Below are 71,201 nucleotides of genomic sequence, written 5' to 3'. Positions count from 1 at the left end.
TTTGGAGGGAATGGGGACAATGGCTTCTTATGAATGGAGACCTGAATGCCTAACCAATGAGGAAAAAAAAATTCACCAACGGCTTGACATATTTGATGGCTCGGCAATCAAGGTGTAAACAATATTGTGTAGAATGGGCCTATACTCTCTGGAGTTTAGAAGAATGAGAGGTGATCTCATTGAAACATATAAGATTCTGAGGGGGATTGACAGGGTAGATGCTGAGAGGTTGTTTCCCCTGGCTGGAGAGTCTAGAACTGGGGGGCATAGTCTCAGGATAAGGGGTCGGCCATTTAAGACTGAGATGAGGAGGAATTTCTTCACTCAGAGGGTTGTGAATCTTTGGAATTCTCTGCCCAGAAGGCTGTGAATGCTGAGCCTTTGAGTATATTCAAGGCTGAGCTCGATAGATTTTTGGACTCTAGGGGAACCAAGGGATATGGGGATCGGGCGGGAAAGTGGGGTTGAGGTCGAAGATCAGCCATGATCTTATTGAATGGCGGAGCAGGCTCGAGGGGCTGTATGGCCTACTCCTGTTCTTACTTCTTATGTTCTTAATAGGCAATGAAGAAGCCAGACACAAGACATGTTATAATAGGAATGGCATCACAATCTAATGCTAGGAAAACAGAGCTAGGAATGGAGTTTCTGGAAACATTTCACGATTCCTAAAAGATCCATTCTACTTGGTGCCTCACAGCATTAAAACAAAATGCATTATCCGAAAATGTAAAATCACTTCTTTCAGCCTGGAAACTAAAGCCATTCAGGCAGAAATTAAGTGCTGTGCAACAGTGTCTAATAGCCCCTAACAGTGCAGCTTTGAAAAGATTCTCCAGTATATCATCTTGGTAACAGAATAGATCACATTTAGAAACTAGGACTTGTCCAATGTGTGGCAGTTTGATATTACACAGAATTCCCGTTAAAAACTACACTTAGAGGGAAGAGCCGTGATATTGATCAGCAGCTGAGAAAGACACTCATCACCTTACAGTGAGCAGGGGAGAAACAGAACCACAACTGCCTGAGGGTAGGCTTTGCAAACAGTGGAAATAAATCTGCAAAATGCTGATCATTGTGATAATCAGACCAAGCTTGAAAAGCAGACATATTTACACAGGATATCATATCGGGTGAGTTTATGGTGAAAAAAAAAACTTCTGAAAAGGTTTTTACACAAGAATACAAGCCTACTCCTCCCATAGACCATATACACTCTATCTTATCATGGATTTCCCCAACCCTTTGAATTTCTGAGGGAAAGCTCTGCATGAACCCTCTTTGATCTCTAAATATAATCAAGTAAAACTTCAGAACGTTCATCCATCCTCACATCTCCACTATTCAACCCTTGCCTGGCATTAACAGGGGAGTCCAGAACCAGAGGGCACAGTCTAAGGATAAGCGGTAAGCCATTTAGGACTGAGATGAGGAGGAATTTCTTCACCCAGAGAGTGGTGAACCTGTGGAATTCTCTGCCACAGAAGGCAGTTGAGGCCAATTCATTAAATATATTCAAGAAGGAGTTGGATATATTTCTTGAGGCTAAAGGGATCAAGGGATATGGGGAGAAAGCAGGGACAGGGTACTGAATTTGGATGATCAGCCATGATCTCATTAAATGGCGGAGCGGGCTCGAGGGGCCGAATGGCCTACTCCGGCTCCTATCTTATATGTTTCTATGTCCTCCAGATAAAATTCCCACCCTCTGACCCACAGCACAGGGACCATTGTGGCTTGTGACTATTTGATCATCTCAGTCTATTTCTATGTCTGTCTAAGTATGCCTGTCCATGTCCCTAGTCCGCCAGTCCCATTCCCAAATGGAATTTAGGAAGTGTTGTGTCACAAAGTGATGGGAAAGTGCCTTTCCTCTGCATTGCTCTGTGCTGGGAGCTCTCTGTATCAACCAGACTGTCTGGTAAGTGTGGAAATTGAAAGTGAGGTGCTTCTCCACATGAAATAATGGGCATAATCAAAGGCGAAATCAACTCACACCAGTCTCACTCAGTCCTTTTAAACCATTTCAGGGGCGTCATAAAATAAAACTATTCCTGGCATGGTGTGGACTTAAATAGGCGACAGAAAATAATTTAACAAAAATCAGGAAAATCAGATTTATAATGATTTGTTAAAGTAGACTCCGGCTTTACCTCATTTCCTGTTTGCGGACAACACACAACATGAAGAATGAATATCAGATTGAGAAGTCTTTCACAGTTCAGAATATTACGGGTAAAATAGGCAGAGAATGAATCAGACACTCGCCTAGCCATCACAGAACATGTGGGTAAAGTATTTACCCAACTGCAGGCTGTTTTATCCATTATGTACTGTGGCATTTGGATTACTCTGGATCATTAGGTAATGGATATCAGCTGTGTAACTCAATCCACATGTATTGTATGAACTACATAAGGAAGAAACACCGGAGCTTTAAACCACAAAGGAGCCTACAGTATGAAGAGAAGGCAACTGAGAGATGAAGGAAAGAAAGATAACAGGGATATTTACTGTTGATACCTGACAGTACCTCTTAAATGGAACAGATGGCTATCTTAAAGCAAGAATCGCTTTCTGACAACACATTTTTGAAGCTGTTTCTGGATACCATTAAAAAAAAAGGAATCTAAAGCATGTCCTGAATGAACACAGATAATGGAATTGTCTTTTAGACAAGAAATTCTGCCCATCTCCACTTCAGCTCAAAACTGACTGGGGGGTGATTTTTTGTCTCGCTACCACCCTGAATGAGGGCAGCAGCGGAACGGAAGAGATACAGAAGTCTGGCAGGAATCAGTTCTGCCAGGTTCATGCTTGTTTAAGGCCAGGTCGGGCCTGAGGCAAGCGGGAGCTTCATTAACACAAGCAGAAGGGGGCGGGGAAGGGCAATGCACCATTTCTGGGCCCTCGGGTCTGCTGGACGCTGAGTTTCCAACATGCCAGTGAAGTTTGGTGGGTGGAGGACAAGGCCTCTCGGATGGACTTGATGTGCCTCAATAATTCCGAGACTCGAAGGTAGCAGAACAAAACAAGGCTTTTATTAACTTAGAACGAAACACGTAAGCGAGAGAGATGTCGTCCTTCTGGAGACTGGGGCTAGACTGAAAAGCTAGCTTACAAACGGGGCCTGGTATGGGCGGAGCCCTACACACAGCACATTCCAGTATACAATACAGCACATTCCAGTACACAATACAATGAGGTCTGGGGGAAGGGAAATGACACTGAAACCGATCTCAGTCGCATGCAGTGATGAATGGAAATATTTCATCACAGGACTTTTCCACCCACTCAGGAATATCCTCCACCGTCAATAAGTACCATAGCTTAGATAGCAGGAGAGCAGACACCACTGTCGCTCTTCCTTGCACTTTCAACCACCTTCTTTCCCATCTTCCCAAAATCTTTTTAATTTTCATAACCTTCGGTTCCCAATTTAATCGATCCACTTCTTCCCTGTCTTTCTTGCACCCCATATGCACCCCCAGAACTTCCAAAACCTCCACCACCTTAAAGGGACATTCCCCCAACCATTCCCCCTACCCCTCCCTGCAACCAGGCATTGGGACTTACTATAATTCACTCTGGCTCCTGAAGCTCTGCAATATTCCTCCACTACCTCCATAGCTTTCCTCACTGACTCCCCATTTCTCAATGTTAAGGTTGTGTCATCTGCATATTGGTGTATCACTGACACCAGCCCAGAACTGGGGACCACAATCCCAACTATACCTTGTTTCTTTTGCATCATGTAACCTAATGGTTCTGCTACCAATGTGTACAACAATGGGGACAGGGGACAACCCTGTCTCACTGATCTCTGTATCGGAAAATACTTGGATAAAAAACCATTACATTTAACGCAGCTAAATATGTTTGAATAAAAAATCCTTATCCACTGAATGAAATTTTCCTTGAAACCAAATGCTTCCAAAACGTTCAATAAAATCTCATGAGAGACCCTATCAAAGGCTTTCTCTTGATCTATCTTTAATACTTAAGCCGCCCTCCCACTCACTTCCATGAGCTCTATCGCATCTCAGATTGAGACCAGAGTCTGCGATGTCCCGGCCTATGACTCCAAAGGACTGAGAGGACCAAACTATCTGTGGTAACACCTCCTTCAAACGATTTGCCATAACCCTCGCCAAGATCTTATAATCCACATTTAATAATGTGATGGGCCTCCAATTCTTCAGATCCCGTCTATCCCCTTTATTTTTATAAGCTAAGCTTATGATACCTCTCCTCATAGATGGGGCCAGGCTTCCCTCAATTTTAATTTCCTTAAAAACTCCTAAGAGCAATGGACTTAAAATCTCAAAAAATTCTTTATAAAATTCTGCATTTAGCCCATCGGACCCTGGGCTTTTCCCCCCCTTCATTCCACTTATTGCTACTTTTATTTCCGCTAATCCTACTTCTTTGTCACACATGCTTCTCTCATCCTCCTTTAAACCCTCTTCAATAAAAGCAGTAACCTTCTCCATCGCCAAATTGGAAATGTCTTCTTTTGTATATAACTCTTGATAAAAGCTGCTAGCCACCTCTAAAATCTCCCCACTTTCATGAATGATCTTCTCCCCAACCTTCAACTCTTCAATTAACGATAATCTCTGTCGCAGCTTCTCTTGCTCTAGAAAATATCTAGTGCATCTTTCGCCGTCCAATGCATCTCTAGCCTTTGCACGGAGAATGGCCCCCTTGCATTTTTCAGCTTGCAATAATTCCCACTCTTCCTTTAGCACCCGGAACTTAGCCTCAGCTCCCTTATCCCCTCCGTCAACTGCTTTACAGACATCCGTAAACCTTTTGTTTATATTCTCTTCTCGATGCCGGTTAGCTGCCGCCCTCTTTTTCCCATAACGTACCGAAAAAACTTTTACCTCATATTTGAAATTGTCCCACCAAAGTCTTCTTTCTTTCAAGAACAAAGGTTCCTTCCGAGCATTCTTTATTATATTTATAATAATCCCTTCTTTATAAGCAATTTCTTTCAGGTATTGATTGTTTAAAATCCACACCCCTGTTAACTCTACTGTTCCTAATTCTAAGAACCAAAGCCGAGTGATCACTAAAAAATACTTTTTTATAATAAATCTCCATCACCTCCGAACTTAACCCTTTCCGCATTAACACAAAATCTATTCGGCTCTGTTTTAAAACATCACCCACCCAACCTGCTCTGGAGAACTCCCTTTTTATGGGGTTCCGGTCCCTCCATAAGTCTCTCAAATTTAAATTTGTCATCATTTTTACAATCATCCCTCTGGAGTTATCCTTAAAGGTCATCTGGGCTGAAATGTCCATCCGAGATAAAAATACATTAAAATCCCCCACTATACAAGGATTTTCCACCTCTGCTGCTTCAGTGAATAAGCCCCGAAAAAATTCGTGACGCTTGCAATGGTCGTTCCGTGAATAGATATTAAAGAGATCGCAATTAAATCCCTCCATATTTACCCTTAGCCATAAAAATCTCCCCTCAGTGTCCTTGTCCACCAAGGCAATGTTCTCTTTTATGGACGGACTCACCAAAACAGCCACCCCTCTACGGTTATTGTTTGCACAACTTGCAAACACCTCTCCCTTCCAAACCTTCTGAACTCTTTCTAGAATATCCTTATCCCAAAAGGTTTCTTGCAGACACAACAAGTCCAAACCTTTAAAACCCTGCAACAACTGCTGCAATTTCTTCTCACCCCTCAGTCCGTTCACATTAATCGAGATCAATGTAATCATGGCTCCAAAGAAGGGAAGTATGCCCGATAATCTCCCCATCATTTAATCTCTGGCTCTTCCCTCCTCTCATGCTCCTTCTCAACTTTTCAGGCAGCTGTTGCTTTTTCCTGCAGCCTCCAGCTCTTTTTCACCTCCTGTTTGACCCCTCCCTGCTGTTTCAGCCTCTTCCTTGCATTAAGTTTGGGCCCAGGTGCTGCCCTTTTTCCCTCCTTCTGCCCCTCACTAACCTTTCCCTTTCTACATGATGCCACCCCACCCCTGACTTCCATGTCTCTGTCCCCCTCTAATTCCTCACACTCAAGCTCTTCTGCAACCCCCTGTGCCTGCTCCCCGTCAGATACATAATCCTGCTCCCCGTCAGATACTTCATCTCCCATAGAGAGTCTTCCTGCTATCGCAGTTTCTCCCACTGTGCTGCTCCCTTCGACCACACCTCCACCTCTGACCCTTGCACCTTGTTCCCTCACTCCATGGGACAATGGCGCACCTAAATTGTTCCCTTCTGATGTCTCTATCTTGCCAATCCCATCCTGCTGTCCCTTTAAGGCTCCTGCCTCTTGCACCCTCTCCCTGTCCTGCCCCCTCCCGCTCACTAAGATATCCGACTCCCCGCCTCTCCCCGGAGCACCCACATCCACCAGACACCCCGCTCCCGCCTCCTCTCCCCCCGCAGATACCAGACTCCCCAGGGGGAGCCGAACTGCACTAAGGCTCGAGTCTGCACTTGACCCTCGCTGCCCACTGCTGTCTGTGTTCCCCTCCACAGCACTCGGCGTGTTTTCCACCATCTCCATCCATTCTCCACTCCGCCATCCTCTGCCTCTTCCTGTGCTCCTTTTTCCTTCATTTTACCGGCTGTGTCCTCCGACTGCACCACTCCTCCGGCCGTTCCACACTCATCTCCTGCTCCTTCTCCCATCTCCTCATCACTCATATCGCTCCCTTCTGCCACACACTCACAGTGATGTTATGTTCATAAATAAATAGACGTTTTCATTATGAACAGCTAGCTTGTACTAGTCATTTATTCAGCCATGTGGACTAGTGTACAGGCATCCATCTTGACTACTGCCTTGTGGGTAGCCCACTACTAAACATACAGCTCCACCTAGTGTACCATTCTAGAATGACATGTTACTGATCATTACATCCCCCTTTCTTTGAGGTTAAACAAAATCAATATCAATCTACTTTCAAGAACAATGATAAAGATGATATCAGTAACACTTTTGTTTTCTTTGTACTCAAAGATGAAGTCCAGCAGGCTTTTTTACTTCACGTGTGCATCTTCTCAGCATAGGTAAGTCTGATGTGTTTTCATGAAGGCTGTATGTGTGTTTGTGTTAGATTGTTCTGGTGGTGAGTGACAAGATTCAGTTGCAGCATTGTCATCGATTTCCTCTTGGATAGTTTCTTGTGTTTTCAGGAGGGAATGGCAGTTCCTCCTGAGAATCTGTCCTTCCTCAGTTCTAACAGTGTATGACCTTGGTCCTACTTCCTCAAGAACTGTAGCTTTCCTGTTCCATGCATCTGGATCCTCAATCCTGACAACATCATCCCTTGTCAATGGTTTCAGAGTTTTGGATGACTTGTCATAGTATGATTTCTGTTTCAGCTTTAACAGTTGAAGTCTCTGTCTCAGTTCCTTACTCTACTTTTCTTTTGCACAGCAGGGTAGCATGGTGCGCAACTTGCGACCCATTAGGAGTTCAGCAGGTGAAGAACCAGAGTCTAAAGGGGAGGCTTGGTAGCTCAGCAGGGCGAGATAAGGATCAGACTTGCTTTCTGTTGCTTTCTTCAGTAGCTGTTTGAGAACTTGAACACCTTTCTCTGCTTTACCATTTGACTGAGCATACAAAGGACTGGATGTGATGTGCTGAAAGTCATAATGTGCTGCAAACTGTTGCCACTCCTTACAGTTGAAGCACGGACCATTGTCGCTAATGGCAATCCTGGGAATTCCATGTCTGGCGAAGATGGATTTAACATGCATTATGACACTGCTTGCTGATGTGCTTGAGAGCAGCGTCATCTCAGGATAGTTAGAATAGTAGTCAATCACTAATAGATAGTCTTTACCATTCAAATGAAAAAGGTCCATACCAACCTTTTGCCATGGTGCTGTTGGTAAATCAGCTACTATCATTGGTTCCTTTGCTTGTTTGTTTTGGTGTTTCTGACATGTATCACATTCGCCTCTCATGTTCTCAATGTCCTTATTTATGCCAGGCCAATAAACAGTGTCTCTTGCTCTCCTTTTGCATTTTTCAATTCCGTGGTGTCCCTCATGAATCCGTTTGAGCATGTCTCGACATAGAGCCTGTGGAATGACTATTCTGTTCTGTTTTAGTAATAGTCCACTTGCGACACTCAACTCTGACCTGATGTGATAGTACTTTGGACAGGGACCTTCTGGCCAACCATGATGAATGTTCTCTATTACTGTTTGTAACACTGTGGCCTAGAAATTCAGTGCCCTTAGCGCCGATTTTGCGGCGCTAGAGGGCCTAGCGCTGCAATTGGCGCCAGTTCCTAAATTGCCTGGGGCCCTTCCACGGCGGTAGACCGGTAGCGCTGCGCCGGCACCGATGATGTCATCGGTGTGCGCAGCGTCCCGGTTGCCGTGGTAACCTGGCCCCAAGCCGAAATTCAGTTGCGGCCGCCTCGCCAGTGGCAGCCGCAACTAAGACTCCGGCAAACGAGTGTTGCCGGAGTCTGCGCCGGCGCTTTAAGGAGGCGCGGCGGCCGGCCGCTTTCCCGCCGGCCGCCTGCCCGCAGCTCCCTCCCCGGACTTCTCCCACCCCCCCCCGGAACAGATGCAAGCCCGGCACTTGTCCGAGGTGCCGGGCTCATTTTTGCAGAGATTTGCGCGGGCCGCGGCCGGGTGCAGGCAGCTCCTCCTTAACGGAAGGAGGAGGGCTGCACTTCCCGAGCCTGCCGCACCGCAGCGGGCGCCGCAGCGCCGGAATAGCGCCGCAATGCGGCGCGTTGCGCCAGTTTTCAGGCGCTAAAACGCTTCAGTAGCGCCGGCAGCCGTTTGGGCGCGGCGCTACTGAATTTTTGGCGCGCGCAAAGGGAATTAGCGCCGGCGCTAACTTCCGGCGCTAAAGCCCTGGCGCAGCGCAAACTCAATTTCTCGGCCTGTATCTTTTACTGTTTCTTCTGCTATTTGCTTTGATTTTGTGTCTGACACGGGCAGCGCAGCAGTGACCATACTCACATGAACATCCACGTCTTCCTCAGTAGAGCTCACATGACTCATTGTGGGTGCTCGGGATAGTGCATCTGCTAACACTATGTGTTTGCCTGGTGTGTAGATCAGTTCAAAGTCATATCTTTGCAGCTTCATCATGAGTCGTTGAATCCTTGGAGACATCTCATTCAGGTTTTTTTTAATGATGGCAACCAGTGGGCAGTGGTCTGTCTCAACTGTGAAGGTGGGAAGTCCATATATGTAGCCATGGAACTTTTCTAGTCCAACTACCAAGCCTCGACATTCCTTTTCAATCTGTGCATATCGACACTCAGAATCAGTCATAGACTTGGAGGCATAGGCAACAGGCTTCCAATCTTCACCCTCTGCTTGTAGCAAGACCGCGCCTAGGCCATCTTTTGATGCATCCGTTGACACTTTGATTCTCTTTGTTGGGTCAAAGAAGGTGAGTACAGGTGTGGTTGTCAGCACTGTTTTGAGGTTCATCCACTCTTGTTCATGTCTTTCTGTCCATGTGAACTCATTTGTTTTATGTAGCAGGTCTCGCAGACAGGCTGTCTTGGCTGACAAGTTAGGAATGAACTTTCCAATGAAGTTTATCATCCCCATGATGCGTAGCACTCCTTTTTTGTCAGTGGGTCGGGGCATTTTGAGTATGGCGTTTACTTTTTCCATATCTGGCTCTATTCCTTTACCAGATAGATTATCTCCTAGGAAAGTGACTTCCTGGACGCCAAACTGACACTTGGCTTTTTTGAGCTTCAGTCCATTCCGGCGTATGCTCTGTAGCACTTTAGTCAGTCTCTCATTGTGTTCTTTCAGTATGGAGCCCCAGATGATGATGTCATCAACATAGACCCGAACTCCTTCCAGACCTTCAATTATGTATTCCATCACTCTATGAAAGATTTCAGATGCAGATATTATCCCGAAAGGCATTCTGAGGAAACAATACCTGCCAAATGGTGTGTTGAAGGTACAGTATTTGGTGCTCTCTTCATCCAATTTTAGTTGCCAAAATCCTTGTGAGGCATCGAGCTTTGTGAAGTATCTGGCACCTGACATTTCACTGGTGATTTCTTCTCGCTTGGGAATCTGGTAGTGTTCACATTTTATGTTTGCATTTAAGTCCTTTGGATCCATGCATACTCTTAGATCATTGTTCTTTTTCTTTACACATACCATGGAGTTAACCCAGTCTGTTGGCTCTTCGACTTTCCTGATGACTCCTAGTGTGGTCATTCTGTCCAGTTCTTTCTTGAGCCGGTCATGCAGGGGTGCTGGAACTCTCCGTGGAGCATGTACCACTGGCTGAGCATCCTCCTTTAGCTGGAGCTTGTAAGTGAATGGTAGAACTCCAAATCCTTTGAACACATTCTGGAAATTACTCACTACAGAATCCACTGAGTCATCTGGTCTGCTTATGGCACAGTTTATACGGTAGACTCTCTTGACCAGTTCTAAGTCCTCACAAGCTTTGTCACTTAATAGTGAATCAAGTCCTTCAGCCACAACAGAAAACATGAGATGATGCACTTTGTCTTTGATTGTCACTTTAAGTCTGCATACACCGAAGCTATCTATTTTCTGTCCATTATAGTTCTTCAGTAGTACTGACTTTTTCTGTATTTTGGGCTTTTCTTTCATATTTTTAATGTCACTCATACTGATTAAGTTTGCTTTTGCCCCAGTGTCTAGTTTCAATGTAACTAATGCTCCATTTACCTGCAGTGGCATCATCCATTTGTCCTCTTTTACTGCATTAACTTTATGTTCAGCATTGTCCATTCCTGAGGGCTGCACCTTTTCTGTATCCTTTTCTATATTGTCACATGACACCATTCCTACAAAAAATGTCTCACTTAAATCAGTGTCCTCAATCACATTGACTTGTTGCCCTTTCTTTGTCTTTACTTTTGAAAAGCATTGTTTGGCAAAGTGATTCTTTCCATTACATTTTGTGCACATTTTCCCAAACGCAGGGCATTGTCTTGACTGGTGCTGGTAAACACAGCGTTTACAATTAAAAATTCCATCCTCCGATTGCTTTGCATTTCTTTTCTGCCCACTTTTCTTCCCCTTGTAGGACACAGCACCGACAGCAGCACAGTCACTCATTACAGTCGCATCATTATTAATTTCAAGGAAAATCTTTGCATGCTGTTGAGCTAGCTCACTGGCATGGCATATTTTCACAGCATTCTCCAATGTTAGTTCGGTTTCTCTCAACAGACATTCCCTGACCTTTTTATCATGAATACCAAACACAATCTGGGCACGAATCATGGATGATTTCAGTTAAGAGAAATTACATGTCTGTGCTTTCAGTTTCAGATCGGTCACAAAGCTATCAAAAGTCTCATTTTGCTGCTGTGTCCGTGAACGGAACACGTACCTCTCATAGGTCTCGTTCTTTTTGGGAGAACAATGTGTATCAAACTTCTTTAGCACATCGTCCATTTTTTCTCTGTCCTCCTCTTGATCAAATACAAACGCATTAAATACTTCTATCGCCTGCGGGCCTGCAACCATGAGCAGCAACGCTATTTTCCTTGCGTCTGGCATCGTACCGAATCCGATGGCAGCAATGTAGAGTTCGAATTGTTGTTTGAAAGTCCGCCAATTGCAGTCGACATTCCCCGTGAGTTTCAAACCCTCCGGTGGCTTCAAATTCTCCATGTCGTGTTGCACAATATTCAGCAGATATTACCAATCCTGGTACCATGTTATGTTCATAAATAAATAGATGTTTTCATTATGAACAGCTAGCTTGTACTAGTCATTTATTCAGCCATGTGGACTAGTATACAGGCATCCATCTTGACTACTGCCTTGTGGGTAGCCCACTACTAAACATACAGCTCCACCTAGTGTACCATTCTAGAATGACATGTTACTGATCATTACAAGCGGGTGGGGCCTTTACGACACACCCCACAGCTCTCCACCTTGCAGCTCCAAGCAATGTGTCCTGACTCACCGCAATTGTAACAATACAGGTCTGGACAGTTTCTTACGAGATGGTCATGTCCAAGACAATAATAGCACACCTTTACTTGGTTATCATGCAGCACACGAAAGTACTGCACTCCTTCCAGTGTCTCGAACTTCATACTGTATGGCAATGACCTCACCCCTCAGGGAACCGCACCTTTATATACCGGGTTCCGTCTGCTACCCGTGTTCCCGGATAATACCTCCTCTTTATTGCAGAACAGATTTTTATGTCCCATGACTCCAACTTCTTGCTTAGCACTTTGTCCTCAATATAAACTGGCAAGTTTAAAAATGAAACCACCACCTCCTCTGAATATAGCAGAGTCACCTCCAAGAATTTCTCACCAACTTTCAGACTGAGTAACAGTCTTTCCACCTCCTCACGGCCACTGACCGTCACCTCGAATCCCACATTTGGCTTAGGTCGGCAGGCAAAGCAGCTTCCCTCGCCACAGTCCTCATGAATCGCCTGGATAATATCCCAAGCTCAAATCTTCTTATTTTCACACTGCACCACCACCGTGTTTTCTTTACCAAACCTCCTGAGGTCCTGGCCCAAATCTTTGGGCCTTTTTTTCCCCTTTCCCACCACAGTTTCTTCCCTAATTAAATTCCTCTCGGGAACATTGTCCTCTGAGGGGCCCGGCACTCCGGACCCCTCAGCAGCCATCTGGCTGTTTTTGTGGGCCAAAACAGGCCCTAAAACCTGAAAACAAAACCCCAAAACCCACCACCAACTTTTTACAAAACTCCCAGCTGCAATCAGGCAACCAGTAACACCTGGCTCACTCCTAGCCCCTCACACCTAGAGAGTGCTACCCACTGAGCCACAGCTGACAGGATCTAAGATCACTTTAAACATTGAAGTCAAGTGGACATTTTCCTGATGTCCAGTGATGTCTTGCGGCTGCAATTATTGTCCCCCAACAAACACAGCCACCTAGCTGTCTGTCAGGTATAACTGCAGTTACTGGAAGGGTTTCTCTGTGACCCCCCCATTGACCTCAGTTTTGCTGGGATTCCTTGCTCCTGTAATCGGTCGAGTGCTGCCTTCACTCCAACGTTGCACTTGGCTTGTGTAAGAGGCTTCCCTGTAAAATGCATAGACTGGAATCCCACACAAAGCAGCTTGCAGGCACACACAATAAGTTCAGTGTGGGATTGGAGCCGCTGGTAAATATCAGCTTCAGGCAGCATTGGTCACACACCCGGAGCATTGGTGGGTATGTTCACCGGTAAAAGCACCAAGACTGAGTCATTTAGTCATATGCACAGGCACGATGGGCTGAATGGCCTCCTTCTGTGCTGTATCATTCTATGATTCTACGATATGCTCACCATTTATTGTAAGTTATGTTTGTCTGCCTCATTTCTGTGTCAGCTTTCACGTGCTAAGGAATACTGCATTGTTGGAAGGCCAAGGCTCTGTTATATAGAACCAGTTATTAAATTAGTTGCAATGAAATCATGTAGAGGTTACAATGTGCAGTCAAGCTCCTGTATAACATATTCCTGAATAACTAGTTCATAAAAAGCTATGAAAGAAAGAAAGACTTGCATTTAGATAGTGCCTTTCACAACCTCAGGACGTCCCAAAGCGCGTTACAGCCAATGAAGTATTTTTGAAGTGTAGTCACTGTTGTAATGTAGAAATGGATTCATGTGTCAGACATTTTGTCACGGCGTAGCAACACATGGCCAATCACTAAATTACTTGAATGACTTTGAGCGTTGATCTGAAATTATTTTAACCAAATCTTCATCAGGGACAGGACGTGTAGGCTTAAGTTGGATAATATGAGAGAAATATTAATCATGTTTAGTAAGTATGCAAACTGACAGAACCCATTATTTGTTCCTTTAACCGACATTTGTCTTATATGTGTAATACTACCGCTACTAAATTGCCGTCTGTCAGCTCAGCAGTGACAATGGGGCCGAGGGGTGTATGGGGTGAGCCCTAAAGGTAGCATCTCTGCATTGTGAACAACTGCAACCAGAAGGGTGGTTGTACTAGCAGGCAGTCCCGATGACTCACCCAGCTCTAGCTGGTGGTTCCAAGTGCCACACCCTGGGACCTTGCCTCAGTTCATAGAATCCTAGAATCATGCAGCACAAAAGAAGGCCATTCGGCCCGTTGTGCTCTTTGTCAGAGCTATCCAATTAGTCCCACCCCACCTCTACTCCCTATAGTCCTGCAAATGTTTCTCCTTTTTAACTACATATCCAGTTCCCTTTTGAAAATTATTATTGAATCTGCCTCCACCACCCTTTCAGGCAGCGCATTCCAGATCATAACAACTCGCTGAGTGAAAAAAAGAATTCTCCTCATCTCCCCCCTGGTTCTTTTGCCAATTATCTTAACCTAGTGAGAGTAGCCAAACACATGGTGAATTCCAGACCGCGGAAATGGTATGTAATATTGACCTGGAAATGACGGCATATGATATTATGGTGCAAACACTATTTTAATGAAGATGTTAACAAATCTATTGAATATGAATTAATACCTCAGTGAAATTAACAGAGAGAAATTTGATACAACTATGTTAAGCAATTGGAATATTGCACAGCATCACCTCCGGAGTATTCTTATAATTTGAAATGGAGCAATTGTTATGCAACTACTAATAAGTAATTGTTACACACCTGAACCCAGTGCAAATTTGATCAGCATCATTCTCCGGATGGAATTTTGCTGTCATTTAACAACCATCTGAAGCATAGTAGAAAATAGGAAAAAAAGCAAGGAAGAATAAATCGCAGTATTTACCGTAAGGTTAGAAATAACTGATTGCTTGAGACGGAGAGTGAGAGGCACACCGTGCATCATCTTAGTCATTGTCATTTGTCAAGTTTGCAATCTCCCACCTCCAAAAGTAAGCTGAGAAGCAGAATTTTGAAGAATTGTGTAGTCGAACCGAACCTCATATCAAGTGAGGTCATTTGTCAGGGAGTTGGATCCCACAGCAAATGCAATGAAATAACCAGCATTTCTGAGGTAAGTCACTACTGTGAGTGTGAGAGGTGGAGACACTGAGCATGTGATGAATGGAGTGAGAGAGGGTGTGTAACGGAAAGAGTGAGAGAGTGTGTAACGGAAAGAGTGAGAGAGTGTGTAACGGAAAGAGTGAGAGAGTGTGTAATGGAAAGAGTGAGAGTGTGTGTAGCGGAAAGAGTGAGAGAGTGTAACAGAAAGAGTGAGAGTGTGTGTAACGGAAAGAGTGAGAGAGTGTGTAACGGAAAGAGTGAGAGTGTGTAACGGAAAGAGTGAGAGAGTGTGTAACGGAAAGAGTGAGAGAGTGTGTAACGGAAAAAGTGAGAGAGTGTGTAACGGAAAGAGTGAGAGAGTGTGCAACGGAAAGAGTGAGAGAGAGTGTACCGGAAAGAGTGAGAGAGTGTGTAACGGAAAGAGTGAGAGTGTGTGTAACGGAAAGAGTGAGAGAGTGTGTAACGGAAAGAGTGAGAGAGTGTGTAACGGAAAGAGTGAGAGTGTGTGTAATGGAAAGAGTGAGAGAGTGTGTAACGGAAAGAGTGAGAGTGTGTGTAACGGAAAGAGTGAGAGAGTGTGTAACGGAAAGAGTGAGAGAGTGTGAAATGGAAAGAGTGAGAGAGTGTGTAACGGAAAGAGTGAGAGAGTGTGTAACGGAAAGAGTGAGAGAGAGTGTGTAACGGAAGGAGTGAGAGTGTGTGTAATGGAAAGAGTGAGAGAGTGTGTAACGGAAAGAGTAAGAGAGTGTGTAACGGAGTGAGAGAGAGTGTAACGGAAAGAGTGAGAGAGAGTGTGTAACGGAAAGAGTGAGAGTGAATGTGTAACGGAAAGAGTGAGAGAGCGTGGAACGGAAAGAGTGAGAGAGTGTGTAACGGATAGAGTGAGAGAGTTTGTAACGGAAAGGGAGAGAGAGTGTGTAACGGAAAGAGTGAGAGAGTGTAACGGAAAGAGTGAGAGAGTGTGTAACGGAAAGAGTGAGAGTGTGTGTAGCGGAAAGAGTGAGAGAATGTGTGTAACGGAAAGAGAGAGAGAGTGTGTAACGGAAAGAGTGAGAGAGTGTGTAACGGAAAGAGTGAGAGAGTGTGTAACGGAAAGAGTGAGAGAGTGTGTAATGGAAAGAGAGAGAGAGTGTGTAACGGAAAGAGTGAGAGTGTGTGTAACGGAAAGAGTGAGAGAGTGTGCAACGGAAAGAGTGAGGGAGTGTGTAACGGAAATAGTGAGAGTGTGTGTAATGGAAAGAGTGAGAGTGTGTAACAGAAAGAGTGAGCGAGTGTGTAACGGAAAGAGTGAGAGAGTGTGTAACGGTAAGAGCGAGAGAGTGTGTAACGGAAAGAGTGAGAGAGTGTGTAACGGAACGAGTGAGAGAGTGTGTAACGGAAAGAGTGAGAGAGTGTGTAACGGAAAGAGTGGGAGTGTGTGTAACGGAAAGAGTGAGAGAGTGTGTAATGGAAAGAGTGAGAGAGTGTGTAACGGAAAGAGTGAGAGAGTATGTAACGGAAAGAGTGAGAGAGTGTGTAACGGAAAGAGTGAGAAAGTGTGTAACGGAAAGAGTGAGAGAGAGTGTGTAACGGAAAGAGTGAGAGAGTGTGTAACGGAAAGAGTGAGAGTGTGTGTAACGGAAAGAGTGAGAGTGTGAGTAACGGAAAGAGTGAGAGAGTACGTAACGGAAAGAGTGAGAGAGTGTGTAACGGAAAGAGTGAGAGAGTGTGTAACGGAAAGAGTGAGAGAATGTGTAACGGAAAGAGTGAGAGAGTGTGTAACGGAAAGAGTGAGAGTGTGTGTAACGGAAAGAGTGAGAGAGTGTGTAACGGAAAGAGTGAGAGAGTGTGTAATGGAAAGAGTGAGAGTGTGTGTAACGGAAAGAGTGAGAGAGTGTGTAACGGAAAGAGTGAGAGAGTGTGTAACGGAAAGAGTGAGAGAGTGTGTAATGGAAAGAGTGAGAGAGTGTGTAACGGAAAGTGCGAGAGAGTGTGTAACGGATAGAGCGAGAGAGTGTGTAACGGAAAGAGCGAAAGAGTGTGTAACGGAAAGAGCGAGAGAGTGTGTAACGGAAAGAGTGAGAGAGTGTGTAACGGAAAGAGTGAGAGAGTGTGTAACGGAACGAGTGAGAGAGTGTGTAACGGAAAGAGTGAGAGAGTGTGTAACGGAAAGAGTGGGAGTGTGTGTAACGGAAAGAGTGAGAGAGTGTGTAATGGAATGAGTGAGAGAGTGTGTAACGGAAAGAGTGAGAGAGTATGTAACGGAAAGAGTGAGAGAGTGTGTAACGGAAAGAGTGAGAAAGTGTGTAACGGAAAGAGTGAGAGAGAGTGTGTAACGGAAAGAGTGAGAGAGTGTGTAACGGAAAGAGTGAGAGAGGGTGTAATGGAAAGACTGAGAGTGTCGGTAACGGAAGGAGTGAGAGAGAGTGTAACGGAAAGAGTGAGAGAGTGTGTAACGGAAAGAGTGAGAGTGTGTGTAATGGAAAGAGTGAGAGTGTGTGTAACGGAAAGACTGAGAGAGTGTGTAACGGAAAGAGTGAGAGTGTGTGTAACGGAAAGAGTGAGAGGGTGTGTAACGGAAAGAGTGAGAGTGTGTGTAACGGAAAGAGTGAGAGAGTGTGTAACGGAAAGAGTGAGAGTGTGTGTAACGGAAAGAGTGAGAGTGTGTGTAACGGAAAGAGTGAGAGAGTGTGTAACGGAAAGAGTGAGAGTGTGTGTAATGGAAAGAGTGAGAGTGTGTGTAACGGAAAGAGTGAGAGTGTGTGTAACGGAAAGACTGAGAGTGTCGGTAACGGAAGGAGTGAGAGAGAGTGTAACGGAAAGAGTGAGAGAGTGTGTAACGGAAAGAGTGAGAGTGTGTGTAACGGAAAGAGTGAGAGAGTGTGTAACGGAAAGAGTGAGAGTGTGTGTAACGGAAAGAGTGAGATTGTGTGTAACGGAAAGAGTGAGAGAGTTTGTAATGGAGAGAGTGAGAGTGTGTGTAACGGAAAGAGTGAGAGAGTGTGTAACGGAACGAGTGAGAGTGTGTGTAACGGAAAGACTGAGAGTGTCGGTAACGGAAGGAGTGAGAGAGAGTGTAACGGAAAGAGTGAGAGAGTGTGTAACGGAAAGAGTGAGAGAGTGTGTAACGGAAAGAGTGAGGGTGTGTGTAACGGAAATAGTGAGAGAGTGTGTAACGGAAAGAGTGAGAGAGTGTGTAACGGAAGGAGTGAGAGAGAGTGTAACGGAAAGAGTGAGAGAGAGTGTAACGGAAAGAGTGAGAGTGTGTGTAACGGAAAGAGTGAGAGAGTGTGTAACGGAAACAGTGAGATAGTGTGTAACGGAAAGAGTGAGAGAGTGTGTAACGGAAACAGTGAGAGAGTGTGTAACGGAAACAGTGAGAGAGTGTGTAACGGAAACAGTGAGAGAGTGTGTAACGGAAAGAGTGAGAGAGTGTGTAACGGAAAGAGTGAGAGTGTGTGTAACGGAAAGAGTGAGAGTGTGTGTAACGGAAAGAGTGAGAGAGTACGTAACGGAAAGAGTGAGAGAGTGTGCAACGGAAAGAGTGAGAGAGTGTGTCACAGAAAGAGTGAGAGAATGTGTAACGGAAAGAGTGAGAGAGTGTGTAACGGAAAGTGTGAGAGTGTGTGTAACGGAAAGAGTGAGAGAGTGTGTAATGGAAAGAGTGAGAGAGTGTGTAACGGAAAGAGTGAGAGTGTGTGTAACGGAAAGAGTGAGAGAGTGTGTAACGGAAAGAGTGAGAGAGTGTGTAACGGAAAGAGTGAGAGAATGTGTAACGGAAAGCGCGAGAGAGTGTGTAACGGATAGAGCGAGAGAGTGTGTAACGGAAAGAGCGAAAGAGTGTGTAACGGAAAGAGCGAGAGAGTGTGTAACGGAAAGAGCGAGAGAGTGTGTAACAGAAAGAGTGAGAGAGTGTGTAACGGAAAGAGAGAGAGTGTGTAACGGAACGAGTGAGAGAGTGTGTAACGGAAAGAGTGGGAGTGTGTGTAACGGAAAGAGTGAGAGAGTCTGTAATGGAAAGAGTGAGAGAGTGTGTAACGGAAAGAGTGAGAGAGTGTGTAACGGAAAGAGTGAGAGTGTGTGTAATGGAAAGAGTGTGAGAGAGTGTGTAACGGAAAGAGTGAGAGAGTGTGTAACGGAAAGAGTGAGAGTGTGTGTAATGGAAACAGTGTGAGAGAGTGTGTAACGGAAAGAGTGAGAGTGTGTGTAACGGAAAGAGTGAGAGAGAGTGTGTAACGGAAAGAGTGAGAGTGAGTGTGTAACGGAAAGAGTGAGAGAGTGTGTAACGGAAAGAGTGAGAGAGTGTGTAACGGATAGAGTGAGAGAGTGTGTAACGGAAAGGGAGAGAGAGTGTGTAACGGAAAGAGTGAGAGAGTGTAACGGAAAGAGTGAGAGAGTGTGTAACGGAAAGAGTGAGAGTGTGTGTAACGGAAAGAGTGAGAGAGTGTGTAACGGAAAGAGTGAGAGAGTGTGTAACGGAAAGAGAGAGAGAGTGTGTAACGTAAAGAGTGAGAGAGTGTAACGGAAAGAGTGAGAGAGTGTGTAATGGAAAGAGTGAGATTGTGTGTAACGGAAAGAGTGAGAGAGTGTGTAACGGAAAGAGTGAGAGAGTGTGTAACATAAAGAGTGAGAGAGTGTGTAACAGAAAGAGTGAGAGAGTGTGTAACGGAAAGAGTGAGAGAGTGTGTAGCGGAAAGAGTGAGAGTGTGTGTAACGGAAAGAGTGAGAGAGTGTTCAACGGAAAGAGTGAGAGAGTGTGTAACGGAAAGAGTGAGAGAGAGTATAACGGAAAGAGTGAGAGTGTGTGTAACGGAAAGAGTGAGAATGTGTGTAACGGAAAGAGTGAGAGAGAGTGTAACGGAAAGAGTGAGAGAGTGTGCAACAGAAAGAGTGAGGGAGTGTGTAACGGAAAGAGTGAGAGTTTGTAACGGAAAGAGTGAGAGAGTGTGTAACGGAAAGAGTGAGAGTGTGTGTAATGGAAAGAGTGAGAGTGTGTAACGGAAAGAGTGAGCGAGTGTGTAACGGAAAGAGTGAGAGGGTGTGTAACAGAAAGAGTGAGAGTGTGTGTAACGGAAAGAGTGAGAGTGTGTGTAACGGAAAGAGTGAGAGAGTACGTAACGGAAAGAGTGAGAGAGTGTGTAACGGAAAGAGTGAGAGATTGTGTCACGGAAAGAGTGAGAGAATGTGTAACGGAAAGAGTGAGAGAGTGTGTAACGGAAAGAGTGAGAGTGTGTGTAACGGAAAGAGTGAGAGAGTGTGTAACGGAAAGAGTGAGAGAGTGTGTAACGGAAAGAGTGAGAGTGTGTGTAACGGAAAGAGTGAGAGAGTGTGTAACGGAAAGAGAGAGAGTGTGTAACGGAACGAGTGAGAGAGTGTGTAACGGAAAGAGTGAGAGAGTGTGTAACGGAAAGAGTGAGAGAGTATGTAACGGAAAGAGTGAGAGAGTGTGCAACGGAAAGAGTGAGAGTGTGTTGAACGGAAAGAGTGAGAGAGTGTGTAACGGAGAGAGTGAGAGTGTGTGTAACGGAAAGAGTGAGAGAGTGTGTAACGGAACGAGTGAGAGTGTGTGTAACGGAAAGACTGAGAGTGTCGGTAACGGAAGGAGTGAGAGAGAGTGTAACGGAAAGAGTGAGAGAGTGTGTAACGGAAAGAGTGAGAGAGTGTGTAACGGAAAGAGTGAGGGTGTGTGTAACGGAAATAGTGAGAGAGTGTGTAACGGAAAGAGTGAGAGAGTGTGTAACGGAAAGAGTGAGAGTGTGTGTAACGGAAAGAGTGAGAGTGTGTGTAACGGAAAGAGTGAGAGAGTACGTAACGGAAAGAGTGAGAGAGTGTGTAACGGAAAGAGTGAGAGATTGTGTCACGGAAAGAGTGAGAGAATGTGTAACGGAAAGAGTGAGAGAGTGTGTAACGGAAAGAGTGAGAGTGTGTGTAACGGAAAGAGTGAGAGAGTGTGTAACGGAAAGAGTGAGAGAGTGTGTAACGGAAAGAGTGAGAGTGTGTGTAACGGAAAGAGTGAGAGAGTGTGTAATGGAAAGAGCGAGAGAGTGTGTAACGGAAAGAGCGAGAGAGTGTGTAACGGAAAGAGTGAGAGAGTGTGTAACGGAAAGAGAGAGAGTGTGTAACGGAACGAGTGAGAGAGTGTGTAACGGAAAGAGTGGGAGTGTGTGTAACAGAAAGAGTGAGAGAGTGTGTAATGGAAAGAGTGAGAGAGTGTGTAATGGAAAGAGTGAGAGAGCATGTAACGGAAAGAGTGAGAGAGTGTGTAACGGAAAGAGTGAGAGTGTGTTTAACGGAAAGAGTGAGAGAGTGTGTAACGGAGAGAGTGAGAGTGTGTGTAACGGAAAGAGTGAGAGAGTGTGTAACGGAAAGAGTGAGAGTGTGTAATGGAAAGAGTGAGAGTGTGTGTAACGGAAATAGTGAGAGAGTGTGTAACGGAAAGAGTGAGAGTGTGTGTAACGGAAAGAGTGAGAGTGTGTGTAACGGAAAGAGTGAGAGTGTGTGTAACGGAAAGACTGAGAGTGTCGGTAACGGAAGGAGTGAGAGAGAGTGTAACGGAAAGAGTGAGAGAGTGTGTAACGGAAAGAGTGAGAGTGTGTGTAACGGATAGAGTGAGAGAGTGTGTAACGGAAAGAGTGAGAGTGTGTGTAACGGAAAGAGTGAGAGTGTGTGTAACGGAAAGAGTGAGAGAGTTTGTAACGGAGAGAGTGAGAGTGTGTGTAACGGAAAGAGTGAGAGAGTGTGTAACGGAACGAGTGAGAGTGTGTGTAATGGAAAGACTGAGAGTGTCGGTAACGGAAGGAGTGAGAGAGAGTGTAACGGAAAGAGTGAGAGAGTGTGTAACGGAAAGAGTGAGAGAGTGTGTAACGGAAAGAGTGAGGGTGTGTGTAACGGAAATAGTGAGAGAGAGTGTAACGGAAAGAGTGAGAGAGTGTGTAACGGAAGGAGTGAGAGAGAGTGTAACGGAAAGAGTGAGAGAGAGTGTAACGGAAAGAGTGAGAGTGTGTGTAACGGAAACAGTGAGATAGTGTGTAACGGAAAGAGTGAGAGAGTGTGTGACGGAAACAGTGAGAGAGTGTGTAACGGAAACAGTGAGAGAGTGTGTAACGGAAACAGTGAGAGAGTGTGTAACGGAAAGAGTGAGAGGGTGTGTAACGGAAAGAGTGAGCGCGTGTGTAACGGAAAGAGTGAGAGTGTGTGTAACGGAAAGAGTGAGAGAGTACGTAACGGAAAGAGTGAGAGAGTGTGCAACGGAAAGAGTGTGAGTGTGTGTAACGGAAAGAGTGAGAGAGTGTGTAACGGAAAGAGTGAGAGAGTGTGTAACGGAAAGAGTGAGAGAATGTGTAACGGAAAGAGTGAGAGAGTGTGTAACGGAAAGTGTGAGAGTGTGTGTAACGGAAAGAGTGAGAGAGTGTGTAATGGAAAGAGTGAGAGAGTGTGTAACGGAAAGAGTGAGAGTGTGTGTAACGGAAAGAGTGAGAGAGTGTGTAACGGAAAGAGTGAGAGAGTGTGTAACGGAAAGAGTGAGAGAATGTGTAACGGAAAGCGCGAGAGAGTGTGTAACGGATAGAGCGAGAGAGTGTGTAACGGAAAGAGCGAAAGAGTGTGTAACGGAAAGAGCGAGAGAGTTTGTAACGGAAAGAGCGAGAGAGTGTGTAACAGAAAGAGTGAGAGAGTGTGTAACGGAAAGAGAGAGAGTGTGTAACGGAACGAGTGAGAGAGTGTGTAACGGAAAGAGTGAGAGAGTGTGTAACGGAAAGAGTGGGAGTGCGTGTAACGGAAAGAGTGAGCGAGTGTGTAATGGAAAGAGTGAGAGAGTGTGTAACGGAAAGAGTGAGAGAGTGTGTAACGGAAAGAGTGAGAGAGTGTGTAATGGAAAGAGTGTGAGAGAGTGTGTAACGGAAAGAGTGAGAGAGTGTGTAACGGAAAGAGTGAGAGTGTGTGTAATGGAAAGAGTGTGAGAGAGTGTGTAACGGAAAGAGTGAGAGTGTGTGTAACGGAAAGAGTGAGAGAGAGTGCGTAACGGAAAGAGTGAGAGTGAGTGTGTAACGGAAAGAGTGAGAGAGTGTGTAACGGAAAGAGTGAGAGAGTGTGTAACGGATAGAGTGAGAGAGTGTGTAATGGAAAGGGAGAGAGAGTGTGTAACGGAAAGAGTGAGAGAGTGTAACGGAAAGAGTGAGAGAGTGTGTAACGGAAAGAGTGAGAGTGTGTGTAACGGAAAGAGTGAGAGAGTGTGTAACGGAAAGAGTGAGAGAGTGTGTAACGGAAAGAGAGAGAGAGTGTGTAACGTAAAGAGTGAGAGAGTGTAACGGAAAGAGTGAGAGAGTGTGTAATGGAAAGAGTGAGATTGTGTGTAACGGAAAGAGTGAGAGAGTGTGTAACGGAAAGAGTGAGAGAGTGTGTAACATAAAGAGTGAGAGAGTGTGTAACAGAAAGAGTGAGAGAGTGTGTAACGGAAAGAGTGAGAGAGTGTGTAGCGGAAAGAGTGAGAGTGTGTGTAACGGAAAGAGTGAGAGAGTGTTCAACGGAAAGAGTGAGAGAGTGTGTAACGGAAAGAGTGAGAGAGAGTATAACGGAAAGAGTGAGAGTGTGTGTAACGGAAAGAGTGAGAATGTGTGTAACGGAAAGAGTGAGAGAGAGTGTAACGGAAAGAGTGAGAGAGTGTGCAACGGAAAGAGTGAGGGAGTGTGTAACGGAAAGAGTGAGAGTTTGTAACGGAAAGAGTGAGAGAGTGTGTAACGGAAAGAGTGAGAATGTGTGTAATGGAAAGAGTGAGAGTGTGTAACGGAAAGAGTGAGCGAGTGTGTAACGGAAAGAGTGAGAGAGTGTGTAACAGAAAGAGTGAGAGTGTGTGTAACGGAAAGAGTGAGAGTGTGTGTAACAGAAAGAGTGAGAGAGTACGTAACGGAAAGAGTGAGAGAGTGTGTAACGGAAAGAGTGAGAGATTGTGTCACGGAAAGAGTGAGAGAATGTGTAACGGAAAGAGTGAGAGAGTGTGTAACGGAAAGAGTGAGAGTGTGTGTAACGGAAAGAGTGAGAGAGTGTGTAACGGAAAGAGTGAGAGAGTGTGTAACGGAAAGAGTGAGAGTGTGTGTAACGGAAAGAGTGAGAGAGTGTGTAACGGAAAGAGCGAGAGGGTGTGTAACGGAAAGAGCGAGAGAGTGTGTAACGGAAAGAGTGAGAGAGTGTGTAACGGAAAGAGAGAGAGTGTGTAAAGGAACGAGTGAGAGAGTGTGTAACGGAAAGAGTGAGAGAGTGTGTAACGGAAAGAGTGAGAGAGTACGTAACGGAAAGAGTGAGAGAGTGTGCAACGGAAAGAGTGAGAGTGTGTGTAACGGAAAGAGTGAGAGAGTGTGTAACGGAAAGAGTGAGAGAGTGTGTAACGGAAAGAGTGAGAGAATGTGTAACGGAAAGAGTGAGAGAGTGTGTAACGGAAAGTGTGAGAGTGTGTGTAACGGAAAGAGTGAGAGAGTGTGTAATGGAAAGAGTGAGAGAGTGTGTAACGGAAAGAGTGAGAGTGTGTGTAACGGAAAGAGTGAGAGAGTGTGTAATGGAAACAGTGAGATAGTGTGTAACGGAAAGAGTGAGAGAGTGTGTAATGGAAACAGTGAGAGAATGTGTAACGGAAACAGTGAGAGAGTTTGTAACGGAAACAGTGAGAGAGTGTGTAACGGAAAGAGTGAGAGAGTGTGTAACGGAAAGAGTGAGAGAGTGTGTAACGGAAAGAGTGAGAGAGTGTGTAACGGAAAGAGTGAGAGAGTGTGTAATGGAAAGAGTGAGAGAGAGTGTGCAACGGAAAGAGTGAGAGAGTGTATAACGGAAAGAATGAGAGTGTGTGTAACGGAAAGTGTGAGAGAGTGTGTAACGGAAAGAGTGAGAGTGTGTGTAATGGAAAGAGTGTGAGAGAGTGTGTATCGGAAAGAGTGAGAGTGTGTGTAACGGAAAAGTGAGAGAGAGTGTGTAACGGAAAGAGTGAGAGTGAGTGTGTAACGGAAAGAGTGAGAGAGTGTGTAACGGAACGAGTGAGAGAGTGTGTAACGGATAGAGTGAGAGAGTTTGTAACGGAAAGGGAGAGAGAGTGTGTAACGGAAAGAGTGAGAGAGTGTAACGGAAAGAGTGAGAGAGTGTGTAACGGAAAGAGTGAGAGTGTGTGTTACGGAAAGAGTGAGAGAGTGTGTAACGGAAAGAGTGAGAGAGTGTGTAACGGAAAGAGAGAGAGAGTGTGTAACGTAAAGAGTGAGAGAGTGTAACGGAAAGAGTGAGAGAGTGTGTAATGGAAAGAGTGAGATTGTGTGTAACGGAAAGAGTGAGAGAGTGTGTAACGGAAAGAGTGAGAGAGTGTGTAACATAAAGAGTGAGAGAGTGTGTAACAGAAAGAGTGAGAGAGTGTGTAACGGAAAGAGTGAGAGAGTGTGTAGCGGAAAGAGTGAGAGTGTGTGTAACGGAAAGAGTGAGAGAGAGTGTAACGGAAAGAGTGAGAGAGGGTGTAATGGAAAGAGTGAGAGAGTGTGTAACGGAAAGAGTGAGAGAGTGTGTAACGGAAAGAGTGAGAGAGAGTGTAACGGAAAGAGTGAGAGAGTGTGTAACGGAAAGAGTGAGAGAGTGTGTAACGGAAAGAGTGAGAGAGTGTGTAACGGAAAGAGTGAGAGTGTGTGTAACGGAAAGAGTGAGAGTGTGTGTAATGGAAAGAGTGAGAGTGTGTAACGTAAAGAGTGAGAGTGTGTGTAATGGAAAGAGTGAGAGAGTGTGTAAGGGAAACAGTGAGAGTATGTGCAAAGGAAAGAGTGAGAGAGTGTTTAACGGAAAGAGTGAGAGAGTGTGTAACGGAAAGGGTGAGAGAGTGTGTAACGCAAAGAGTGAGAGAGTGTGTAACGGAAAGGGTGAGAGAGTGTGTAATGGAAAGAGTGAGAGAGTGTGTAACGGAAAGAGTGCGAGAGTGTGTAACGGAAAGAGTGAGAGTGTGTGTGACGGAAAGAGTGAGAGAGTGTGTAACGGAAAGAGTGAGAGTGTGTGTAACGGAAAGAGTGAGAGAGTGTGTAATGGAACAAGTGAGAGTGTGTGTAACGGAAAGAGTGAGAGTGTGTGTAACGGAAAGAGTGAGAGAGAGTGTGACGGAAAGAGTGAGAGAGTGTGACGGAAAGAGTGAGAGAGTGTGTAACGGAAAGAGTGAGAGTGTGTGTAACGGAAAGAGTGAGAGAGTGTGTAACGGAAAGAGTGAGAGAGTGTGTAACGGAAAGAGTGAGAGTGTGTGTAATGGAAAGGGCGAGAGAGTGTGTAACGGAAAGAGTGAGAGTGTGTAACGGAAAGAGTGAGAGTGTGTTTAACGGAAAGAGTGAGAGAGTGTGTAACGGAAAGAGTGAGAGAGTGTGTAACGGAAAGAGTGAGAGAGTGTGTCACGGAAAGAGTGAGAGTTTGTGTAACGGAAAGAGTGAGAGAGTGTGTAACGGAAAGAGTGAGAGTGTGTGTAACGGAAAGAGTGAGAGAGTGTGTAACGGAAAGAGTGAGAGAGTGTGTAACGGAAAGAGTGAGAGTGTGTGTAACGGAAAGAGTGAGAGAGAATGTAACGGAAAGAGTGAGAGTGTGTGTAACGGAAAGAGTGAGAGTGTGTGTAACGGAAAGAGTGAGAGAGTGTGTAACGGAAAGAGAGAGAGAGTGTGTAACGGAAAGAGTGAGAGAGTGTAACGGAAAGAGTGAGAGAGTGTGTAACGGAAAGAGTGAGAGTGTGTGTAACGGAAAGAGTGAGAGTGTTTGTAACGGAAAGAGTGAGAGAGTGTGTAACGGAAAGAGTGAGAGAGTGTGTAACAGAAAGAGTGAGAGAGTGTGTAACAGAAAGAGTGAGAGTGTGTGTAACGGCAAGAGTGAGTGTTTGTGTAACGGAAAGAGTGAGAGTGTTTGTAACGGAAAGAGTGAGAGAGAGTGTAACGGAAAGAGTGAGAGAGTGTGTAACGGAAAGAGTGAGAGATTGTGTAACGGAAAGAGTGAGAGTGTGTGTAACGGAAAGAGTGAGAGAGTGTGTAACGGAAAGAGTGAGAGAGAGTGTAACGGAAAGAGTGAGAGAGTGTGTAACAGAAAGAGTGAGAGTGTGTGTAACGGAAAGAGTGAGAGAGTATGTAACGGAAAGAGTGAGAGAGTGTGTAACGGAAAGAGTGAGAGTGTGTGTAACGGAACGAGTGAGAGAGTTTGTAACGGAAACAGTGAGAGAGTGTGCAATGGAAAGAGTGAGAGTGTGTGTAACGGAAAGAGTGAGAGAGTGTGTAACGGAAAGAGTGAGAGAGTATGGAACGGAAAGAGTGAGAGAGTGTGTAACGGAAAGAGTGAGAGTGTGTGTAAAGGAAAGAGTGAGAGAGTGTGTAACGGAAAGAGTGAGAGAGTGTGTAATGGAAAGAGTGAGAGAGTGTGTAATGGAAAGAGTGAGAGTGTGTGTAATGGAAAGAGTGAGAGTGTGTGTAACGGAAAGAGTGAGAGAGTGTGTAACGGAAAGAGAGAGAGAGTGTGTAACGGAAAGAGTGAGACTGTGTGTAACGGAAAGAGTGAGAGAGTTTGTAACGGAAACAGTGAGAGAGTGTGCAATGGAAAGAGTGAGAGTGTGTGTAACGGAAAGAGTGAGAGAGTGTGTAACAGAAAGAGTGAGAGAGTATGGAACGGAAAGAGTGAGAGAGTGTGTAACGGAAAGAGTGAGAGTGTGTGTAAAGGAAAGAGTGAGAGAGTCTGTAACGGAAAGAGTGAGAGAGTGTGTAATGGAAAGAGTGAGAGAGTGTGTAATGGAAAGAGTGAGAGTGTGTGTAATGGAAAGAGTGAGAGTGTGTGTAACGGAAAGAGTGAGAGAGTGTGTAACGGAAAGAGAGAGAGAGTGTGTAACGGAAAGAGTGAGAGTGTGTGTAACGGAAAGAGTGAGAGTGTGTGTAACGGAAAGAGTGAGTGTGTGTGTAACGGAAAGAGTGAGAGTGTTTGTAACGGAAAGAGTGAGAGAGAGTGTAACGGAAAGAGTGAGAGAGTGTGTAACGGAAAGAGTGAGAGATTGTGTAACGGAAAGAGTGAGAGTGTGTGTAACGGAAAGAGTGAGAGAGTGTGTAACGGAAAGAGTGAGAGAGAGTGTAACGGAAAGAGTGAGAGAGTGTGTAACAGAAAGAGTGAGAGTGTGTGTAACGGAAAGAGTGAGAGATTATGTAACGGAAAGAGTGAGAGAGTGTGTAACGGAAAGAGTGAGAGTGTGTGTAACGGAACGAGTGAGAGAGTTTGTAACGGAAACAGTGAGAGAGTGTGCAATGGAAAGAGTGAGAGTGTGTGTAACGGAAAGAGTGAGAGAGTGTGTAACGGAAAGAGTGAGAGAGTATGGAACGGAAAGAGTGAGAGAGTGTGTAACGGAAAGAGTGAGAGTGTGTGTAAAGGAAAGAGTGAGAGAGTGTGTAACGGAAAGAGTGAGAGAGTGTGTAATGGAAAGAGTGAGAGAGTGTGTAATGGAAAGAGTGAGAGTGTGTGTAATGGAAAGAGTGAGAGTGTGTGTAACGGAAAGAGTGAGAGAGTGTGTAACGGAAAGAGAGAGAGAGTGTGTAACGGAAAGAGTGAGAGTGTGTGTAACGGAAAGAGTGAGAGAGTTTGTAACGGAAACAGTGAGAGAGTGTGCAATGGAAAGAGTGAGAGTGTGTGTAACGGAAAGAGTGAGAGAGTGTGTAACGGAAAGAGTGAGAGAGTATGGAACGGAAAGAGTGAGAGAGTGTGTAACGGAAAGAGTGAGAGTGTGTGTAAAGGAAAGAGTGAGAGAGTCTGTAACGGAAAGAGTGAGAGAGTGTGTAATGGAAAGAGTGAGAGAGGGTGTAATGGAAAGAGTGAGAGTGTGTGTAATGGAAAGAGTGAGAGTGTGTGTAACGGAAAGAGTGAGAGAGTGTGTAACGGAAAGAGAGAGAGAGTGTGTAACGGAAAGAGTGAGAGTGTGTGTAACGGAAAGAGTGAGAGTGTGTGTAACGGAAAGAGTGAGAGAGTGTGTAACGGAAAGAGTGAGAGAGTGTGTAACGGAAAGAGTGAGAGATTGTGTAACGGAAAGAGTGAGAGTGTGTGTAACGGGAAGAGTGAGAGAGTGTGTAACGGAAAGAGTGAGAGAGTGTGTAATGGAAAGAGTGAGAGAGTGTGTAACGGAAAGAGTGAGAGAGTGTGTAACGGAACAAGTGAGAGTGTGTGTAACGGAAAGAGTGAGAGTGTGTGTAACGGAAAGAGTGAGAGTGTGTGTAACGGAAAGAGTGAGAGAGTGTGTAACGGAACAAGTGAGAGTGTGTGTAACGGAAAGAGTGAGAGTGTGTGTAACGGAAAGAGTGAGAGAGAGTGTGACGGAAAGAGTGAGAGAGTGTGACGGAAAGAGTGAGAGAGTGTGTAACGGAAAGAGTGAGAGTGTGTGTAACGGAAAGAGTGAGAGAGTGTGTAACGGAAAGAGTGAGAGAGTGTGTAACGGAAAGAGTGAGAGTGTGTGTAATGGAAAGGGCGAGAGAGTGTGTAACGGAAAGAGTGAGAGTGTGTAACGGAAAGAGTGAGAGTGTGTTTAACGGAAAGAGTGAGCGAGTGTGTAACGGAAAGAGTGAGAGAGTGTGTAACGGAAAGAGTGAGAGAGTGTGTCACGGAAAGAGTGAGAGTTTGTGTAACGGAAAGAGTGAGAGAGTGTGTAACGGAAAGAGTGAGAGTGTGTGTAACGGAAAGAGTGAGAGAGTGTGTAACGGAAAGAGTGAGAGAGTGTGTAACGGAAAGAGTGAGAGTGTGTGTAACGGAAAGAGTGAGAGAGAATGTAACGGAAAGAGTGAGAGTGTGTGTAACGGAAAGAGTGAGAGAGTGTGTAACGGAAAGAGAGAGAGAGTGTGTAACGGAAAGAGTGAGAGTGTGTAACGGAAAGAGTGAGAGATTGTGTAACGGAAAGAGTGTGAGTGTGTGTAACGGAAAGAGTGAGAGAGTGTGTAACGGAAAGAGTGAGAGAGAGTGTAACGGAAAGAGTGAGAGAGTGTGTAACAGATAGAGTGAGAGTGTGTGTAACGGAAAGAGTGAGAGTGTATGTAACGGAAAGAGTGAGAGAGTGTGTAACGGAAAGAGTGAGAGTGTGTGTAACGGAAAGAGTGAGAGAGTGTGTAACGGAAACAGTGAGAGAGTGTGTAATGGAAAGAGTGAGAGTGTGTGTAACGGAAAGATTGAGAGAGTGTGTAACGGAAAGAGTGAGAGAGTATGTAACGGAAAGAGTGAGAGAGTGTGTAACGGAAAGAGTGAGAGTGTGTGTAAAGGAAAGAGTGAGAGAGTGTGTAACGGAAAGAGTGAGAGAGTGTGTAATGGAAAGAGTGAGAGAGTGTGTAACGGAAAGAGTGAGAGTGTGTGTAACGGAAAGAGTGAGAGTGTGTGTAACGGAAAGAGTGAGAGAGTGTGTAACGGAAAGAGAGAGAGAGTGTGTAACGGAAAGAGTGAGAGTGTGTGTAACGGAAAGAGTGAGAGTGTGTGTAACGGAAAGACTGAGAGAGTGTGTAACGGAAAGAGTGAGAGAGTGTGTAACGGAAAGAGTGAGAGAGAGTGTAACGGAACGAGTGAGAGAGTGTGAAACGGAAAGAGTGAGAGAGTGTGTGTAACGGAAAGAGTGAGAGAGTGTGTAACGGAAAGAGTGAGAGAGTGTGTAACGGAACGAGTGAGAGAGTGTGTAACGGAAAGAGTGAGAGAGTGTGTAACGGAAAGAGTGAGAGTGTGTAACGGAAAGAGCGAGAGAGTGTGTAACGGAAAGAGTGAGAGAGTGTAACGGAAAGAGTGAGAGTGTGTGTAACGGAAAGAGTGAGATTGTGCGTAACGGAAAGAGTGAGAGAGTGTGTAACGGAAAGAGTGAGAGAGTGTGTAACGGTAAGAGTGAGAGTGTGTGTAACGGAAAGAGTGAGAGTGTGTGTAACGGAAAGAGTGAGAGAGAGTGTGTAACGGAAAGAGTGAGAGAGTGTGTAACGGTAAGAGTGAGAGAGTGTGTAATGGAAAGTGTGAGAGAGTGGGTAATGGAAAGAGTGACAGTGTGTGTAATGGAAAGAGTGAGAGAGTGTGTAACGGAAAGAGTGAGAGTGTGTGTAACGGAAAGAGTGAGAGAGTGTGTAACGGAAAGAGTGAGAGAGTGTGTAACGGAAAGAGTGAGAGAGTGTGTAACGGAAAGAGTGAGAGAGAGTGTGTAACAGAAAGAGTGAGAGAGTGTGTAACGGAAAGAGTGAGAGAGTGTGTAACGGAAAGAGTGAGAGAGTGTGTAATGGAAAGAGTGAGAGAGTGTGTAACGGAAAGAGTGAGAGAGAGTGTGTAACGGAAAGAGTGAGAGAGTGTGTAACGGTAAGAGTGAGAGTGTGTGTAACGGAAAGAGTGAGAGTGTGTGTAACGGAAAGAGTGAGAGAGAGTGTGTAATGGAAAGAGTGAGAGAGTGTGTAACGGTAAGAGTGAGAGAGTGTGTAACGGAAAGTGTGAGAGAGCGGGTAATGGAAAGAGTGACATTGTGTGTAACGGAAAGAGTGAGAGAGTGTGTAACGGAAAGAGTGAGAATGTGTGTAACGGAAAGAGTGAGAGAGTGTGTAACGGAAAGTGTGAGAGTGTGTGTAACGGAGAGAGTGAGAGTGTGTGTAACGGAAAGAGTGAGAGAGTGTGTAACGGAACAAGTGAGAGTGTGTGTAATGGAAAGAGTGAGAGTGTGTGTAACGGAAAGAGTGAGAGAGAATGTGACGGAAAGAGTGAGAGAGTGTGTAACGGAAAGAGTGAGAGTGTGTGTAACGGAAAGAGTGAGAGAGAGTGTAACGGAAAGAGTGAGAGTGTGTGTAACGAAAAGAGTGAGTGTGTGTGTAACGGAAAGAGTGAGAGTGTTTGTAACGGAAAGAGTGAGAGAGAGTGTAATGGAAAGAGTGAGAGAGTGTGTAACGGAAAGAGTGAGAGATTGTGTAACGGAAAGAGTGAGAGTGTGTGTAACGGAAAGAGTGAGAAAGTGTGTAACGGAAAGAGTGAGAGAGAGTGTAACGGAAAGAGTGAGAGAGTGTGTAACAGAAAGAGTGAGAGTGTGTGTAACGGAAAGATTGAGAGAGTATGTAACGGAAAGAGTGAGAGTGCGTGTAACGGAAAGAGTGAGAGAGTGTGTAACGGAAACAGTGAGAGAGTGTGTAATGGAAAGAGTGAGAGTGTGTGTAACGGAAAGAGTGAGAGAGTGTGTAACGGAAAGAGTGAGAGAGTATGTAACGGAAAGAGTGAGAGAGTGTGTAATGGAAAGAGTGAGAGTGTGTGTAAAGGAAAGAGTGAGAGAGTGTGTAACGGAAAAAGTGAGAGAGTGTGTAATGGAAAGAGTGAGAGAGTGTGTAATGGAAAGAGTGAGAGTGTGTGTAACGGAAAGAGTGAGAGTGTGTGTAACGGAAAGAGTGAGAGAGTGTGTAACGGAAAGAGAGAGAGAGTGTGTAACGGAAAGAGTGAGAGTGTGTGTAACGGAAAGAGTGAGAGTGTGTGTAACGGAAAGAGTGAGAGAGTGTGTAACGGAAAGAGTGAGAGTGTGTGTAACGGAACGAGTGAGAGAGTGTGTAACGGAAAGAGTGAGAGAGTGTGTAACGGAAAGAGTGAGAGTGTGTAACGGAAAGAGTGAGAGAGTGTGTAACGGAAAGAGTGAGAGAGTGTGTAACGGAAAGAGTGAGAGAGTGTGTAACGGAAAGAGTGAGAGTGTGTAACGGAAAGCGCGAGAGAGTGTGTAACGGAAAGAGTGAGAGTGTGTAACGGAAAGAGTGAGAGAGTGTGTAACGGAAAGAGTGAGAGAGTGTGTAACGGAACGAGTGAGAGAGTGTGTAACGGAAAGAGTGAGAGAGTGTGTAACGGAAAGAGTGAGAGTGTGTAACGGAAAGCGCGAGAGAGTGTGTAACGGAAAGAGTGAGAGAGTGTAACGGAAAGAGTGAGAGAGTGTGTAGCGGAAAGAGTGAGAGTGTGTGTAACGGAAAGAGTGAGAGAGAGTGTAACGGAAAGAGTGAGAGAGGGTGTAATGGAAAGAGTGAGAGAGTGTGTAACGGAAAGAGTGAGAGAGTGTGTCACGGAAAGAGTGAGAGTTTGTGTAACGGAAAGAGTGAGAGAGTGTGTAACGGAAAGAGTGAGAGTGTGTGTAACGGAAAGAGTGAGAGAGTGTGTAACGGAAAGAGTGAGAGAGTGTGTAACGGAAAGAGTGAGAGTGTGTGTAACGGAAAGAGTGAGAGAGAATGTAACGGAAAGAGTGAGAGTGTGTGTAACGGAAAGAGTGAGAGTGTGTGTAACGGAAAGAGTGAGAGAGTGTGTAACGGAAAGAGAGAGAGAGTGTGTAACGGAAAGAGTGAGAGAGTGTAACGGAAAGAGTGAGAGAGTGTGTAACGGAAAGAGTGAGAGTGTGTGTAACGGAAAGAGTGAGAGAGTGTGTAACGGAAAGAGTGAGAGAGTGTGTAACAGAAAGAGTGAGAGAGTGTGTAACAGAAAGAGTGAGAGTGTGTGTAACGGCAAGAGTGAGTGTGTGTGTAACGGAAAGAGTGAGAGTGCTTGTAACGGAAAGAGTGAGAGAGAGTGTAACGGAAAGATGGAGAGAGTGTGTAACGGAAAGAGTGAGAGATTGTGTAACGGAAAGAGTGAGAGTGTGTGTAACGGAAAGAGTGAGAGAGTGTGTAACGGAAAGAGTGAGAGAGAGTGTAACGGAAAGAGTGAGAGAGTGTGTAACAGAAAGAGTGAGAGTGTGTGTAACGGAAAGAGTGAGAGAGTATGTAACGGAAAGAGTGAGAGAGTGTGTAACGGAAAGAGTGAGAGTGTGTGTAACGGAACGAGTGAGAGAGTTTGTAACGGAAACAGTGAGAGAGTGTGCAATGGAAAGAGTGAGAGTGTGTGTAACGGAAAGAGTGAGAGAGTGTGTAACGGAAAGAGTGAGAGAGTATGGAACGGAAAGAGTGAGAGAGTGTGTAACGGAAAGAGTGAGAGTGTGTGTAAAGGAAAGAGTGAGAGAGTGTGTAACGGAAAGAGTGAGAGAGTGTGTAATGGAAAGAGTGAGAGAGTGTGTAATGGAAAGAGTGAGAGTGTGTGTAATGGAAAGAGTGAGAGTGTGTGTAACGGAAAGAGTGAGAGAGTGTGTAACGGAAAGAGAGAGAGAGTGTGTAACGGAAAGAGTGAGACTGTGTGTAACGGAAAGAGTGAGAGAGTTTGTAACGGAAACAGTGAGAGAGTGTGCAATGGAAAGAGTGAGAGTGTGTGTAACGGAAAGAGTGAGAGAGTGTGTAACGGAAAGAGTGAGAGAGTATGGAACGGAAAGAGTGAGAGAGTGTGTAACGGAAAGAGTGAGAGTGTGTGTAAAGGAAAGAGTGAGAGAGTCTGTAACGGAAAGAGTGAGAGAGTGTGTAATGGAAAGAGTGAGAGAGTGTGTAATGGAAAGAGTGAGAGTGTGTGTAATGGAAAGAGTGAGAGTGTGTGTAACGGAAAGAGTGAGAGAGTGTGTAACGGAAAGAGAGAGAGAGAGTGTGTAACGGAAAGAGTGAGAGTGTGTGTAACGGAAAGAGTGAGAGTGTGTGTAACGGAAAGAGTGAGTGTGTGTGTAACGGAAAGAGTGAGAGTGTTTGTAACGGAAAGAGTGAGAGAGAGTGTAACGGAAAGAGTGAGAGAGTGTGTAACGGAAAGAGTGAGAGATTGTGTAACGGAAAGAGTGAGAGTGTGTGTAACGGAAAGAGTGAGAGAGTGTGTAACGGAAAGAGTGAGAGAGAGTGTAACGGAAAGAGTGAGAGAGTGTGTAACAGAAAGAGTGAGAGTGTGTGTAACGGAAAGAGTGAGAGAGTATGTAACGGAAAGAGTGAGAGAGTGTGTAACGGAAAGAGTGAGAGTGTGTGTAACGGAACGAGTGAGAGAGTTTGTAACGGAAACAGTGAGAGAGTGTGCAATGGAAAGAGTGAGAGTGTGTGTAACGGAAAGAGTGAGAGAGTGTGTAACGGAAAGAGTGAGAGAGTATGGAACGGAAAGAGTGAGAGAGTGTGTAACGGAAAGAGTGAGAGTGTGTGTAAAGGAAAGAGTGAGAGAGTGTGTAACGGAAAGAGTGAGAGAGTGTGTAATGGAAAGAGTGAGAGAGTGTGTAATGGAAAGAGTGAGAGTGTGTGTAATGGAAAGAGTGAGAGTGTGTGTAACGGAAAGAGTGAGAGAGTGTGTAACGGAAAGAGAGAGAGAGTGTGTAACGGAAAGAGTGAGAGTGTGTGTAACGGAAAGAGTGAGAGAGTTTGTAACGGAAACAGTGAGAGAGTGTGCAATGGAAAGAGTGAGAGTGTGTGTAACGGAAAGAGTGAGAGAGTGTGTAACGGAAAGAGTGAGAGAGTATGGAACGGAAAGAGTGAGAGAGTGTGTAACGGAAAGAGTGAGAGTGTGTGTAAAGGAAAGAGTGAGAGAGTCTGTAACGGAAAGAGTGAGAGAGTGTGTAATGGAAAGAGTGAGAGAGTGTGTAATGGAAAGAGAGAGAGAGTGTGTAACGGAAAGAGTGAGAGTGTGTGTAACGGAAAGAGTGAGAGTGTGTGTAACGGAAAGAGTGAGAGAGTGTGTAACGGAAAGAGTGAGAGAGTGTGTAACGGAAAGAGTGAGAGATTGTGTAACGGAAAGAGTGAGAGTGTGTGTAACGGGAAGAGTGAGAGAGTGTGTAACGGAAAGAGTGAGAGAGTGTGTAATGGAAAGAGTGAGAGAGTGTGTAACGGAAAGAGTGAGAGAGTGTGTAACGGAACAAGTGAGAGTGTGTGTAACGGAAAGAGTGAGAGTGTGTGTAACGGAAAGAGTGAGAGTGTGTGTAACGGAAAGAGTGAGAGAGTGTGTAACGGAACAAGTGAGAGTGTGCGTAACGGAAAGAGTGAGAGTGTGTGTAACGGAAAGAGTGAGAGAGAGTGTGACGGAAAGAGTGAGAGAGTGTGACGGAAAGAGTGAGAGAGTGTGTAACGGAAAGAGTGAGAGTGTGTGTAACGGAAAGAGTGAGAGAGTGTGTAACGGAAAGAGTGAGAGAGTGTGTAACGGAAAGAGTGAGAGTGTGTGTAATGGAAAGGGCGAGAGAGTGTGTAACGGAAAGAGTGAGAGTGTGTAACGGAAAGAGTGAGAGTGTGTTTAACGGAAAGAGTGAGCGAGTGTGTAACGGAAAGAGTGAGAGAGTGTGTAACGGAAAGAGTGAGAGAGTGTGTCACGGAAAGAGTGAGAGTTTGTGTAACGGTAAGAGTGAGAGAGTGTGTAACGGAAAGAGTGAGAGTGTGTGTAACGGAAAGAGTGAGAGAGTGTGTAACGGAAAGAGTGAGAGAGTGTGTAACGGAAAGAGTGAGAGTGTGTGTAACGGAAAGAGTGAGAGAGAATGTAACGGAAAGAGTGAGAGTGTGTGTAACGGAAAGAGTGAGAGTGTGTGTAACGGAAAGAGTGAGAGAGTGTGTAACGGAAAGAGAGAGAGAGTGTGTAACGGAAAGAGTGAGAGTGTGTAACGGAAAGAGTGAGAGATTGTGTAACGGAAAGAGTGAGAGTGTGTGTAACGGAAAGAGTGAGAGAGTGTGTAACGGAAAGAGTGAGAGAGAGTGTAACGGAAAGAGTGAGAGAGTGTGTAACAGAAAGAGTGAGAGTGTGTGTAACGGAAAGAGTGAGAGAGTATGTAACGGAAAGAGTGAGAGAGTGTGTAACGGAAAGAGTGAGAGTGTGTGTAACGGAAAGAGTGAGAGAGTGTGTAACGGAAACAGTGAGAGAGTGTGTAATGGAAAGAGTGAGAGTGTGTGTAACGGAAAGAGTGAGAGAGTGTGTAACGGAAAGAGTGAGAGAGTATGTAACGGAAAGAGTGAGAGAGTGTGTAACGGAAAGAGTGAGAGTGTGTGTAAAGGAAAGAGTGAGAGAGTGTGTAACGGAAAGAGTGAGAGAGTGTGTAATGGAAAGAGTGAGAGAGTGTGTAACGGAAAGAGTGAGAGTGTGTGTAACGGAAAGAGTGAGAGTGTGTGTAACGGAAAGAGTGAGAGAGTGTGTAACGGAAAGAGAGAGAGAGTGTGTAACGGAAAGAGTGAGAGTGTGTGTAACGGAAAGAGTGAGAGTGTGTGTAACGGAAAGACTGAGAGAGTGTGTAACGGAAAGAGTGAGAGAGTGTGTAACGGAAAGAGTGAGAGAGAGTGTAACGGAACGAGTGAGAGAGTGTGAAACGGAAAGAGTGAGAGAGTGTGTGTAACGGAAAGAGTGAGAGAGTGTGTAACGGAAAGAGTGAGAGAGTGTGTAACGGAACGAGTGAGAGAGTGTGTAACGGAAAGAGTGAGAGAGTGTGTAACGGAAAGAGTGAGAGTGTGTAACGGAAAGAGCGAGAGAGTGTGTAACGGAAAGAGTGAGAGAGTGTAACGGAAAGAGTGAGAGTGTGTGTAACGGAAAGAGTGAGATTGTGCGTAACGGAAAGAGTGAGAGAGTGTGTAACGGAAAGAGTGAGAGAGTGTGTAACGGTAAGAGTGAGAGTGTGTGTAACGGAAAGAGTGAGAGTGTGTGTAACGGAAAGAGTGAGAGAGAGTGTGTAACGGAAAGAGTGAGAGAGTGTGTAACGGTAAGAGTGAGAGAGTGTGTAATGGAAAGTGTGAGAGAGTGGGTAATGGAAAGAGTGACAGTGTGTGTAATGGAAAGAGTGAGAGAGTGTGTAACGGAAAGAGTGAGAGTGTGTGTAACGGAAAGAGTGAGAGAGTGTGTAACGGAAAGAGTGAGAGAGTGTGTAACGGAAAGAGTGAGAGAGAGTGTGTAACAGAAAGAGTGAGAGAGTGTGTAACGGAAAGAGTGAGAGAGTGTGTAACGGAAAGAGTGAGAGAGTGTGTAATGGAAAGAGTGAGAGAGTGTGTAACGGAAAGAGTGAGAGAGAGTGTGTAACGGAAAGAGTGAGAGAGTGTGTAACGGTAAGAGTGAGAGTGTGTGTAACGGAAAGAGTGAGAGAGTGTGTAACGGAAAGAGTGAGAGAGTGTGTAACGGTAAGAGTGAGAGAGTGTGTAACGGAAAGTGTGAGAGAGCGGGTAATGGAAAGAGTGACATTGTGTGTAACGGAAAGAGTGAGAGAGTGTGTAACGGAAAGAGTGAGAATGTGTGTAACGGAAAGAGTGAGAGAGTGTGTAACGGAAAGTGTGAGAGTGTGTGTAACGGAGAGAGTGAGAGTGTGTGTAACGGAAAGAGTGAGAGAGTGTGTAACGGAACAAGTGAGAGTGTGTGTAATGGAAAGAGTGAGAGTGTGTGTAACGGAAAGAGTGAGAGAGAATGTGACGGAAAGAGTGAGAGAGTGTGTAACGGAAAGAGTGAGAGTGTGTGTAACGGAAAGAGTGAGAGAGTGTGTAACGGAAAGAGTGAGAGAGTGTGTAACGGAAAGAGTGAGAGTGTGTGTAACGGAAAGAGTGAGAGAGAGTGTAACGGAAAGAGTGAGAGTGTGTGTAACGAAAAGAGTGAGTGTGTGTGTAACGGAAAGAGTGAGAGTGTTTGTAACGGAAAGAGTGAGAGAGAGTGTAATGGAAAGAGTGAGAGAGTGTGTAACGGAAAGAGTGAGAGATTGTGTAACGGAAAGAGTGAGAGTGTGTGTAACGGAAAGAGTGAGAAAGTGTGTAACGGAAAGAGTGAGAGAGAGTGTAACGGAAAGAGTGAGAGAGTGTGTAACAGAAAGAGTGAGAGTGTGTGTAACGGAAAGATTGAGAGAGTATGTAACGGAAAGAGTGAGAGTGCGTGTAACGGAAAGAGTGAGAGAGTGTGTAACGGAAACAGTGAGAGAGTGTGTAATGGAAAGAGTGAGAGTGTGTGTAACGGAAAGAGTGAGAGAGTGTGTAACGGAAAGAGTGAGAGAGTATGTAACGGAAAGAGTGAGAGAGTGTGTAATGGAAAGAGTGAGAGTGTGTGTAAAGGAAAGAGTGAGAGAGTGTGTAACGGAAAAAGTGAGAGAGTGTGTAATGGAAAGAGTGAGAGAGTGTGTAATGGAAAGAGTGAGAGTGTGTGTAACGGAAAGAGTGAGAGTGTGTGTAACGGAAAGAGTGAGAGAGTGTGTAACGGAAAGAGAGAGAGAGTGTGTAACGGAAAGAGTGAGAGTGTGTGTAACGGAAAGAGTGAGAGTGTGTGTAACGGAAAGAGTGAGAGAGTGTGTAACGGAAAGAGTGAGAGTGTGTGTAACGGAACGAGTGAGAGAGTGTGTAACGGAAAGAGTGAGAGAGTGTGTAACGGAAAGAGTGAGAGTGTGTAACGGAAAGAGTGAGAGAGTGTGTAACGGAAAGAGTGAGAGAGTGTGTAACGGAACGAGTGAGAGAGTGTGTAACGGAAAGAGTGAGAGAGTGTGTAACGGAAAGAGTGAGAGTGTGTAACGGAAAGCGCGAGAGAGTGTGTAACGGAAAGAGTGAGAGAGTGTAACGGAAAGAGTGAGAGTGTGTGTAACGGAAAGAGTGAGATTGTGTGTAACGGAAAGAGTGAGAGAGTGTGTAACGGAAAGAGTGAGAGAGTGTGTAACGGTAAGAGTGAGAGTGTGTGTAACGGAAAGAGTGAGAGTGTGTGTAACGGAAAGAGTGAGAGAGAGTGTGTAACGGAAAGAGTGAGAGAGTGTGTAACGGTAAGAGTGAGAGAGTGTGTAACGGAAAGTGTGAGAGAGTGGGTAATGGAAAGAGTGACAGTGTGTGTAATGGAAAGAGTGAGAGAGTGTGTAACGGAAAGAGTGAGAGTGTGTGTAACGGAAAGAGAGAGAGTGTGTAACGGAAAGAGTGAGAGAGTGTGTAACGGAAAGAGTGAGAGAGTGTGTAACGGAAAGAGTGAGAGAGAGTGTGTAACGGAAAGAGTGAGAGAGTGTGTAATGGAAAGAGTGAGAGAGAGTGTGTAACGGAAAGAGTGAGAGAGTGTGTAACGGAAAGAGTGAGAGAGTGTGTAACGGAAAGAGTGAGAGAGTGTGTAACGGAAAGAGTGAGAGAGTGTGTAACGGTAAGAGTGAGAGTGTGTGTAACGGAAAGAGTGAGAGTGTGTGTAACGGAAAGAGTGAGAGAGAGTGTGTAACGGAAAGAGTGAGAGAGTGTGTAACGGTAAGAGTGAGAGAGTGTGTAACGGAAAGTGTGAGAGAGTGGGTAATGGAAAGAGTGACAGTGTGTGTAACGGAAAGAGTGAGAGTGTGTGTAACGGAAAGAGTGAGAATGTGTGTAACGGAAAGAGTGAGAGAGTGTGTAACGGAAAGAGTGAGAGTGTGTGTAACGGAAAGAGTGAGAGAGTGTGTAACGGAAAGAGTGAGAGAGCGTGTAACGGAAAGAGTGAGAGAGCGTGTAACGGAAAGAGTGAGAGTTTGTGTAACGGAAAGAGTGAGAGAGTGTGTAACGGAAAGAGTGAGAGAGTGTGTAACGGAAAGAGTGAGAGTGTGTGTAACGGAAAGAGTGAGAGAGCGTGTAACGGAAAGAGTGAGAGAGTGTGTAACGGAAAGAGTGAGAGAGTGTGTAACGGAAAGAGTGAGAGTGTGTGTAACGGAAAGAGTGAGAGAGTGTGTAACGGAAAGAGTGAGAGAGTGTGTAACGGAAAGAGTGAGAGTGTGTGTAACGGAAAGAGTGAGAGAGTGTGTAACGGAAAGAGTGAGAGTGTGTGTAACGGAAAGAGTGAGAGAGTGTAACGGAAAGAGTGAGAGAGTGTGTCAGTGAGAAGTGGATAAGCATGTGCAGCAGAGGGAGTTATAGGGCAGTGTGATCAGTTTTTGATTGTTATAACCTCCTTCTATGGTTCTGTATGTACTTTGAAATAAAGTTCCATTCCATCCTACAGTAGCATATAGTGAGTAGATTATCTTCACCATTATATTGCCCTGATTATTCGATGCTGTTTTCCTGTCTAGTTTCAGCATTCTCTATTGGGTACAATTGCGTTCTGACTAAGGGCAGCTATCAGTCTGTTTCTGTAGATTCTAATGACTATCATCTCTAAACCTGCTTCTTCAATCATAGAATCATAGTCTATTGATGCTGATATTTCAATCATTTGATCTGCACACATAACTCACTCATCTTTAGAATATAAAAAGCCCTATTCAAAGTCTCTGGTTGTCTGACTACGGCTGCCCCTCGATCGGAATTTTTAAAAATATTCATTCACGGGATGTGAACGTCGCTAGCAAGGCCAGAATTTATGCCCATCCCTAATTGCCCTCGAGGGGTTGGTGGTGAGCCGCCTTCTTGAATACAACTGAGTGGCAGGGGGCAGTTAAGAGTCAGCCACATTGCTGTGAGTCTGGAGTCACATGTAGGCCAGACCAGGTAAGGACGGCAGATTTCCTTCCCTAAAGGACATTTGTGAACCAGATGGGTTTTTACCACAATCTGGTAGTTTCACGGTCACCATTACTGATACTAACTTTTTATTCCAGATTTATTTAATTGAATTTAAATTCCCCAGCTGCCGTGGTGGGATTTCAACTCAGGCCTCTGGATCATTGGTCCAGGCCTCTGGATTACTAGTCCAGTAATATAACCACTATGCAACCGTACCCCATAACAGAGACTTTCCAATCAATTTTCCAGTGCACATTTTCCTGGTTCATATTCAATATGCAAATGCGGAATGAATGGAAGTTCAGAAAATCCCTGTAAAGTTATTGCTGCAAAATCTTTGCACCATCAGCACCATCTTGTGGTAACCCGCTGTCATGGCTGCCATTTCCCTGGTTGTCTGCCATGTGCTGGTGTGGCCACAAGAGGACCCCTCGCAAACATCGGAGAGCAATAGGAACAAAAAAATCGGTCAATCTTACAAGTTTCAGATCTAAATGCCCCCACTTCCCAGCAGAGATGGGAGAAAGTGGAGTGTTGGATGTTCACCTCCATTCGGATGGCTTCTGCTCCCAGATTGGGTTACTTTCATCTGAAATCTTTTTATTAAATAAGAAAATGTTTCCAAAAAGCCACGTGAAACACAACTGTGTGCACAGTTTCCAGTGGTTTCCATGAGCACAGCTGCCTATGTAAATACCGTGGAAGAAAATACTGTAAATGAGAACCAAACCAGCAAATCTGTTCAAGTCTGTCTTAATCCCTAACTCCAGCTGCATCAGAGCCTGGACTTGGTCAGGCCCATCCTTCACACGACTGACTGGACTGACAGCTACTGAGATTGTATGACCATTTCAGAAAGTCACAGGAAGCCTGTAAGAGTATCCTTTTTTTCCTTTGCCGATAGGCCCAATTTCTATCAAATAAAATATATTTTTTCTATTGTATAAACATTTGTCAGCCAGTGGGTCAGTCACTCACCTTACTGAGCCAGAAGGTTGTGGGTTCAAGTCCCACTCCAGCACTTGAGCACAAAAATCTAGGCTGACACTCCAGTGGCAGTACTGAAGGAGTGCTGCTCTGTCGGAGGTGCTGTCTTTCGTACAAGATGTTAAACCAAGGCCCATCTGCTCTCTCAGGTGGATGTAAAAGATCCCATGGCACTATTTTGAAGAAGAGCAGGGGAGTTATTCCCAGTGTCCTGGCCAATATTTATCCCTCAACCAACATCAATAAAACAGATTATCTGGTCATTATCACATTGCTGGTTGTGGGAGCTTGCTGTGCACAAATTGGCTGCTGCGTTTCCTACATTACAACAGTGACCACACTTCAAATGTACTTCATTGGCTGTAAAACGCTTTGGGACATCTGGTGGTTGTGAAAGGCGCTATATAAATGCAAGTCTTTCTTTTTTATTGTTGTCCCTGTTTATATTGTATCCCTGTCACGTCACCTCTGTGCTCGCTGACCTACATTGGCTCCCAGTCTGGCAACGCTTCAATTTTAAAATTCTCCTCTTTGTTTTCAAATCTTTCCATAACCTCGCCTCTCCCTATCTATGTAACCTCCTCCAGCCCTACAATCCTCCGAGATCTCTGCGCTCCTCCAATTCTGGTCTCTTGCGCATCCCCGATTTTAATCACTCCAGCATTGGCGGCCGTGCCTTCAGCTGCCTGGCCCCTAAGCTCTGGAATTCCCTACCTAAACCTTTCCGCCTCTCTACCTCTCATAGAAACATAGAAACATAGAAGATAGGAGCAGGAGTAGGCCATTCGGCCCCTCGAGCCTGCTCCGCCATTCAATGCGATCATGGTTGATCATCCAAATTCAGTATCTGGTCCCTGCCTTCTCCCCATATCCCTAGATCCCTTTAGCCTTAAGAAATATATCCAACTCCTTCTTGAATATATTTAATGAATTGGCCTTTACTGCCTTCTGTGGTAAAGAATTGCACAGGTTCACCACTCTCTGGGTGAAGAAATTCCTCCTCATTTCTGTCCTAAATGGCCTACCCCTTATCCTTAGACTGTGATCCCTGGTTCTGGACTCCCCGACCATCGGGAACATCCTTCCTGCATCTAGTCTGTCCAGTCCTGTCAGAATTTTATAAGTTTCAATGAGATCCCCTCTCATTCTTCTAAACTCCAACGAGTACAAGCCCAATCGACCCAATCTCTTTTCATACGTCATTCCTGCCATCCCAGGTATCAGCCTGGTGAATCTTCGCTGAACTCTTCCATGGCAAGAACATCCTTCCTCAGATAAGGTGACCAAAACTGCACACAATACTCAAGATGTGGTCTCACCAAGGCCCTGTACAACTGCAGCAAGACATCCTTGTTCCTGTACTCAAACTCTCTCGCTACGAAGGCCAACATACCATTTGCCTTCTTAACCGCCTGCTGCACCTGCATGCTTACCTTCAGCGACTGGTGCACAAGGACATCCAGGTCTCGTTGCATTTCCCCTTCTCCCAATCTATTACCATTCAGATAATAATCTGCCTTCCTGTTTTTGCCACCAAAGTGGATAACCTCACATTTATCCACATTATTATATTGCATCTGCCATGCTTCTGCCCAATCACCCAACCTGTCCAAATCATCCTGGAGTTTCTCGGCATCCTCCTCACAGCACACATGCCCACCCAGCTTTGTGTCGTCTGCAAATTTGGAGATATTGGCCCTGAAATTTGGGTCTCCACGGGTGAGTACGCACAGGGTACTCACCTGTAAGCCCAATGGAAGTGCTGGTTTCCTGCATGCACTGCGCATGCGCAGGAAACCGGCACTTCTGTTCCCCTGAACGAAGAGGTTCAGAGGTCGAACGCGTGCGCGGGGGAGGCAGCGTGTGCGCATAGAACTTTGGGTTTTTTTGCGGGTTTCTCCGGGAGGGTAAGTCTCCAAAAGTTAGACATTTAAAAAGCTGGTGTAAGGCCTGCTTTTTACAAGGTAAGTGGTGAATTAATTAAAATTAAAACATTTTTTCCACAGGTTTATTATTTATAAATACTTTAAAGCAAGGTAAGTTTATTTTTAGCCCCGTGAGAAAAATCTTGTAAAAAATTCAAAAATTTAAATTATTGTTTAAAATAGTTATTTCATGTAATTTATAATTTATTTTAAAAATGTGATTTTTAAAAAAAAAATTGATTTGAAGATTTAGTGCTGTTTTGGGGCCGTAGTATTTATAACTTTTGACAGGTCTTCCTGTCAATCTTATGAATGGAGCATTCCCTGCTCCGATTGGCTCCCCATGGCCCACGTGATCCCAGGGGACGCATCGAACTAACTGCACCCCTGGGATACACAAGCACTGCGTGCCGGCAGTTGGACCAGGCCCAGGATCGGAATTCCACGCGGGCCCACAGCTCAACGGCTGGCGCGCTAGGTAAGTGCAGGTCGGAGGCTTGCACCCGCGGGAAGCCCCTGACCCGAATTTCTGGGCCATTACATCTAGTTCCCTTGTCTAGATCATTAATATATATTGTGAATAGCTGGGGTCCAAGGACCGATCCCTGCGGTACCCCACTAGTCACTGCCTGCCACTCGGAAAAAGACCCGTTTATTCCAACTCTCTACTTTTTGTCTGCCAACCAGTTCTCTATCCAAGTCAATACCTTGCCCCCAATCCCATGTGCTTTAACTTTGCACGCTAATCTCTTATGTGGGACCTTATCGAAAGCCTTCTGAAAGTCCAAATGCACCACATCCACTGGTTCTCCCTTATCTATTTTACCAGTTACATCCTCAAAAAATTCCAGTAGATTAGTCAAGCACGTTTACCTTTTGTAAATCCATGTTGACTTTGTCCGATCCTGTCACTGTTTTCCAAGTGCTCTGCTATTACATCTTTTATAATCTCCCTCTCCTCCTTGAAGACGCTCGTTAAAACCTACGTCCTTCCTGCCCTAATATCTCCTCTATGGCTCGGTGTCTGATTTTGTTTGATAATCGCTCCTGTGAAGCGCCTTGGGCTGTTTTACTACGTTAAAGGCGCTATATAAATGCAGGTTGTTGTGTTTATTGTAACCCTGCTTATGTCCTGTAGCCCTGTTTATTATTGTTAACCTTGCTTAAATTGTACCCTGGTAATGTTGATATTAGAAGCAGCAGAAACCTGGGGACAGCACGCCTGAAATGAGTTGCCCATTCACAAAGATGAATGGACAAAGATTAAAAACTAGGAGATACAACCCATGTTTTAAAACTGCATTCAATTTAAAAGGGGTTGTTGACAGGCTGTGGATCACGCTCTGCAGCATTGGGCTTTTAAAAATGGTGTAATATATATTAAAAATCTAATTCTGCACAGATTCAGAAAATGTCGACATTGTCAACTTTCAGCAGTAAAATTCTCATTGAGTTGGGCTAGCTTTATTTTAATGGTCCAAAATGCTATTAAGGCTCACACGAGTGAATAGAAATTCTGTGTGCATTTTATTTTTACTGGTATGGGGAAGTTCAGCCTGTGTGGATCAACAAAGGGATCGTGTCTCTTTAAAGCAAAGCAGCCAAAAGCAGAAAGAATTTGACAGCACCTGTGTTATGGCACATGTGTGAAAATAATTCCTTGGAGAAGTGGAAGCTATTCAAGTGGAGCCACAAACAGATGTTAAGAAATTGTTCAAAGTCATAGGAACAAAGAGATTTGGAAGGTTACCTGTCATAAAGTGACTTGTTTTCAAACTTTGCACTTTTCTCCTCAACCCATGAATTTATTATCTTAAGTATTCAGGGGCGACGGTTCAAAAGGACTTTCAAAGAGATCTTAAGATCACTCTATGACTTTCCAACCTGCCTTGTATCCCGATGGCTGAAATATTTGGGAGTGTGTGTGTGCCAAAACCAATGTGCAGACAGCAAGGAATGCCTGTGGGCATCTGCAGATATAATACCAAATAACCACCTTCAAAACTTCTTTTGATGAATGGACATTTCCCTCAAGGACCGACGAGGCATATTGCGATTTTTGCAGGTATAGCACGCTGAGGAAGAATGTGGCATTCGAGGCTCTCCTCACAAAAACACACGAAGAGCTTACGATACCTGCACAAAGTGGTCAAGCAATGATCAAACGCATATTTTGGACTTCATCCCCACTGATTGACGGGCCTGGCTTTTTAACTATCCTCTTTTATTATTCATCAGTCCAACAGCACTGCATTGAACCAGACAGAGCAGCAACCATCAAATCTCCTCTGGACCTAAGAGACTGGTTTGTGAATTCACAACGATTTACCAGCCAATGCATACCACTGCTGAGCTGAATTCTCCCTGGAGTAGGGCTATATTGGCCCACATGAGCTAGGATTATTTGGATTATGACTGATCAAAGGCTTTCGAGACATTACAGGCTTAAACTGGATTAGTGCAGAAATATGGTAGACTTGAAAGGCATGCAATCGATAATTTTGCTAAATCCTTTCAGACCAGTCAGACTTCATCAGAATTAACAATTTAGAATGGTGGCCAGTCTAACCCCCTTCCCCCATCCCAGCACATTGGACCTTCCAAAATAACAAAGAGCTAGTTGACCCGATGTCAGCTTATTGCATTCACGGTTGCTAACCAACAGGGCATATCCCTCCCTTCTTCGACTTTTTGCAAGAACTATGGTCATTGTGAGTTCCCCTGCTGTTTTTTCAATCATCTGCTACAGCTTATCAAAGTATTTGAAAGTATTTGCAATTTTCTTATAGTTAGGTAAGTTAAACATAATAATTAGGCCCACACTGCAGCTAATTTCACACTTTTTTTTGCTTTATTGAACCAACCACATCTTGCTTGGTTAGACCATATACCAATTGGTGCTATGCCATCTAACTTGCGATTAAAGTTTTGTTTGAAGTTTACGGCACTGCTGTAAAGGCTTACAGCTCGCTGAATTCCTGCAATATGGACAGGTTGCAGGCGAACTTACAGTCGGAGCTTCTGTTCTTGCTGATGTAAAACTTGACCTCAACACACCTTTAACAAGCATTGGCCATCTTTTCAAATATTTGGTAAACACACTTTGCAAAAGAAAGAAAGACTTGCATTTATATAGCGCCTTTCACGACCACCGGATGTCTCAAAGCACTTTACAGCCAATGAAGTACTTTGCTTTTTGAAGTGGAGTCACTGTTGCAATGTGGGAAACATGGCAGTCAATTTGCACACAGCAAGCTCCCACAAACAGCAATGTGATAATGACCAGATAATCTGTTTTTGTTATGTTGGTTGAGGGATAAATATTGGCCAGGACACCGGGGATAACTCCCCCACTCTTCTTCCAAATAGTGCCTTGGGATCTTTTACAGCCACCTGAGAGAACAGACGGGGCCTCAGTTTAACGTCTCATCCGAAAGACGGCACCCCTGACAGTACAGCACTCCCTCGGAGTGTCAGCCTAGATTTTTGTGCTCAAGTCTCTGGAGTGGGACTTGAACCCACAACCTTCTGACTCTCAGAGGCGAGGGTGCTACCCACTGAGCCACAGCTGACAGCAAAACATATATTTACACATTCCTGCCCCAAAATAAAGCTTTAACAATAGTATAAAGCACTACCTTAGCACATTCACACATGCTGGTGGCAGAATATAAATATCAGTTTGATTGCAACAAATATTAATTGCTTTACTTTCATAATATCAAATTTCCATCTGTTTTACTTGCTATTTTAAACTGAAAAATAAGCTAAAAAAATACATACTGGAACTCTAAATTCAAAGAAACATTGGAAATGCTCTACAAGTCAATTAGTTTCCAAAGAATAGGTTAACATTTTGATCAAGAGAGGTAGAGAGGCGGAGAGGCTTAGGGAGGGAATTCTAGAGCTTAGGGTCTCGGCAGCTAAAGGAATGGCCGCCAATGGTGGAGCGATGAAAATCAGGGATGGGCAAGAGGGATGATTTGGAGGAGCGCAGAGATCTCGGAGGGTTGCAGGTCAGAAGGAGGTTACAGAAAAGATCCAGTGAAAGTTCTCACCTGAATCATCAACGTATTTTGCTCTTTCAGATGCTGACTGACCTGCTGGCCACATCCAACACTTTGGGCTGGATTTTACCAGCCCTGAAGAGGCGGGTTTGGAGGTGGGACTGCTGGGAAAATGGGAAAAATTGTGAGTGGGTCCCAACCCCGCTCCCAACCCACCTCCCGGGAAGATGGTTTGAAGGCAGGTTGGGAGCAGGGTTGGGACCCGCTCCCAATTTTTCCCATTTTCCCAGCAGTCCCGCCTCCAAACCTGCCTCCTCAAGGTGAGAGAATGTAGTGAGAAATATTTTTTTTCTGTTTATATGTTTCTGCAGGTGACACGATTTGATGTTTCTATGAAGCCTCATCTGCTTGGAAGAATTGACAGATGGCTTCTGCAATCTCACATGCAGCTGGCATCTGTTTTCTCCTAAGGAGAGAGTCATTGGTGAGCCTGGGTGCAAGGGCTCACCTTTGAACAGTGATTGTCAGTGTTTGACAGCACCCCAATGCTGTCAAACACTGACAATTCATCTGTGAAACAAGTGTGGTGCCTGTCGCTTTAACAAAACTGGCAGCTGATGCATCACGCACTGACGTCATCTGACACCGGCTTTCCCTTAATTGGCTGGGAAGCCGGCAGGGTGGGCTTAACAAGGCCAATCAAGGGAAAATAGCGTCAGGTCGTCAGACGTCGCTGGGGGCGGGACTAGAACCCGGAAACCAGCAGTCCCACCCCCAACTCGCCTCCTCAGGTAAGATCCCGGCCATTTTCTCTCTTTAATTCAAGCTATCCACAATGTGACTTTTGATCTGTCTTATTTCAACGAGTCTTTCTCAGTCTCTGTTGATTACTGCGACCTTTATACATCCCTCATATTTCTCGAGTGAATATAACTGGAGCTGTAGTTAAAACTGATAGAAGCTTGACTGGTGACGACAACAGTCAGCACTGTAAGTGTCTGTAGATCCTGACCAAGGTCCCCGATATGTAAATGATGCTCATAAATACGACATTCAAAAGGGAGGGGAAAAAAAACTTTTTTCATTAAATATGCCAGCAGGACATACATAATCACATAAACAGTTTCAGAAAGTACCAAACCAAGAACCATTAATGAACAAAACAGCCAGGTTCCAGCTGGGCCAATTAGTCACAGACCTTGATACTGGCATTCAGGGGAGACTGAAACAAAATTGGCAAGCTGAAAAATAACAAGAAACAAGGCAACAGGAATTGATAGAATCTCGGTTTATATGCTCTCCACACAGCTGCGTGAGCTATGTTTATTCTCTGGAAATAAGAGAAATTGCCCACAGATTGAAAGAGATGTATTATCCCTTTCCTTAGAAGGTTGTTCATATATTATGCCAGGATTATAAGGTCACAGCACTTATCCGACCTTGCCAAAGATTTTTTGTTGTTTGCTGTTTACAAAGACCCAAGGAAGCGAAAGAGAGAAACATTAATGAAGCAAGACTGGCTTCTGGCCTCTGGCCACGAGTGGCTCAGACCCTTCTGCCTTGCAGCTGGTTGAAGAAAGATGTTTCAAATTTCAAGTTCCAGCTGCAGTTTCATTTTTTTGATTTAAAGCAAGTCTCTGACGGTGTCTGTAGACTGCTGTTGTCAGTTTTGCTCAGTGGGTAGAGCTTTTGCCTCTGAGTCAGTAGGTTGTGGGTTCCAAGCCCTCAGCCGGGGCTTTGAGTACATCACCGGTGCAATACTGAGAGAGTGTTGTATTGTCCGATTGTCAGAGGTACCATCCTTCAGATAGGATGTGAAGCTGAGGCCCCAATCTGTTGTTCAATTGGAAAGGTCCCATGGCCCTATCTGAAGAACAGTGGGGAGGTTCCTCGGTGTCTTGGCCAACATTCCTCCTTCACCTAACAGCACTAAAAGCAGGTTCATTGGTCACTCATCTCACTGATATTTATTTGATCTTGCTGCTGTGTTTACCAATACAGCAACAATAACTACAAAATGCAGATCACTCTATGACATAATAAAACTCACTACGCACTTGGTTTGAGCATAAAGCAAGACTTTAATCAACTTGTTTCAGAACATGGAGGTCTAGTTGTACTTCACTAGTTCCTTGTCTTACAAAAATGTCCCTGGCAAGCTGGGGCCGATGCCCGAGTATTTATACTCCTTGGACGGCGCCACCAGCTGGCCGTCCAGCGTTATTTCGCAAGTAGTTTCTTGATGAATGATGAGATTTATAACACACTATGTGAAGTGCTTTAGATGTTTCTGAGAGATGTGATAAGGTACTATAGAAATTCAAGTTCATTGTGGAAAATATTAAAACTACATAGCATCCCCAAGCAGGCAAGGTCAAGGTTGCTTAGCATCTTGCAAATTTCTTGAAAAAAGAAACTCCATAGAGTTAGCTCAGAGGCTCCCAACACATACAACCCATCATTATTTTTGTGGTAACTCTGGGGGGAGATTTCCTCGAGGCACTCAGCCTTCCAAATTCCACCCTATACAAACCCCAGGTCCACCGCTCACATCCTGCTCCACAGTAAATCCAGCTTACCCATCACCTTGTTGACAGCTGCTGCTTGTTTGTTTTCCAATGCATTTTATTCAAAATCCTTATCCTTTTTTTCAAGTCGCTTCATAGTCTCACCCCAACCCAACCATTGCAAATTCCTCCAACCCTGAATCCCACCCCATGCCATTCAGCCCTCCGATTCTGGCCTCCTGTTCATCCTGCCTTCCGGCCACCCCTCCAGCTGTACTGACTTATCAGGATGTCTTGATCATACTCTCTGGAACTCCCTCGCTAAACCTCTCCACTTTGCTGCTTCTATCCCAGCTTTCAGTGAGCCTTCCTAAAGCTTCTAGTTCTGTTTGGTGTCCATTCTCTCCTCTGTGAAGTGCAGTGGGGTATATTAATACATTAAAGGCACTACATGTTGAAATCATAGACCCCGTCTTTATAAGTGGGCTTATAATCTCATGATAGCTAGTAGGCAGAGGAAAGTAGCCCCCTATATTTTAAATAGGTTCAAAGATTCAACCTACAGTTTCCTGTTTTATGAGACTTTTAAAAAAAAACGTATCACCCAAAATACTTTAATTCAAGTCGTTTCCGAGGATAACCTCTCAGACTAGTTTGTCACTAAAAACAGAAGGAGACAACACTGCCCCTGCCCAGCACTGTTGCTTCTCACTGTTGTTTGGTGCATTGATCCAGTGAATGGAAAGCTTCAGACGCAAAACAAGAAGGTACCATAGATGACATCTGGGCGATGTTGTGCTCTCTAAACTAGATCTTATTGAAGAGGATCATGTAAGTCAAGAGCACACATCTGTGCACCAGCTGTAGCGAGATCATAAATAATAACACAAAATGCTGGAAACACTCAGCGGAGAAAGAAACAGAATTAACGTGTCAGGTGTTCTGATGAAAAGTCACCAACCTGAAACGTTAACTCTGTTTCTCTCTCCACAGGCGCTGCCTGACCTGCTGAGTGTTTCCAGCATTTTCTGTTTCATTTTCAGATTTCCAGCATCCGCAGTATTTTGCTTTAGTTATGGTGAGACCATTTAAGGTGAGAACTCAACACTGCAATCAAAAATACAAGAAAGAATTCTACGAATCCTCACCACATAAAAACAAGGTCATGGATATTGATAACCCCCTTGACGAAGATCATTAAGAACAAATACATGTTATAGAATACTTTACCTATCTTGAGTCAATGTCAACAGAAAAGCATCATAATGTGCAGCAAGGCCTTGAATTTTGCACTGAACGAATTTACAGAGTATTCACAATCTGGCAATTTTGAATGTCAAAGCCTTTTATTACCAGTTGATACAGGCTATTACTGGGCTGCTTCATTCACATAAAAAATAAATAATTGAGAGGTGCTGAAGGAATTGCATTTCAGAAAGTAAAATCATTAGTAAGTCTTAAAAATATATATATAGAGGGAATTTTAACATGGGGGAGTGGGTGGGGGTGGGTGAGAGTGGGTGGGAGTGGGTGGGGGTGGGTGAGAGTGGGTGGGAGTGGGTGAGAGTGGGGGAGTGTGGGTGGGAGTGTGGGTGGGAGTGTGGGTGGGAGTGTGGGTGGGAGTGTGGGTGGGAGTGTGGGGGGGGTGGGGGGGGAGTGGGGGGCAGTGGGGGCAAAATGGGCAAAAAATGGAAGCGTGTCGGGAAGCCGGCTCCAACCTACCGACTTCCGACTTTTACTCAGGCGGTAAAGTGGCAGGAATCCAACCTGCACCCAGGAGGCGTGTTGGCATTTTAAATATGTTAATGAGGCTGGCAGCCTCGGATTTAACCTGCTTTGCAGTTTTATCTGTGGCCGGCCAGGTTTCCCGGGCCTTGGGGAACCTGGCAGCTGCAGCAAGGTGAGGGCAGCCTCAGGGAGCACTCCTTGTGGGCTGGGAGGAGCAGGAGTGCTTCCTCTCGGCCCCTCCAAGCTCCCCCCACCATCAGAGCCTGGGATCGGACCACCCCCCCGGGGTCGTGGATCGGACCCCCCTCCACCCCTGGGGTCGGGGATCAGACCATTGCCAGGGTCAGGGATCGGACCCCCTGTGAGATTGGGCGGAGATTGGACCCCCAGGTCATGGATCGGACCCCCCTCCACCCCCCCCGGGGTCGGGGATCGGACCATCGCCAGGGTCCGGGATCAGGACCCCGCCCCCCCCCCCCGAGATTGGACCCCCTCAGGGACAGGGATTGGACCCCCCAGGTCCGGGATCAGACCTCCCCCCTGCCCCCTCACCCCGGGGTCAGGGCTCGCAGCTACCTGGTCCTGCGGCCTCTTCTCCAGCGTTCCCCGCCCGACTGGAAGCATCGCCTGTCAATCTGGCTGGCTTCCGGGCAGGGAACCTGTCTGTGACGCCAGATGCACGCAACTCCACAGTGTGCAGGGAAATCCAGACTTCCAAATTTCCTGCGCGCTACCGGACCACTCCCAGAGTGTCAAAAGTTAAAATTCCCCCATCGCCTCTGGCACCATTCTGAATATTGTCAAGACCATTCATTTGGAATCACGTTTCCGAGTAGCTAGGCTATCCCTTCCTGCAGTAGAGAAGTAGCTTATAGTATAAATATATATATATATATATAATGATTTATAATGATTGCTGTAAGGATTCCTGCTGTTAAAAAGTGCCAAGGGTAAACATTCCAGTCATTCCTTTGGTGAAAAGTCTTTAGGAGAGCTGCACTAATCCATGGAGCACTTGTAAGGGAAATACTGCTGACACAAAACAAGTTTTTAAAGCAATACCGGCAAAGCAAGAACTGCATTGCATTCTTCAATGAGAGACTGTGAAGAGCTTAATCAATATGTATTGTTAAGGCATGAGTAATGCTTTAAACTGCAGTGTCAGACATTATTAACATTGCTGGGGCAGTGGGACTGTGTGTAAAGAACTGTGGGTACTGCCATTTCATTTTATTTGGTATCCGCTGACATATACAGAAGCCAGTGCTATCTCAGGAATTTATATGCTCCACTCTGTTAATCAGTAAGAATCAGTTTAGAATAGAGTCCGCCCCTCTATTTATTATTACAGGGTAGCCTTGAAAACATGGACCTATAAAGAGTTCATTGTTCATTTATAAGTGAGATTTTAACTAGGAGTACAACCATTATTCAAACAAAGAGTGGTTTAATACAACATTCTTTGAATAGCTACTGAAAAATTTCACAAAAAAGTGATTTATTTTCTTTCATTCTTGCTAAGCAAAAACTCCATAAAGTTAACACAACAACTGCCATGAAGGAATAGGCAAAGAGTCTAGAAACGGCTGTTTATTTTAATCATTCTGGACCTAAGTCCATTGAATTTGAATCGGCTTCAATCTAATAAAAATGGTACCTCCCCTATCCAGTTCAATGACAACAGAAAACTCAGTGGCCTAGATATTGGTTCGTGAGTTGGCCGCAGGAAACAAACGCTGCGCCGGAACGTATAGGCCTGATGCCCACCCAATACTGGGCCTCGGGCCTTACTAACATGAGAGCGATGAGCTACAGGCACCTGCTGGGCGTCCCCAGGTAGCTCACCGGCTAAGGCCACTGCATTGCTGGCAGCGGCCCTCAGGGAGGTCCTGGGAGAGGGGAGGGATCAGGAGGGCGACCAGGGAGGGAGAACAGCGATCAGGAGGAGGCCGAGAGGGAGCCTGTGGTGATTATTCCTTGATTAGTAAAAGTATTGTGATTCGTTGTTTGTTAACTGCCTTGGGATATGTGTTGTAATCTCATTGGTAGTTGATGATCACATGATGTGTTGTGGCTACCTTAAATTCAGTCCTTTTCTAGCCTTAGTTGGGACTGGATGTAGAAAGATATGCTGCCGATTTTAAAGTTAATAAAGCCTAACTTTGGAAGGCAAATCTGTTCTTTATTTCAATTTATTAACTTTATGTTAGAATGGAACGATATCTTCAACCAGAACGATTCAAGGCTGACCCCAATTCTGCTGGAGTGGATGATAAATGGAAACATTGGTATTGTACATTTAAAAACTTTTTGGGCGTGTTGGATCAAGAGGATCTAAATAAGCTGAATATGCTGATCAACTACATTGACCCGGATGTGTATAAATATATTTTGCACTGTAAAACTTATGAAGAGGCTACTTCTACATTGGAAAAGATTTTTGTTAAACCAAAGAATGAGGTATTTGCACGTCATCTTCTATCTGCCCGTAGGCAGCAGGTGGGAGAATCTTTGGATACTTATTTACAAGCACTTCGGTGCCTTAGTGTTGACTGTAATTATAAGGCTGTGACGGCTGATGAATATAAGGACGAATCGGTACGGGATGCTTTTATTAATGGATTACTGTCTAGATCAATTCGTCAGCGGTTGCTAGAAAATAAGACTCTGGATCTTAAAAGTGCTTTTGAGCAAGCTTCTACATTGGATATGGCTCAGAGAAGTTCGGATTCATATGCTCTTTTTAAACGGCCTGCGACTATGGTTTCGGCAGTTTCGGATGAAAAGGAATTATGTGGACTTAATGGGAGTGGTTTACTAGATTTTGAAACAGTTTCTACTTCGGCGGCCGTTGCCTCTAGGATTCAGAAGTGTTATTTTTGTGGGAATATCCGGCACCCTCGTCTGAAGTGTCCTGCTCGGGAGGCTGTGTGTAGTAAATGCGGCAAGAGAGGTCATTATGCACGTGTGTGCAAAATCATCAGGTTCAATTACCCTCCCTTCTCCTGATGTGGGAGGGTCTTCCTCCACTACCTCTTCTGTGACTATTCAGCCTTTAGATAGGGCGTTTATTGCATCAATTTCTGCTGCATTTGCTCATGGCCTAAACAAAGCTATAGTTACGGCTCAAGTTAATGGGTTGGAAGTGAAGGCCCTTATAGATACGGGCAGTACTGAGAGTTTTATAAGTCTTCAGTTTGCAAAGGAGAAGCATTTGAAAATTTCGCCTGTTACGTATCAGGTGTGTATGGCTCAGACGACCCTTACTTCACAAATAGCTGGTTGTTGCTTTGTGAAAATGGTTCTTCTGGGTAATACGTATACTGATATACGCCTATCTGTTTTGCCTAATCTCTGTGCGGATATTTTGATTGGACATGTGCTTCAGTTACACGAGTCTCTTAGTCTTTCATTTGGAGGGACTAAGCCACCTTTATCTATTTGTGGATTAACCTCTTTATCTATTCCTCCATTATCACTTTTTTCCAATTTGATGTCGGATTGTAAGCCAATTGCTACCAAGTCAAGAAGATATAGTAGTCAGGATAGAGAATTTATTAATTCTGAAGTTCAACGTCTCTTATTGGAAGGAATCATTGAACCTAGTTGTTCGCCTTGGCGAGCACAGGTAGTTGTCACGACTAATGAGAGACACAAGAAACGAATGGTGATAGACTATTCCCAAACTATTAATAGGTATACTCAATTAGATGCGTACCCTTTGCCTAAGATTGATGAGCTTATCAATAAAGTATCTCAGTATAAAGTTTTTAGCACTATTGATTTAAAGAGTGCTTATCATCAGATTCCTATTGTTAAGAAGGATCAACCATATACGGCCTTTGAGGCTGGTGGAAAGCTGTATCAGTTTTGCCGAATACCATTTGGTGTTACTAATGGTGTTGCTTGTTTTCAACGGGCAATGGATGCTTTTATAAGTGATAACTCCCTCTCTGACACCTTTTCATACTTGGATGACATCACAGTGTGTGGCAAATCAAGGGTGGAGCATGATTCTAATTTAAAAAGATTCCTTCAAGCTGCGGAAAAAGTTGGTTTAACTTTTAACAAGGAGAAATGTGTCTTTTCGACTACTGAGGTAAATCTATTGGGGTATATTATTTCGGGAAATAAGATTAAACCAGATCCAGAACGTCTGCGACCATTGATCGATTTACCTTGTCCTACTAATTCTAAGGCTTTGCAACGAGTTGTTGGACTGTTTTCTTATTATTCTAATTGGATTGCAAATTTTTCACGGAAGATCCGGCCTCTTATTCGGGTTACGACATATCCTCTATCATGGGAGGCCAGGACATGTTTTGAGAATTTTAAAAAGGATATTTTAGGAGCAGTTGTGCATTCCATTGATGAGTAGGTTCCCTTTGTGATTGAGACGGATGCTTCGGATTTTGCAATTGGGGCTACTTTGAACCAAAATGGAAGACCTGTGGCCTCTTTCTCACGTACTTTGAATAATAGTGAAAAAAGACATTCCTCAATAGAAAAAGAGGCATACGCAATAGTAGAAGCATTGCGTAAATGGAGACATTATTTATCGGGGCGACATTTCACGTTGGTAACTGAGCAAAAATTTGTGTCCTTTATGTTTGATGTTTATCATTTTTAATCTTTCCAAAATGTTTAAATAATGAGATGGAGGATTGAGTTGGTATGTTACCATTTTGACATAGTTTATCGTCCGGGGAAGGATAATGTTGCTGCTGATGCACTGTCGAGGGCTTATTGTTCGGTGATTCACGGAGATACGCTTATTAATCTTCACAATGCCTTATGTCATCCTGGGGTTACGAGGATGATACACTTTGTACGCAGTAAGAACTTGCCTTTTTCAGTTGAAGACGTCAAGCGGATGACTTCATCATGTTCTATCTGTGCTCGGTGTAAACCGAATTTCTTTAAGCCTCAACGAGCTCATCTTATAAAGGCTACTTCTCCTTTTGAACGTTTGAGTGTTGATTTTAAGGGACCTCTTCCTTCAACTACTCAAAACCGATATATATTTACTGTTGTGGATGAGTTTTCAAGGTTCCCTTTTGCTTTTCCTTGTGCAGATGTATCAGCTGCTACAGTTATTAAATGTTTGACTCAACTTTTTGTCATCTTTGGGATGCCTGCGTATATCCATTCAGATCAGGGAAGTTCTTTTATGTCTTCCCAGTTGAAGGAATACCTTCAGAGTCGGGGAATTTCTGCTAGTCGAACTACCCCGTATAATCCCCAGGGTAATGGACAGTGCGAACGATACAATGGGGTGATCTGGAAGGCAGTTATGTTGGCGTTGACATCCCGGAACCTTAAGAATACACAGTGGGAAATGGTACTGCCTGATGCCCTGCATTCCATTAGATCATTGCTTTCAACGGTTACTAATGTGACCCCCCCATGAAAGGCTCTTTAACTATCCACGGAGATCTACTACGGGATATTCGGTACCTTCATGGCTTACTATGCAGGGACCTGTGTTGCTTCGACGCCATGTTAGATTGTCAAAATATGACCCCTTGGTGGAGGAGGTGGAGCTGTTGGAGGCAAATTCCCAATATGCTCATATTCGATTCCAAGATGGGAAAGAAAGTACTGTTTCAATTAAAGACTTGGCTCCTTGTGGGGGCCAGCCCTCTTCTGAGGATAATAATAATGGTCATGATTCGGATAATGTGGATGCTGTTACAGATACTACGAATATTTCCAATCCGATTGCAGATAATCATACTTCTATTAGTCAGCCTTTGATAGATGTTTATGACCATCCCAGTTCATCTTCTGATGGGATTTCTAATCCGGAAACCGTTGAGAATCGGGATATGGATAGCCTTCCTGTTGAAGATACTTCTGTGCCTTCTGGCGTGGGAGGGCAAGGAATTTCACCAAGGTTAAGAAGGTCGACACGAACAAGATATCCGGTCGACCGATTGAAAATGGACTTTTAAATTGATAGTAATGTTTTAAAAATTGTTGAAATATTATAGTATATTGTTTTAGTTGAGAGATACTTAATACTTATGCGTAATGTTATTATTTGTTGTTGTTCATTTAGTATTGTGTTACGTAAATAGTTTTATTCTCGTGCATAGTTTAGTTGTAAATAATTAATTGTAAATTGTAAAAGTTATTAGGTTGGAGTATATTTTAAAGGAGGGGTGAATGTGGTGATTATTCCTTGATTAGTAAAAGTATTGTGATTCGTTGTTTGTTAACTGCCTTGGGATATGTGTTGTAATCTCATTGGTAGTTGATGATCACATGATGTGTTGTGGCTACCTTAAATTCAGTCCTTTTCTAGCCTTAGTTGGGACTGGATGTAGAAAGATATGCTGCCGATTTTAAAGTTAATAAAGCCTAACTTTGGAAGGCAAATCTATTCTTTATTTCAGAGCCATCAATGGTCTTCGGAGCCGCAGAGGAGCCGGAAGGAGCATGACAGCACTGATATAGCCTAACAACATGTGGGAAAAGATCCACATTTACTGTGTGATTGATGCATTTTCTGTTGGCAGATGGTGCCAAAGGACCGTGAAAAATGCTGAAGATGATCCTCACAGTTTATATTCTTTTTCATTTACTGGAGTATTCTCTTAAGGGAGGTGGATCTGTTTAACAATCCATACTGAAAAGAACTGTAAAATATCTGAAATAAAAACAGAAAATGCTAGAAATACTCAGCAGGTTAGGCAGCATCTGTGGAGAGAGAAACAGAGTTAACGTTTCAGGTCGATGGTCTTTCATCACCACCCAGGACAAAGCAGCCTGCTTGGTTGGCATCCCATCCACCACCGTAAACATTCACTCCCTGTTAACGTTTCAGGTCGATGACCATTCGCCAGAACGGTCATTTGCTGGAGTTCTGACAAAAGGTCATCGATCTGAAACATTAACTCTGTTTCTCTCTCCGCACATGCTGCCTGACCTGCTGAGTATTTCCAGCATTTTCTGTTTTTATTTCAGATTTCCAGCATCCGCAGTATTTTGCTTTTGTAAAATATCTGAGGTCTGTAACATCACCTCTGCTATTTATTGCGGATAGAATTTTTGTTCCTAAAATGCCTCTTTATAAACTATGCAGCAAGATGGGTCATGCCATTCCATCTGACCTTGCTGTGGTAGTGGACTATTTCCCAAAGTTCTAAAGTAGGCAACATGGTTTGAAATTTGAAAAGTCATGCAGCTTACACTATATTTGGGGAAACTATCCAATAACATTTGCCCAGTCAGTTCTTGTTAACTGAATTGGGAATGTTTAATTAACAGAAACAAACTCAAAAATCTTAAATAAAATAATGCAAAAAATGCTAGTAATACGCAACAGGTTTGCCAGCACCTGACAAGTGGAAAAAGTCATTTCTCTACCCCTTCCCCCCACCCCCCCTTTAGATCTGTTTCTCTCAAAGAGACTTTGTTTGCTTTAAAAAATTAAACTTTTTTTGAAAGAAATCAAATTAGAATGAGGAAAGAAACTACCTATCTACCTGTCCCTTTATCAGAACCTTCACTTTTTTTATCGATCTAAATGCTGATGGATCTGAAGTGAATTTTTAGTACTTGCAGACTTTGCCTCCTTTTTGAAGTGTCATTATATTTATGGCATCTGGAGGAAAATCGAGAATATACCCTTCGATGAAGGGGTCCATGACTCAAAACCTTCTTATGGTGTCCTCCTCAAAGAACTGCAGGCACGTTGTTTTGGGCTTATAAACTCTGTTGGGGGGATAAAGATTTCACCGAGCGCGCCTTCTTCTACTTGCTCTCCCTCCAGCGGCAGCTCTGCTTTCTCCTTCTTCCTGTTCTTCTCAAAGTGGATTCATAGAAGGACCCCCATCAAGAAACAACTGCAGTGACAGAAGCCCCTTCACAGTTCAAAACCCTACAGTAAGGGCAGCACGGTGGCATAGTGGTTAGCACTGTTGCCTCACAGCACCAGGGACCCGGGTTCGAATCCGGCCTCGGGCGACTGTCTGTGTGGAGTTTGCACATTCTCCCCGTGTTTGCGTGGGTTTCCTCCGGGTGCTCCGGTTTCCTCCCACAGTCCAAAGATGTGCGGGTTAGGTTGATTGGCTATGATAAATTGACCCTTAGTGTTAGGGGGATTAAATACGTGGAGTTACGGGGATAGGGTGGGATATGCGTTGGTGTAGGGGTTATGGGGATCGGGTGGGATATGCGTCGGTGCAGGCTCGATGGGCCGAAATGGCCTCTATCTGCACTGTGGGGTTTCTGTGATTCTGTGAGTAGCAACTACAAGGGCTTTAAGTTCAAAAACTCACAAGCTACTGCAAGAAACAAATCTCCAAAATCTCTACAGCTTTCCAGCTGAGGACCCCTTTAAATAAGATTGGAAATGGTTGCCTCAGGACTTGTTTGGTGGGCAGAAGCCGGAAAATGGCATTAGTCAAGCGGTGAGATCAGAAAATGATATCTGCATCGTAACTGCCCCTAATTTGAATTTATTCATGTGGCTCCCGCCTGTTTCCGATGGGATCTCTGGTCATCAGGATTCATGTTCCCCGTAAAATCCAACCAGCTGTTAAAGCAGCGGTAAGTGGGCGGGAGGGACGGACGGTTTATTTCCCACCCATTACCACCTCCTTTCTGAATGCAAATGGGGAAATAAAGAGATGAAAATCGCACGCATTGAGTTTTACTTTATCCCTGTCCCATCTTTTGTCTTTTTACCCTTTTTGTTCCCTTTTCTAAAATATCTCTGTAAAAGGTGACATGTTCCCTGTTTTTGATCCCTCTTGAACAATAATCTTGACTGAACCTTTAAGTGTGATCTTTACTGTAATAACGTCGGCAATCGAATTTCCCCATGAAAAAAACAAAGGTGTTGAAGCTACTCAATGATTCAATAGACAGATAGCCATCTTTTGGTCAGTCTCTTCTACTCAACAACTCCGACTAGTAGCTTGGAGCAACAGAAGATTTACAAGCAGTGCTTACAGTGCTGACAGAGTGTATTACTAACCCAATACTACTCAATTTTAGAGTTTCTGTGGTGAAAGTCGCTGGAAGTTCTTGCTGCGGTAATGATGGAAGCTTTTCTTTTTACGATGTGCGATTGGAAGGGGTGCCAGAGCACAGTGCGTGATGTGTAACTGCGCTACATTGTGAACTGGCAAGACGCAAGCTTACCCCCGCCGTACCGTAGCGGGCACTGTCCTGATCTTAGCCTTCGCGTCAAGAGAAGCTAAGAAGACCACAAACACTTCCAGGAGGTTAAAAATAGGGAGGACCTGGAGAAATTGGGGCTCTTTAACTTTAGTCAATATCTAGACGGCATAAAATTAGATCATCAAAAGGTTGAAAGGAGACGTTAGGAGTATTTGTTTTTATACAGAGGATTGTTAGGACATGGGGTGGGGGGAGGGGGTGATTTTTGCCAAATACTTTAGGTGCTAAAGAGATAAAGAGATAGCTAAGATGGGGGCCTTAAGCTAAAATGTTGGTTTAATCTGCGTTTAGTGCGCGGCACCACCTTGGTAAAGGAGTTGAAGACAGCACTAGGAACAGCCACCCGGAGGCTTGTTAAACAGCTGATTTCCACTTTAAATGCTTGTTAGCACTCATTAAAGAGTCTGCACAGCATTTTGGTGGCCAGCACTCCAACTAATGCCCTCTCCTAACCAGCGCTCCCCCTCGTTTTTTTGGGGGGTGCGTGACCCCTTTAAGGAGCCGTGCGGCCCATTCACAGTTTTGCGCATGCGTGAAATTTAACATTGGAAAAGCCGGTCCTGGGCTGCGCAGGACCGGCAGACAGCTGTGTTGCCGCGCAGCTTAGAAGGAACATTGCTCCTAACAGCGACCAGCTGTTTGGGAGTAAACACGGCATTGGTCTCGATTTCAAGCGCTATTTAAAGGGATACTCACCACTTAAAGGGACACTCACCATTTCATGGTCATTGCTGCTGGAGCTGTGAAGAGGGCCTCTGAAACACATCGGGAGACTTTCTGGGACTTGCCAAGACGTCACCAACACTCGAGCAACATTTATTCCGCAAATTCTCTAAGGACTTCACATAAAAAGAATAAGTGCTGTGCTACTCCACCTTATTGGACACCTTATAGGAGTCACCAGGAGAAAGGGAGTGCTTGGTCATGGGCACCTTGCTGGGGTTCCCCCTTGGTCTGGACGAGAATGGGAGGAGGACAGGAGGCCAGGCAGAGCAGCACCAGCTGCTGCAGGAGAGAGGGACAGGAGGGCAAGGTGGACTCCTTACCCCCTGTGGGTACAGGACAGCCCTCTTCCTTTGGACCTCCTCCACCAGGACCTCCAGTGCTCCATCCAAGAACCTCCCTCGGTCCCTGAGCCATCCTGTAACATGATGCTGTGTGCCAGTGGAAGTGGGTGCGAGGAGCCCACATATACTTCGCCACGAAAATTATGGGGGAAAAATTCAGTTGGTAGCGCCACCCGTTAGCGCCTTAAGAGGGCGCTAAGTGGGGCGCAAACCAACTAGCGCCCGGGCGCGGCAATGTTTGCGCTGCTCGCGAAATTAACTGGACATTTTGCGGCGGCACTAAACACTACCGCCATGATCTCCTGCACCGGCAGATCGTGACGTCAGTCGAGTGTGCAACGCCCCGGTAGCGCCCTGGACTGGATATTGAGTGGCGCCCCCTGCCTTACCGCCTGCCGCTAGCAATGACAGGTTGAGGGGAGCGTTTGGCAGTCAGGAAGGGACTGGGGGAGCGCTATTTAAAGGCGACCACTTCCTGTCTTTTTTTGTTGGTGACATTTTTGCACCACGCATTCTGAGAGAGAGAGAGAGAGAGACTTCTGGAGAGATTCAAAGCTGTGTGAAGGAGTTTTGGTTACTAAGCAGCACTTTGTAGGTTCATTTTGATGTGCCCTTCCTTGTATCTGTTTAGAAGAGATTGTGGGGGCTGTACTCTGAGTTCTTTCCCTGGGTCTCTCCATTGTTCTTTCCAGCAGATTTGATGTTCAGGTCTCTCCAGGCTGAGATTCAATGAACAGGATGTGGATGGAGGCCAAGACCGACCCTCCCCTTTAAGATAAAAACAGAAAATGCTGGATATTAAATCCGTGCGTTAATGGAGACACGGAATGCAGGAGTTGGTTTAACAAGTCTTTACTGAATGGAGACAATCTGGAAACTGAAACTACAGAAGCCTGCCAGGGCCTTTTATACAGGGATGGTCACTGCCGGTACTGCAGTCTGAGACCAGTTATTCCCTTAAAGGGACATACACAACAATTCCTCCCCTTTTAGATAAACAGTACATAACATTCATTTAACAACTAAATAATAACTAATTACAATTACAATTATGGTTGCTAGGTACATTAGTTGAAGTTAAGCAATTATAAGTTCAGTCTTTGAGGAGGCTTCCTGATTCTGTCTGGATAACGCCTCTTTGGGATATCAGGTTCTTCTGGCAAGGTTGAGTCGGGATCAATGTCGTTGTTTGGTTCGTCTGCTTCCAATATCACCGATTCTGCGGTAGATGCAATTGGTACTTCGGTTTCACCGCCGGGTGTATCAGATCGTGGTGTGGAGTTGAGGTTTTCCAGTGACTCTAGAATCTGGTCAGCATGGCGTCTTACAATGCTTTCTCCAACGTCCACGGTATACATTAGAGGTCCTTGCCGTGTACAGATCGTTCCTGGCTGCCATTTCTCTGTGCGGTAGTCCCGGGCCAAAACTGGTTGACCTATCTTAAAACTCCTGGTCGGCCTTTCATTCATATTCTGAAACTGCCTGTTCTCCACATCTCTTCTGATGTTTGGCTTAACCAATTCCAAGCGACATCGTAGTCTTCGATTGAAGAACATCATGGCTGGAGTTTGGTTGGTAACCGCATGTGTCGCATTCCGGTAGGCAAACAAGAAGTTATCCACCTTGTGTTGTAGGGGTATATCTTCATTACACATTGCCTTGATAGCCTTCTTGAATGTTTGAACAAACCTCTCGGCCAATCCATTAGTGGCTGGATGATATGGGGCGGATGTGTAATGCTTAACACCATTGTTCTTTAAGAACCTCCGGAACTCTTCAGACACAAACTGTGGTCCATTGTCAGAACAAATCTGTTCAGGCAGCCCATTCCTGGCGAATATGGTTTGTAAGACTGTGATAGTTTTTTCTGTGGTGGTTGAGGACATTTTTATTACCTCTGGCCACTTTGAATGTGCATCCACCGCAATTAAAAACATCGAGTCCATAAAGGGACCAGCAAAATCAATGTGCACCCTTTGCCATGGAGATGAGGGCCACTCCCATGGATGTAGAGGGGCTTGTGGTGGGGCGTTTTGGACCTTCTGGCATCCTGCACAGCTCTTGGTCATCTCTTCGATTTCTCTATTGATTCCCGGCCACCACACAAACGCTCTGGCTAAGTTCTTCATTTTTACCCCTCCCAGATGACCCTCATGAAGCTCATTGAGCACTCTATCCTTCAATTTGGGTGGAATTACTACTCTGGATCCACACATCAAGATTCCTCTGCACACTGACAGCTGTTCTCTTCTCGGCGAGAATGCTGGCAGCAGTGGTTCGCCATGTGCTGGCCATCCCTTCACCGTTAAATCATAGACCCAGGAGAGTGTCGGGTCATTTCGTGTCTCCTTTTCTATGTTTGCATTCGTCACAGGGAGACATTCGACAATAGTCGAGTGGAATAACTCCACTGGATCCACTGCCAGTTCTTCTTCCACCGTCGGCAACAGTAGGCGCGACAATCCATCAGCATTCCCATGCTGTTTAGTTCCTTTGTACTCGATGTCATATTGGTGTGCCCCTAGGAAAAGGGACCACCTCTGTAGCCGTTGTGCCGTCATTATCGGTACGCCCTTCTGAGGGTTGAAAATGGAGACGAGAGGTTGATGATCAGTTAGTAGAGTAAATTTCTGACCGTGCAGGTAGTGATTGAACTTCTTCACCCCCCACACCAGGCTGAGGGCCTCTCTGTCAATCTGGGCATAGTTACGCTCGGCTGAAGTTAACGAGCGTGACGCAAAAGCTATCGGCCACTCAGAACCATCAAGGAATTTATGTGACAGTACCGCCCCAATGCCGTAGGGAGACGTATCACACGCCAGTCTTATCGGTAGTGATGGGTTGTAGTGAGCCAATACTTCTCTTGAAGTGATTAGGTCCTTACCCTTCTGAAAGGCCCGCTTACATTCATTGCTCCATTTCCATGCTATTCCCGTTCGTAGTAGGGCGTTCAGTGGATGCAGAATTGTGGACAAATTCGGCAAAAACTTATGGTAGTAATTCACCAATCCGAGGAATGACCTCAGTTGTGACACATTTTCAGGCGCTGGAGCCTTAACTACCGCTTCAATTTTGTCAGGGGACTTATGCAACCCCTCTTCATCAATCACGTGGCCACAATACGATATCTGTTTCTTAAAAAACTCGCACTTGGGGCGATTGGCTCGTAGCCCATGTTCACGTAGTCTAGTGAGCACCTGCTCTAGGTTGGCAAGGTGTTCACTGTCACCTTCACCTGTCACTAGGATGTCGTCCAAGTAACACTGAGTCCTCGGAATCCCTTGCAGGACTTGTTCCATCGCTCTTTGCCATATCGCCGGAGCTGATGCTACTCCGAATACCAGTCGATTATACTGGTAAAGACCTTTGTGAGTGTTTATCGTGAGATACTTCCTAGAGGATTCTTCAACCTCCATCTGCAAATATGCTTGCACTAGGTCAATTTTTGTAAAACGCTTCCCTCCGGATAGTGAGGCGAAGATATCGTCTATCCTTGGAAGAGGATATTGTACTGTGTGAAGGACTGGGTTCACTGTCACCTTGAAGTCCCCACAGATGCGAACCTTCCTTGGCTCCTCAGACTTATTGTTTAACGTCTTCTTCATGACAGGAACGATGGGTGTCGCCCACTCGCTCCAGTCTACCTTAGATAACACGCCTGCATTCTCTAGATTCTCCAGCTCTGCCTCGACGGCTGGGCGAATTGCATATGGTACCAGTCTTGCTTTGAAAAACTTGGGAATTGCATTCTCCTCTATTTTTATTGAGGCGGTTACGCCTTTAAGAGTGCCCAGTTCTTGTTGAAATACCTCTTTGGCGTAAGCTAAGATTGTTGAAAATCGTCCAGGAGTGATGTCGTCATCCTTTTTACCAGCCACCGTCAGTGCCTGAATGGAGTGCCAGTCTAAACTTATCTTTCTGATCCATTCATGTCCCAATAACAGTGGTCCACCATCTTGCAGAATGTAGAGATACAATTTCCGTATTTTCTTGCCGTTGTACTCAACAGGCACCCTTATTTTTCCTCTGGGGTATACTTTTTGCCCTGTATACGTCCTCAAGACAATGGATGTCTCTCTCAAGGGTATGTGTGAGAATAGCCACTCGTAGTCTCGTCAATTCACGACGGTTAGAGCTGATCCTGTATCCAATTCCATTTTGACTTGAGACCCTGCTATCGTGAGGGTGACCCAAATGGTTCGGTGATCCTCTTTTGCGATTACGTTGTGAAGTTTGAGACAGCTTAGTCTCTTGTTCCCGGATTCACTATTGCTCATCTGGTCTTCGGAACTACTGTCCGTCATCTTTTGTACTTTCTTGTACGGTTCCTTAGTAGCCTTTTTATTGTCGTTGGTCTTCTTCTCAGACCTGCAAACTCGTGCAATGTGTCCCATCTTTCCGCATTGCCTGCATATTTTGTCCTTGGACCAGCAGTCCTTCTGGTCATGGTTTGTTCTGCCGCAGCGATAACATTTTGCAAATCCCCGTGTCATTTCGTGGGTGCCGTATTCCTGTGGCTTTTGTTGTATTTCCGCAGCTCCCCTTGCTGCTGCTTCGTACGATACTGCCACGTTGAAAGCCTTATCTAGTGTCAGCTCTTTCACAATCACAGAATCACAGAAACCCCACAGTGCAGATAGAGGCCATTTCGGCCCATCGAGCCTGCACCGACACATATCCCACCCGATCCCCATAACCCCTATACCAACACATATCCCACCCTATCCCCGTAACCCCACGTATTTAATCCCCCTAACACTAAGGGTCAATTTATCATAGCCAATCAACCTAACCCGCACATCTTTGGACTGTGGGAGGAAACCGGAGCACCCGGAGGAAACCCACGCAAACACGGGGAGAATGTGCAAACTCCACACAGACAGTCGCCCGAGGCCAGATTCGAACCCGGGTCCCTGGCGCTGTGAGGCAACAGTGCTAACCACTATGCCACTGAGAGTAACCTCTTCTGGGTTCCTTCACTCAGGAGTTCACAGACAAATTTGTCCCGTAAGGTGTCTGCCAGTCCTGCTCCGAACTGGCAGTGCTTTGATAGCTTGCGTAGTTCCGTAAGGTAATCAGCATTGCTCTCATTTTTATGCTGATTTCTCCTGTGGAATTTAAATCTTTCTGCTATCAGCAGCGGTGTAGGATTTAGGTGTTCCTGTAGGATAGCAACAATTTCGTTAAAACTCTTTGCCTTCGGTTTGGCTGGAGTAATCAGGTCCCGCAATAGGCCGTACGTTCTTGCGTCCATTAAATTTAGCAATACCGATGCCTTTTTCCCCTCGGCTATTTCGTTTGCCTTGCAATATACCTCGACTCTTTCCACATACGTGGTCCAGTCTTCTATTGCATTATCGAAGGCAGTGATATCGCCAGTCTTTGGCCTCTTGAAAATCTAAGATGGCGTCTCCCGCGCTTTTCCTTCATCCCCGATGGATCAAAATGGCGCCTCCCGCGCTTTTCCTTCTTCCCCGCCGAGTTAAGATGGCGCCACCCGCGCTTTCCCGCCACTGCCACTGCTGTCAACTCCGCTCTCCGCTGTATTTTTATTTTTAACCGTTCCCGTCGTGGAGCGGACCCTCTGGGACACTTCCCTCCCTCTTCTTAGGTCCGAACACTGCCCGGCTGCGAAGCACTGGCCGCGCCCTGTGTGCTCCACCCTCTCTCTCTCTCTTTGCTTCCTGACTCGCCGCCCGGCCCCGTTGCAGAGCCACCCAATTGAGCACTAGCCCGCCGCAGCCCAGGAAGGATCAGTGCACTACCTGCCACCAGCCCGATTAGCTGGGAAACCACAGACTGGGGAACCAAGCCTGGCTCTTGACAGTCTCCCCTGCAAGTTTTCTATCCGATGATTTGGAGGGCGGTTGCCCACGGTCGACGCCTGTTTCTTGTGTTTCTTTGGATTATTTTTTTTTTTCTTTTCTGGCTTCGACCTTCAACAACGTCGTCTGAGGTGCTGCCGAGTTGCAGGTAAGTTCGTTTCTTACTCGTCGCCAGTATTAAATCCATGTGTTAATGGAGACACGGAATGCAGGAGTTGGTTTAACAAGTCTTTACTGAATGGAGACAATCTGGAAACTGAAACTACAGAAGCCTGCCAGGGCCTTTTATACAGGGATGGTCACTGCCGGTACTGCAGTCTGAGACCAGTTATTCCCTTAAAGGGACATACACAACACTGGAGAAACTCAGCAGGTCAAGCAGCATCTGTGAAGAGAGAAACAGAGTTAACGTTTCAGGTTGATGACCATTCATCAGAACTCCCCTTTAAGAATTGGCAGGTGCCAGTGTGTCTGTGTTCCATTGCTGACTGACATCACATGAGCTTCGCCCGCGCTGTGAGTTAGCGCCTCGCTCCTCGGCCTTTGCGCCTTAAGACAGTTGTGTAGCACCTGATTTAGCGCTCCAATCACCTCCAGGGGCGATAAAAGCCAAGTTTGCTGTCGGAGGCGATAATTAGCGGCAAGCACTAAACTTTGCGCACGGCCGATAATGGCGCCCCAAACGGGGCGATACTGAATTTTTCCCCCTATATGTCTAATCAGCACTAAACCTGCAGGTGTCTGTCCAGCACCTCCAGGCAAGTTCAAATCATGGTAATCAGCAATTAGGACCAAAATTGCGTGCTAAATCCAGGCTTTCCAACAGGCGTGTCTTATTAGCACAGCACCCATTTAGTGCCTGTTTTCACCCTTTGGCCAAAATAACCCCAGGATGTCCTACCAGAAAGAGTGGAAGAAATATTTGAAAATGAAAAATTTAAAAGGATATGTGGAAGGGGCATGGTATTGGGACAAAGTGGATAGTTCTTTCAGAGAACGGGCACAGGGCCAAATACCTCCTGCTACGATGTACAATTCTGTGCTGTACAATTCTAGATTCGGTGATTCTAGGGTGAGTGGCCGCTCATCTGGCCCATTCTTTGACATCAGGTAGCAACCATCACCAGAGCAGCAGGTTGGGAAGGATGGAAGTAGCTCACTGTCCTCCCCCTCAGTCATAGAATGGAAAATAACACAGGCCATTCAGAGGGAGGAAAAAGAAAAAATAATCATCAGCATAAAAACATAAGGGGAGAAATTTAACTCACGGCTGCCCATTTTTATGGTGTATAATTGGTGTTAGATCTCCGAATTTAGCATTGTGAACTGCTGTGGTAGAATCGTGTTGGACGCCATATTGGTTCGGAAGACATTTAGGGCTAAAAATTCAGTAGCTTTGCGCCTCCCATTAACGCCCTGAGGGCGCTAATGGGGCGCAAAGCAACTAGCACCCGGGCGCGGTGCCGCCAACGCCGCCTGTGAAATTCAGCGGGAGGATAGCAGCGGCGGTAACCGTTAGCGCCCCGCCACGCTGCACCGCCAATGATGATGTCATCGCCGTGCACAATGCCCCGCTCGCGCCCCGGCCATGATCTTTGGTAGCGCCTCCTGACTTACCGCCGGACGCTATGTCCGACAGGGTCGGGGGGGGCCTACCTGCGGCCGGGGTGGCGCTAATTAAAGGGAAGGTGCCAGGCGGCCATTTTTGTTGCCGGCCGTCTGCCAGCACCTGCCCTCTCTGCGGTCCCCAGCCTCCTCTGAAGCCCCCCCTTGGAGTGCCGGCTGCGCACTGTGAGCCCGGCACTTCTCTTGAGTGCCGGGCTCTTTTGCCGTCACTCTGATCCCTGGTGGCCCAGCTGGGCCCCAGGTCATGCTGCGCAAGATGGGGAGGAAGGCCTGCAGTAGCGCTGCGATATTCACTCGCAGCGCCCCAAGAGGGAGGCTGGGCGCTTCCAGTAGCACCCAGCTTCCCTCTTGGGGTGCTACCGATGAATTTTGGCCGCGGGTACGCTAATTTTTTGGGGGCGCTGCCCCAAAGGGGTCACAACTCAATTTTTCCCCCTTAATTGTCCAGGACGCCTGCCTGAAATAAGCGTTTGACTTCTTAGGTATGCAATTCGGGCCCTGCGCCAGTTGTAGCGCCCTGAATGCAACGTTCATCTACAAATGTTAGGAGCATGCACCGTGCATGCCTCACCTAGTTACCAGGCACTGAGCGGCCTAACCTGCGATCCTTAAAGGGAGCTACTGGAGGCTGCTTAAAAAACGGCCCATGGGGATTTTTTTAGGTTTTATTTTTGTGGGCCCAAGAAGAAGCAGGAATGCTCTGCCTTGGCCCACTAAAAATTTCTGCTCTGCTGCCGGCACATTCGAGGCTCCCTTTCTCCTCCCAGACACGACCCCGCTGGCTGGCTCCGAGAGAGAGTCCACCTCCCTGCCCGACTGGCGAGTTGCAGCAGGGGGCCCGTTTGGTGCCCGCCGCTCACCGGCCACATTTGGATGAGGTCCGAAGCCAGGCTGGCGCGAGCCGTTGCTCCGCCAACTTTGTGCCCCTTTAAGTCAAATTTCTTCCCTGTACTGTGATCATTCAAATACTTAATTACAGAAAAATGTTATAGTGGCATCATGTGGGGAAATAGTTATTCCCTTTCCCTTTTGGTCCTTCAAAACTTTCCTTTTAATAAATCTTGGAATCTTTGGGGTAAAAATGTCAGTATATCTTGCACTGTTGGTGTAGATAATTACCCTGGCCTCGGTCATGGGTGCTCAGGCTGTTTGACTTCATCAGCTGCTTTGCTACGTACCATGGAGCTTGGCTAGA

Source organism: Somniosus microcephalus, chromosome 21 (genome assembly GCF_052327205.1).
Source record: "Somniosus microcephalus isolate GS21.2 chromosome 21, FLI_Smic_1.0, whole genome shotgun sequence".
Classification (NCBI taxonomy): Eukaryota; Metazoa; Chordata; class Chondrichthyes; order Squaliformes; family Somniosidae; genus Somniosus; species Somniosus microcephalus.
Note: the sequence above shows the minus strand (reverse complement) of the source record.